At 45.4% G+C, this 71,906-nt stretch overlaps 3 protein-coding genes across 3 annotated transcripts; all 3 read left to right on the plus strand.

The window, feature by feature from the left end:
- The first annotated feature begins 16,836 nt into the window (after positions 1-16,836).
- On the plus strand, positions 16,837-20,610 carry LOC123085675 (DEAD-box ATP-dependent RNA helicase 24). Its single transcript, XM_044507352.1, has 5 exons — positions 16,837-17,518; positions 18,223-19,451; positions 19,747-19,783; positions 19,875-20,301; positions 20,421-20,610. Exons 1-5 carry the CDS (start codon positions 16,960-16,962, stop codon positions 20,470-20,472), a joined length of 2,304 nt encoding a protein of 767 aa, XP_044363287.1. The 5' UTR covers positions 16,837-16,959; the 3' UTR covers positions 20,473-20,610.
- An 868-nt stretch (positions 20,611-21,478) lies between these two features.
- On the plus strand, positions 21,479-22,718 carry LOC123081887 (uncharacterized). The gene is made up of 3 exons (XM_044504400.1): positions 21,479-21,780; positions 21,864-21,908; positions 22,044-22,718. Exons 1-3 carry the CDS (start codon positions 21,673-21,675, stop codon positions 22,536-22,538), a joined length of 648 nt encoding a protein of 215 aa, XP_044360335.1. The 5' UTR covers positions 21,479-21,672; the 3' UTR covers positions 22,539-22,718.
- Positions 22,719-23,709: 991 nt separating this feature from the next.
- On the plus strand, positions 23,710-26,100 carry LOC123085676 (extensin). The gene is made up of 3 exons (XM_044507353.1): positions 23,710-23,940; positions 24,509-24,550; positions 24,639-26,100. The coding sequence occupies exons 1-3, from the start codon at positions 23,845-23,847 to the stop codon at positions 25,839-25,841; spliced, it is 1,341 nt and encodes a 446-aa protein (XP_044363288.1). The 5' UTR covers positions 23,710-23,844; the 3' UTR covers positions 25,842-26,100.
- The last annotated feature ends 45,806 nt before the right edge of the window (positions 26,101-71,906 follow it).

The raw sequence follows: 71,906 nt of genomic DNA on the forward strand, positions 1-71,906 counted from the left end.
TTATACCCCATCACATCATTCCTAGCCTGATCGGCTATATTTTTATCATGTCAACTTTTTAACTGTGCTACCTGGTCCTTATGCCTGGAGCAACTTCCTATGATGAGCTAAGCTTACATCAATCTTCCTCCTCTTATCATTTCATCTCGAACAACAAGCTTGACTTTGAGCTTGTGTCGAATCCGTGGTTCTCATAGCCTTTCACTTCATCCTTCCTTTTCTGCTCGATGGCATCTTCATAGAGTCTCTCGACAAAATTTGTCTTGATCACCGTCAACACTTTGGCTTCTTCAGAGAAGGCAATTGAATTCATGGCTAGAAATACCATCCTTGCCTCTCGATGATTTGTGTCAGCATCAACAATATTCTTGTCTTCCCCCCAACACAAACTTGATCATATTAATTTTGGGAATACGTCCTTTTTGACATGTCGATGGATTGCTACTGAACCCATCGGCCACCTCCTCATCTTTTCCCTGATAAAATAACATGATATGTTCTAGAAATTCCCGATGGATCCATTGTGAATCCAAGGTCCGACCTTTACCTGATGACCATGTCAATGCTATCCCGAAGCATGATTGTGGTATTCAAACATCAACAAGAACATTGGAAGCATAATGCTAAATGTTTCTTGTTCATTTATCCAAACACCATTATACGTGTAACATCATGAATTCCCTCACCCCTTTACCTAATTGGTTATCTACTTACTATTCTGTCATGGATATCATCCTCTGCTTGTCCTTGGGAAGGATATACTCCTGATAATTGTGTTTAAACACATTTTCCTTTCCATTGTTCTAATTAATATACTAACCATATTTTCCTTTCCATTCTTTTGTTTAACCTTTCCGGTAAACTAACTTATCTCGGTAGAGATAATTGCCTGCTTAGGTAAACACCTCAATGTACAACTCTGTTAGTAAAGACCCTGTTACTATTGTTGTTGACATTCTGGTAGCCACCGATAGATGAGAACTTTGCATATTGGTCCGCCTCGCTCAACGAGCAGGAAAATGGTTCTCTTCATCCCTCGCTCTTGGTACCAATGTTGTTGCCGACATAACTGACATACTATCCTCTGACATGCCTTGCTATCATAACCGTGCAAGATGTCAGCACCCTTCCTACTTTTAACCCACATGGTGGGGCCATAACCCACAGTTCCACATGATCGAAACCTGACTCTCCTGTACCCCCTGTTTCTAAGGTTATTCCTCATGCTTGGCTTCGTATCATGTCATGAGACACCTTTCGAGAGATGATCTATTCCCGATGCTCTGAACCCCTTTCTCACACTCGGTTCAGGTATCAATCGTTTGTCCATCCGCTTGAAACTTCCTATTGTACCTTCATACTTTGCTCTTGATGTTTTATTAAGTTTCAACTCGAGAGATACTTCTGCCTCATTCCCTAAATTGTTCTTCAGATAATTAACCCTATGAGGGTCAGTTCTCCCGAAGTTACTCTTTACTTCCCCACATAAATCTTGGGACGAGATTTCTTGTAGTGGAGGAGATTTGTAACACCCCCAGTGTCATGCTACAGTAATCCCTGTTGATGGTGCCATGTCGTCACACTACTGTTGCTAATCTTCACTTGATCCAAATCACAATTCAAATTCAAATCCAATCTGAAGTCAAAAATCCATATTCATCATACATGAAAACTAAAATGTTCATCATGTGGCAAATAATCATTTGTTAATATTGGTGGTGAACCAACATTTTGCAAGGTGTTTAAATGGCCTAAACCAATTAAAGCAGTGGCTAAAACAATAGATTAAATGGCTTTTTAATTTATAAAAATTGCAAACTATTTCAAAAGCTTCACAATCTTTTTGTGGCAATGCCAACCATTGCATTGTATTTATGTGGACAATTTCCCATATCTTACAAAAATCGTTTTGGCACCCCAAATATTACAAAACCCTTTCTGTAAAAGAAAAACAGAAATAAAAAAGGAAAAAGAAAAGGCCAAGCAGCACCGTGCACTTGGCCCAGCCATGCGAAAGTGCAGCCCAACCCACCTAACCCTGCCGCCCCCTACCTCTGTTCACCAGGGGCTGGGTGTACACGCGCGCGCCGTCCATGGCTACCGATGGCCACAAGGCGGCCATCCGGCGGCTCACCGGCGACTACTGGGTCGCCCCGCCCCCGACGAACCCTAGTGTTCCCCCAACTTTGCCCCTCACTCTCCCACTCGCTCTCTTTCCCTCTCTCCCCTCTAGATCCGCCTCGACCGCGCCTCTCCGTCGTCGCTCACCGCACTCCACCGAGGCCACCGGCCAGCCTTCGCGTCGCCGACGTGCCCTCAGGCTCTACCTCGACCTCCTTATCCTCCCCGCCAAGCCATGCGGACCGGGACGGCCCCACAGCACCGCCATGACCTCGCCTTCGCCCTTGGCTCCGACGAATGCCACCGAATCTGCGCCACTGCTGCTCCTAGTCACCCACCGGGCCTCTGTGTGCCTTCCCGGTGAGCTCAGCCTCCTTTCCCCTCTGTTCCCCCCTCGATCTGCTGCTGCTGCTAGCTCCGCCATGGACAAAGCTCACCGCCGCCCGCCCGCCGCCGTCAAGGCTAGGGCCATTTTCACGCATGCCCGAGCTCCGCAGCGACCTCCTGGCGCTCCTAGGACTCGAATGCGCGCACACACGCACCTCCTCTTGCCCTGCAGTGTCGCCCCCTACCTTGTTCGATTCCGGCCACCGCCCTCACTGCTCATCGCCGTCGCTACGGGCCTCCTTCGGCCTCACCGCCACCACAGGTGGGCACAGCTCGCTCTGCTCGTTTGAGCGAGCCCATCAACGCCCGGAGCCGATGCCCGTAGCTCCTTTTCTGCCATCGACCGTACCCGCTCCACCGTGGACCTCGTCGTCGGCGACGTTTCCGGCCAGGTCCGGCGGTGCCACCACCACCACTCGACGCACGGTCAAGTGGCCATTCGAACGCGCCTAGCCGCACCTCTTTCCGTGCCCCGTACAGGTTTTCCGGCAAACTCCGGTGACGCACCACCACGGGTAGGCTTGCCGGTGTTGCTCCGGCCATCGTGCTGACCTGGCGCCGACGTGGCCCTATGGGACCACCCCAGTGAGGCTACAAGGAGGGTCCGGCGCCCCAGTTGACCATGTTGACTCTGGTCAATGCAGTTACTGTGCATGACATGTGGGCCCCTCTGTTAATTAGGCTAATTAAATGTTTTTATAAATAAAAATAATTAGTTAAACTAAATAGTCACTGACTAATGGGGCCCACACCTCTAACTAGTACTGTTAGTCATTTTAATCCACTGTTAGTGCCACAGTCGCTGACATGTGGGACCCACTGGTCAGGGTTGACCTGGTTAGTGTGACTGTTGACTGCTGATGTCATCTCCATGTCATGCTGACATCATATTCCTATTCTGTTAATTTAAATAATTTCATAAAACCACTAAAACTTTAGAAAATCATAGAAATTAAACCTTAGCTCAGATGAAAATGTTTTCTATATGAAAGTTGCTGAGAAAAATCCAACGAATCGGGATACGCGGTCCGTTTACCTGTCAGATGTCTCTAACTATCTGAACATGGAACGTTCCCCTCCGGTCATCTGTAGACATAGGTCCGGAACCAGGAATCCATTCCCGGTTGAATTCCCCCTTCACCTATATCGTGTAACCATACGTTAGGTCACACCCCGGCACAACATATTGCCATGTTATGATTTGTGATGCTTTGTTTGCTTTATATTTATTGTTTCTTCACCCTTTTATTTTCGGTAGACCCCGAGACCGATGATGCCCCTGGGATCAACTACGTCGACGACGACACTTCTTCCTTTTCAACAGAGCTTCCAGGCAAGCAAACCCCCCTTGAGCATTCCGATATCGCCCATTTCTTTCCCTCTCATGCTTGCATTAGAACTGCTACTGCTTTATGTATGATCCTACTCTAATGCATAGCCTGTTTTTGTTACCTGCTTTCATACCTTACTTGCTTATTCTAAACTGCTTAGCATAGGTTGGTTAGAGATCCATCAGTGACCCCCACCTTGTCCCAGTTGCCCCGCTTTATGTTTGATGACTCGATCGTCGTGATCGACGTCCAGGCCCCGACACCGCACATCACCCCCACTAGTTGTACGACTCTGCAGAGTTACCATCGAGTGCCGAGGGTGGAACCTCATACATCACTCCTGATGAGATCTCTGTAGCGTAGCTATTCGGTCGTGGTCATCGAGGGTGATTTCCTCCTTAACCACTTTTGATACACCTCTGTCGTGCAACCCCTCAAGTGTGAACCTCGAGGGTGGATCCTCTTACGTTCAGCTTGATGATTACATCGAGTGGAATTCACCGGGGGTGATTCCTTGGGTTTTCCCCTTGATGTTTGGACACACAGATACTTGGACTTTACAACTGTTACTTGAAAAGGTGGGTTGACCCTGAGGGGTACCCGCGAGTGATGTGGAGACGGGTTGACCTAGAGGGTGCCCGCGAGATAATTACGAGGCGTGGCCGGGCATTCTTAGCCCTTGCCGTAAGTACTCGAGATGGGGCGACGGGGTCACATCTTTCATGGGTCTCTGCTTGTGACCGCACTGCCAACGCACTAACAGTTTGGATATTTGATCCGAGGGGCCTCTGGCCTGATAGCACTAACCATCACGTGGGCATTGTATGGGCGTTCTGCGCCGTATGCATCAGCCGAAGATTATTAGACGTCAGCGACTGAGCGGCGCGCGCCGGGTTGGACTGGTAAGCTCCTGCTTTTTTAAGGAGGTAGCTAGGTCTGCTCACCGGCCACCCACGCAACGTGCAGGAGTTCCCGGGGCAATGGCCCAAGACCCCTGGGGGCATAGGTTTAGTCCGACGTGCTGACCTCTCTATTAAGCCTAGGTCGGGTTGCGGTGTATTGTTTGGCCGAGGCTGGGCATGACCCAGGAAAGTGTGTCCGGCCGGAGTTGATCGAGCATGGTGGGTAAGTTGGTGCACCCCCGTAGGGAAGAAAACATCTATCGATAGCCTGTCCTACGGTAATGGACACTTGGAGTTGTATCCCGATCGATACAACTAGTATTGGATACTTGTGATGAGAAATGGATAGTATGTCTCTGGGATTGCTTTCTCGCAGGGAGTCGAGAAAGGATCTCTGGCCGAGGTTGTTAACACTACTACTTTACATTATGTTGATATGTACTCTTCTAAATGCTGCAAGATGCTTGAAGATGCTAGTCTTCGATAGGCTAGGCTTTCCCCTTCTCTTTTGGCATTCCCCAGTTTAGTCCACAGATGCATCCCATTTCCTTTGATACAGATGCATACTTAGTTTAGATCTGATGTAAGTCTCGCGAGTACTTTGGATGAGTACTCATGGTTTCTTTGCTACCTCCTTTTCCCCTATACCCGTTTGTTGCGATCAGATGACGGATCCCAGGAGCCAGACGACACCACTGATGACTACTACTACCCTGAGGGTGCCTACTACTACATGACGGCCGCTGACGACCTGGATTAGTTAGGAGGCTCCCAGGCAGGAGGCCTTGCCTTTTTCGATCGTTGTTGCTTTTGTGCTAGCCATCTTAAGGCAAACTTGTTTAACTCATGTTTGTACTCAGATATTGTTGCTTCCGCTGACTCTTGTGTATTCGAGCCCTCGAGGCCCCTGACTTGTAATATAAAGCTTGTATTATTTTAATTTGTGTCTAGAGTTGTGTTGTGATATCTTCCCGTGAGTCCTTGATCTTGATTATACACATTTGCGTGTATGATTAGTGTACGATTGAATCGGGGGCATCACAAGATAAGACTCCAACTCGCCCTTCTTGGCTTTGAGGCTCCCAATCTCGTCAGACAGCTTGTCCTTGTCTTTCTTCAGTCGCTCGACCTCCCGATTGGCGTCGGAGACAGCAGTCTTTAGTTTGGAGTTCTCTTCTCCTGACTTGCCGACTGAAGAAAGCTTCTTGCCAGCAAGTGCTGTTTTCTCTCGCGCCTCCTTCTGCATGGCAGCAAGATCCAGATCCTTCTTCTCCAGAGCCTGCTTCATTTTCTCTAAAGAAATAACATTCTTCAGACGAGCTTGGAGTTGACGGTTTTCACTACGTACATCTGCTCGAGTGGAATCACTCGGTTCATAAAAATGGAAAGGAAAAGTGCCAGTCGTAAGATGGACAGTTGATGATTGGTTACCTCCCATGGCAGCTACTTTGTCGCGAGCAGTTTTGAGATTCTTATTGGCCAGTTCCAGATCAAGGTTGAGGCTGATTTGCTGCTTGTTTAGTGTAGAAAGTTGAGCCCTAAGATCACAAGATTTGTGCAGTCAATATATAAGGCATATCAGTCGACAGAAACAAAAGAGCATCATAGTGAAAGTTACTCTAAGACTACCGCCGAATCAAACATTCAATGGTAGTCTCGGGGACTACACCCAGTGGGTGCACTTAGCGTGCCCCGCCTGGTTGGATTCAACACTCGGCATGGTCTACCCAGCTCGAGTCAAAAAAGAGAGAAAGAAACGAAGACAGTTGTTCTCAGACCATAGTCAACTGCCCGCAGTCCACCACGGTCTCGGGGACTACACCCAGTGGGTGCACTTAGCGTGCCCCCACTGGTTCAGATTTTCACTCGGCATGACCCCACCCCCCAGGCCGAGTGAGAAAATTCAGATTCTCAGACCATAGTCGACTGCCCGTAGTCAACTATGGTCTCGCGGACTACACCCAGTGGGTGCACTCAGAGTGCCCCCACTAGTTCAAAAATTCAATCGACTCAATCCAAGTCGACTCAAGTGGAAGACCTATACAACTTTAGGGCAGACAAACCCCAGTGGGTGGATGAGAAGTAAGATCAGTCGGAAATCAACTAACCTGGACATTGGTCTGCAGAGCAGCGCTGGCGTTGAAGGCCACCTGACTGGCCTCGTGCACCACTTTCATTTGTCCCATCACAAGATTCAACTGAAGAAGAGCTTCCTTGGCGGCACTCGGTGGGTCGTCTGGAGTTTGGTACGCAGTGAAAAGCGATGATGGAAGAGCAGTCTAAGCACCCTCTGGGTCTGATGCGTGGAGTTGTACTGGAGCAGCAGGGGTCTGAGCAGCTGACCCTGATGGATAGTCAGTCGACAGCGGGATAGCGAAAGTGACGTTGGTGCGAGCTGGATCTGCGGATCGCTCGACCGTCGTCCCAGGCATCAGTGTCGACTAAGGAACCTGAACCTCAGGCGCTTTCCTGATTAGTTCGTGGTCCCTCCTCCTCCTTTCCCTCAGAAGCACTTCTTCTTCATCGTCCGGAAACACAACAACATCTCATGGAGCTGTAGTAAACAAGAAAAATCAGAGAGACAACTAACGAACAGCCCAGTCGACCAAATAAATTCGAGTCGGGCAGACTTACTGGCTTTGGAGGTAGCTGCATCATCGGTTTCCTCGTCGTCTGGTACCTTGTTGATATCCATATCAGTCGCGGCAAAGGCCGGGCTGGAAAAGTTCATCATCCACTCGGTGAGGACAGGGGAATCAGTCGAAGCAAAGAAACACGGGAAGAACGTTTACCCAGAAGCAACAAGAACATCCATCTTGATCTTAGGCAAGGTCTTCCGGGCATTCGAGGGATTGGTCTTGGGCTGCTTGGTGACTTTCTCAGCCAGCTCTGGAGTCGAAGACCGAGCGCGCTTTTGAGATGGAACGCTCGAGGCCACAGCCTTACCGTGCCTGCCCACGGGATCATGGTGTTCCTTGGATCGACGTTCTGAATGAGGCGGTGAGTCGACTACCTCCTCGTCGTCTGACTCGTCGCTCTCATCTTCATCATCGTCGTCTGCTGACTCCCATTCACCACTCTCCTCCGCGCTGCCCTCGCCCTCATGGTCCTGCTCCAGAGCTTGTTCACCATTGGGCATTGAGTACATCTCTGTGTAAATCTACAAGACAAGAAGTCGAGTGGAAATCAGTCGGATTAACAAATAGTCGGAAAACGCATCCAAATGCAATCGATCATATCGGCCAAATCTTATCTGGTTGGTTGCTGTTGCTGAAAGAGTTGACTCTCCTGGTGCCCCTGGGGTTGTCCTTGTTTTCGGTGATGCTCGCTAGTCATTGGGCCACTATTTCGGCCGGCACCTCCTCTGGATGAACCCGAGCGGTGTCGCCAGCGCCGGAATACATCCACATGGAGTGGTCACGGGCCTGGAGCGGTTGAATGCACCGACTGAGGAACACCTCCAACAAATCCATGCCAGTGAAGCCTTGGTTGATCAGCTTGACCACCCTCTCGACCAGCATGCCTGTCTCTACCTTCTCCACGGCAGTCACTTTCAACGAGGAAGGAGTCTGAACACGGTCGAAAGAAAAAGGAGGAAGTCCAGTCGACTAGCCTGGAGTCGCGATATCCTTGCAGTAGAACCATGTTGACTGCCAGCCTCTGGCCGACTCAGGAAGAGTCGTCGGAGGAAAATAACTCCTCTTCCTCTTCTAGATACCCAAACCCCCACACATCTGGATAACATGGGTTTTCTTGTCATTCGAATTTGCTTTCTTCATCGTCTGGGATCGGATGGTGAAAATATGCTTGAAAAGACCCCGGTGCGGTCGACACCCCAAGAAATTCTCACACATGGACACAAACGCGACAAGGTATGTGATGGCGTTGGGAGTAAATGATGGAGTTGGGCCCCGAAGAAATTCAATAAACCCCGGAAAAAGGGTGCGATGAAGCGAGAAACCACGGTCGACATGGGTGGCTAGCAGAACACACTTACCCGGCCGTGGCTGCGGTTCCGTCTCCCCCTCTGGCATCCGGGAAGCTTTGTGGATGATCAATCCGGACTTGGCCAGCTCATCCAAATCTTCCTGCCGAATCGAAGATCGGATCCAATCACCCTGGATCCAACCTGACGGCAGCCCCAAGCGCGACGAAGATCCCCGATTCGTCTTCTTGCTTTTCGCCGCCCCCGTCGCCTTCTTCGCGCGTTCTAGCACCGCCGTCTTTTCCTTCCCCATGGCGGCGGAGCGGCGGCGTCAAGAGTGGAGAAGCCGGATGTGGTGGGAGAACAAGAGGAGGAAGAAGGAGAATGGACGCGCACAGTGCAAACGCCTCGGCCTCGTCGCTTTTAAAGGCCCACTTCCGAGTGGCTGACGCGTGGGCCCGGGTGATCCTGTCAAATCCCCCAACAGTTGCACACGGGATACGTGGCAAAAAAGGTGGCATGGAAATCGAAACGTTCCTGTTTATCCACTCCGCTCGCCACGGTGCGCTCCGCCCGGTGCGCTTCCCCTGAATTTTCGAATCCCGTGAAATCCGGGATCTGCCGTAACAATCACGCCAAAAGATTCCACGTCAAAGACAACACTCGACGGGTGACGTTATAAAACCAATCGACAATTTCTGAATCGATCAAGGCAACTGAAATGAAGCCGAAGTTCCAACATTGACTTCCGTTCAGAGATAAATAGTTGATAAATGTTCCGATCGAAGCAAGATCAACTTCAACTTTCTTTTCACTCGGACCTCAATCCATTCGGGGGCTAATGATGAGGACATAGACCCGGGGTAGGGTAATAGGCCTGACCTATACGTCCTATCCAAGGTCACTGTCTTAGAAGCAAAGAAGCTCAAGAGACAACAGGGAGGGTCCAACAAAGGTGTCGAGTGCAATCCACTCGACCTACGAGTCACTCGAAGACCCCTCCTTCTTTGGGTCACTCGACCACTCGATCATTCGACCATGCAAGAATCCATTTGACCTGTTTGAAGACCAGGAGTCTTCTAGAACAGCAACGGGCAAGCATCCACCCTGTAATCTTTAAGGCCATTAAGTCATTTAAGGCTAGCGTTACCAGTAACGCCACCTCTTTATGTACCTTAAACCCCTTGTAACGTGGGCTGGCTGGGGTCCTGGCGCACTCTATATAAGCCACTCCCCTCCACTGAGACAAGGGTTTGCACCCTTTGTAAACACACACACACACACATACGTAATCCAGTCGACCGCCTCAGGGCACCGAGATGTAGGGTTGTTACTTCCTCCGCGAAGGGCCTGAACTCGTAAAACTCGTGTGTACAACTTCGCCATAGCTAGGACCTTGCCTCCTCATACCTACCCCCCATTCTACTGTCAGTCTTAGATCCATGACACTATGTGTTTAATCTCTCTCTCTCTCTCTCTCTCTCTCTCTCTTGTTCTTGAGATGTCACGATCTTGATGTATCGCGGGCTTGATGGCTCGTGTCTGCGTCAGTGTTTCCCTGAAGAGGAAGGGATGATGCAGTATAGGTACGGTAGGTATTTCCCTCAGTTATGAAACCAAGGTTATCAAACCAGTAGGAGAACCAAGCAAAACTATGTAAACGGTACCTGCACACAAAGAACAAATACTTGCAACCCTATGCGTGAGAGGGGTTGTCAATCCCCCTCGGGTAAAAGATAGATTGGTTTGTATGATTTTGGATAAATAGATCTCGCAATGAAACAAAATAAAATAAAGAAAGAAAAAGTGCAGCAAGGTATTTTTGGGGTTTTAGAATAATAGATCTGAACGCAAAAGCAAATAAAAATAGATCTCAAAGCAAATATGATAAAGAATAGACCCTGGGGCCGCAGATTTCACCAGTGGCTTCTCTCGAGAAAAATAGCATACGGCGGGTAAACAAATTACCGTTGTGCAATTGATATAACTTCAAATAATTATGACGATATCCGGGCAATGATCATTATATAGGCATCACGTCCAAGATTAGTAGACCGACTCCTGCCTGCATCTACTACTATTACTCCACACATCGACCCCTATCCAGCATGCATCTAGTGTATTAAGTTCACAAAAAAACGAAGTAATGCAATAAGAATGATGAAATGATGTAAGATCTATTCATGTAGGAATAGACCCCATCTTGTCATCCTTAATGGCAATGATCAATACGTGTATTGCTGCCCCTTCTATCACTGGGAAAGAACACCGCACGACCGAAACCATCACAAAGCACCTCTTCCCATGGCAAGAAAAATTGATCTAGTTGGCCTAACTAAACCAAAGATTCGAAGAAGAAATACGAGGCTATAAGTAATCATGCATATAAGAGATCAAAGAAACTCAAATAACTTTCATGGATAAATAGATCTAATCATAAACTCAAAGTTCATCAGATCCCAACAAACACACTGTAAAAAGAGTTACATCAAATAGATCTCCAAGAGACCATTGTATTTAGAATCAAAAGAGAGAGAGGAAGCCATCTAGATACTGCCTACAGACCCGTAGGTCTACAATGAACTGCTCACGCATCATCAGAGAGGCACCAATGAGGACGATGAACCCATCTGTGATGGTGTCTAGATTGGATCTGGTGGTTCTGGAACTTGCGGCGGCTGGAATTGTGTTTCGTCGACTCCCCTAGGGTTTTTGGATTTTCGGGGTATTTATAGAGCAAAGAGGCAGTGCAGGAGGCGGCCGAGGTGGGCACAATCCACCAGGGCGCACCCAGATGGGTTGTGCTCCCCTCGGAGCCCCCCTCTGGTACTTCTTTGGCCCAACAAGTGTCTTTTGGTCCAGAAAAATTCTCCAAAAAGTTTCGCTGCGTTTGGACTCAATTTGGTACTGATATTCCGTGAAGCAAAAAACAGCAATTGGCACTATGTCAATAGGTTAGTCCCCAAAAATGATATAAAGTTGCTATAAAATGATTGTAAAACATCCAAGAATGATAATATAACAGCAGGGAACAAGCAAAAATTATAGATACGTTGGAGATGTATTAGGGCTTTGTTAATATAGTTGGATCATATGGTGTTTTCCCCTCTCTATCTTGTTGTGAATTGAGTTTTCCCTTTGAGATTTTGTTCTTATCGGATTGAATACTATTATGGATTTGAGAACACTTTATGTATGTCTTGATATGAATACCCATGGTGAGAATGGGGTACCATATTGATTCACTTGATATGTGTTTTGGCACTCAACTCGCGGATTCCCGAGGTGATATTGGGGTAATCAATGCATAGGGGCTAATGCATGTTCTCGTCTTTGTTTCTTCGGTAGAAATCTTGGGGCACTCTTTGAGGTTCTTTGTGTTGGATTGAGTATTATGAATATGAAATTATTTGGTATTATCTTAGTACGAACTCTTGATAGATTGATCGGAAAGGATAACTTGGTGTTATTTTAGTATGAACTCTTGATAGATCGATCGGGAAGGATAACTTGGTGTTATTTTAGTACAAACACGATCGATCAGGAAGAATAGCTTCGAGGTGGTTTCGTACCCTACCAACAATTTCTTCTTATGTTTGATACGTCTCCAACGTATCTATAATTTTTTATTGTTCCGTGCTGTTATATTATCATTCTTGGATGTTTTACAATCATTTTATAGCAACTTTTATATCATTTTTTAGGACTAACCTATTGACATAGTCCCAATGTTAGTTGTTGTTTTTTGCTTGTGAAGATCTATAGGGTATCAAGATCTATAGGGATAGATCGAGACGCTTAATAGGACTTTCACAAAGCACATACCTTGACAAAGTTCTGGAGAAGTTCAAAATGGACTAGTCAAAGAAAGGGTTATTGCCTGTGTTGCAAGGTGTGAAATTGAGTCAGACTCAAAGTCCAACCACGACAGAAGATAGAGAGAGAATGAAAGTCATTCCCTATGCATGACCCATAGGTTCTATAATGTATGCCATGCTGTGTACCAGACTTGATGGGTGACTTGCCATAGGTTTGGTAGGGAGGTACCAAAGTAATCCAGGAGTGGATCACTGGACAACGGTCAAGAATATCCTGAAGTACCTAAAAAGGACCAAGGATATGTTTCTCGTTTATGTAGGTGACGAAGAGCTCGTCGTAAAGGGTTACGTCGATGCTAGCTTCGACACAGATCCGGATGACTCTAAGTCGCAAACCAGATACACAATTATATTGAATGGTGGAGTTGTCAGTTGGTGCAGTTCTAAGAAGAGCGTCGTGGCGGGATCTACATGTGAAGCGGACTACATAGCTGCTTCGGAAGCAACGCATGAAGGAGTCTGGATGAAAGAGTTCATATCCGATCTGGGTGTAATACCCAGTGCATCGGGTCCAATGTCAATTTTTTGTGACAACACTGGAGCAATTTCCTTAGCCAAGGAGTCCAGGTTTCACTAGAGAACCAAACACATCAAGCGACACTTCAACTCCATTCGTGAAAAGGTCAAGGATGGAGACGTAGAAATTTGCAAAGTACATACGGATCTGAATGTGGCAGACCCGTTGACTAAACCTCTTCCGCGGGCAAAACATGATCAGCACCAAGACTCCATGGGTGTTAGATTCGTTACTATGTAATCTAGATTATTGACTCTAGTGCAAGTGGGATATTATTGGAAATGTGCCCTAGAGGCAATAATAAAGTGGTTATTATTATACTCCCTCCGGTCCTTTTTACTCTGCATATTAGGTTTGTCCGAAGTCAATCTCATCCAACTTTGACCAAGTTTATATAAAAAATTATAGACATTCACATAACAACACTAATATCATTAGATTGATCTTGAAATATATTTTCATATTATATTTATTAGATATTATAGATACTAATAATTTTTAATATAAATTTGGTCAAACTTAGCAAAGTTTGACTTTTGGCAAAACCAATGTGCAGAGTAAAAAGGACCGGAGGGAGTATTTCCTTAATCATGATAAAGGTTTATTATTCATGCTATAATTGTAGTGATCGGAAACTTAAATACATATGTGAATACATAAACAAATACTAAGTACCTAGTAAGCCTCTACTAGACTAGCTCGTTAATCAAAAGATGGTTAAGGTTTCCTAACCACAAACATGTGTTGTCACTTGATAACGGGATCACATCATTAGGAGAATGATGTGATGGACAAGACCCACCCGTTAGCATAGCATATGATCATTTAGTTTTTGCTACTGCTTTCTTAATGTCAAATACATATTCCTTCGACCATGAGATCACGCAACTCCCAGATACCGAAGGAATACCTTGTGTGCTATCAAACGTCACTTTGTAATTGGGTGATCACAAAGGTGCTCTACAGGTATCTCCGAAGGTGTCTGTTGAGTTGGCGTGAATCGAGACTGGGATTTGTCACTTCGTATGACGGAGAGGTATCTCTAGGCCCTCTCGGTAATACAACATCACAAGAAGCTTGCAAGAAAAGTGACTAAGGAGTTACTTACAATATGATGTATTACAGAACGAGTAAAGAGACTTGCCAGTAACGAGGTTGAACTAGGTATGGATATACCGACGATCAAATCTCGGGCAAGTAACATACCGACGGACAAAGGGAACTACATATGTTGTCATAAAGGTTCGACCGATAAAGATCTTCATAGAATACATAGGAACCAATATGATCATCCAGGTCCCGCTATTGGTTATTGACCGGAGAAGCATCTCGGTCATGTCTACATCATTCTCGAACCCGCAGGGTCCACACGCTTAACGTCCGTTGACGATATAGTATTATACGAGTTATGTATGTTGGTGACCGGATGTTGTTCGGAGTCCCGGATGAGATCACAGACATGACGAGGAGCTCTGGAATGGTTCAGAGGTAAAGATTGATATATAGGATGATATGGTTGGGCCAGGGGTAAGGCCCACAGGGCTTTAGGTCAGTGCAAAAGGAAGTTTTGTGAAGGTCAGGACCAGATGCTAGGGACCCTGGCGTCTAGCCCTGGGCCAAACGCCGAGGACCATGGCATCTGGGCCAGACACCGAGGACCGTGGCGTCTGGTACTGGAATCCAAGAAGGACTCTTCCTTACGTTCCAAGACTTTGGGGAGGCCCTCTCCCCAAGTAATGACTCCAGAGATCGACATATAAATAGAGGAGCGGGGCTAACCCCTATAACACAAGTTTTTGAGCCTCCTCTAGTTGGTCCTAGTAGACTAATTAGAGCTAGCCCTAACTACCTCTAATCCTCATAATTAGAAGCCCAGTGTGGTTCTAATCTCCTCCCTCTAGTTCATCCTCGCTCTAAATCCGTTGTGCTTGGTGAAGCTCCGCGGAAATATTTTATCACCACCGCCACCACGCTGTCGTGCTGCCGGAACTCATCTACTACTTCACTCCTCTTGCTGGATCAAGAAGGCGAGGACGTCATCGAGCTGAACGTGTGCTGAACGCGGAGGTGCCGTATGTTCAGTGCTAGATCGAAACGGACCGTGAAGTTGTACGACTGCATCAACCGCGTTGATAAACACTTCCGCTTAGCGATTTACAAGGATATGTAGATGCTCTCCCCTCTCGTAGCTATGCATCTCTATGGATAGATCTTGCGTGTGCGTAGAATTTTTTTATTTTCCATGCAACGTCCCCCAACAAAACGATCATATCGAATCGACCCAAACTTTTTGTTATGAATTGAGATAATATCGTCTGTAATCAATTGCAACAACACAGAGTGTTAACATGTGATTTTGCTTCTTAAACCATTAGAGTATCATAGTCACTTCTTACCGGATGGTGGACTTTGGGATTGCTCAAACGTCTACATGTAACACGGTGATCATAACAACAACTTAAATGTTACGAAAAGTTTGACAAGTGACTAGATAGTTCGAGAGTGAGATTTGCTCCTCCGACGATGGAGAGATATTCTTAGGGCCCTCTCGGTGTGACGACATCCATCATCGTATGGCCAAACACAGGTGACTTTGTCATGGGTGTGTCGGAATACAATAACAAGAAAGGAGAATAAAACCGGCAACTAAGAGATAACCCATTGTATATACATGTTTTATTGTCATCTCTAAATTACATGTAAGTCTTAAGATAAGATTATTATATCAATCATTGTACATGCCTTTAATGGGGATGGTCCTGCTGAAACTTGAGGGGTTTAGAAAGGCACCTTTATTAGGCTGGTCACAGTGGGGAGTAATTTATACTAGTGTCATGCATATGACACTAGTCTAAGTTACTACCTTTATAATGCAAAGTAACATAGTAGTAGTATCATAGAGGTCTTCATTTATTAGATTGTAGACTCGGAAAACGCTATGTTACAGTAACATATTGTGTTACCACTTCTTATTAACTACATGCCACATAAACAAAATTTTCTTGAAACGTGCTATGTTACTAGCTAAGTTACTCCCACTATGACTAGTCTTATAAGCACAAAAAACTTATTACTTCCTCTGTCTCTCTAGGAAGGTCCGCTCTAATCAGGACCAGTCATATCATGGAGAAGTAATCTATGATTTTTGATTTAAAACAAAATTTTAATGTACAGTTTTTACGGGTTATACAATTCACAATTTATTGAACAAATTGATGGAAATACAAATTGGTCCTATATTTTGAATCGAAGAAATACTACTATAAGTGCAGTGGAGAGTACTTTTCCTAGTGTAAGATATCGCCGATACATCGGTCTAGCTTCTGTAGGGAGGCTTAGAAAATTGGAAAATTGTGAAGTGGCTACCAGTCACATTGTGTACGTTTGGTCAACTATAATGCTACCTCTACCTGCGGGCCTAACTATGATGTTCAATGATGTTCTTTTCAGTACACTCCATTGAATTCGTTTAACAAGTATGATGATTTGTCGGGACGTTTGATGTCAAGGACTTCAAAACTTCGTTTGATGCAGCTTTCTCTTTGTTCGACTAAAGCTACATTATTTTTTAATTTTCTTTTGAAGATAGCGGTATGTAGTACTACGAGCACTACTTTGCAGCATTGCATAGATCACATCACGCCTGAAGACCGGTGAGTCGGCGAGGCCCAACGGCCGTTGCCAATCGAACAACAATCGGCCTGATAAGCTATGCCGCGACCGACTTCAGCCCACGGGCGCGTCAGACCCGTCCAGTACCCGGCCCACCACACGAGCGACCCAACCAGCCGGCGCCAAGCTCTCTCCGACCCAACCCCTCCGTGTCCATCGTCTTCCTCCCCGCCTCGCTACACAAACCCTAGCTAGCCCGTCGCTACCTCCACCTTGCCCGCCGTCCATGTCGAAGCGACCGAGGCTCGAGGGCTTCAGCATCCCGCGCCCCACCTCATACAGCTTCGAGCGCTCCCAACCCGCGCCGCGCCTCTACGTCCCCGCCGATGACGACCTCGACGACATCGCCTTCTCTGACGACGCAGCCGCACCCTCGGACGCCGCGGAGGGCGGCAAGGCGGAGGACGACGAGATCGACCCCCTCGACGCATTCATGGCAGAGATCCAGGAGGAGATCCGCGCGCCGCCCCCGCCGCCCAAGCCCGAGGCACTCCGCCCCGCGGATTCCGATGAGGACGACGACCCCATGGAGAGCTTCCTGCGGGCCAAGAAGGATGCCGGGCTCACGCTTGCCGCCGACGTCATGAACGCCGGGTATAACTCCGACGAGGAGGTATACGCTGCCGCGAAGGCCGTCGACGCAGGCATGATGGAGTACGACTCCGACGACAACCCCATAGTAGTTGACAAGAGGAAGATAGAGCCCATACCACCGCTGGACCATTCGACCATCGAGTATGAGCCCTTCACCAAGGACTTCTACGAGGAGAAGCCGTCAGTTTCAGGTGAAGCATATCTTACCGTTTGATTGAGCATATGTATCGTTAACTGTTATAATTGGCGTCCCGTGTAGATTACACTGTTCAGCTACTTTTGATCTCAGCATATGAAGCCTGACCAGAGGTCTAGCTTCTTTGCTCTATTTGGTTAATCAAGTGATGAACCAGAATAGTCTATATCAATTGGATGCTAATAACATCCAAATGTTCGGTTGCTTATAAACAAAAATGATGCCCTACAAGGTTCGGGGATCATTATTTTGAATTCCATGCTTATTGTTTGGGTGTTGGCTATTAGTATAGATGCCTCTCTGTTATTTTGAGATGGCAGGCACCGGGTCATCACTTCTCTACACAATTACCAGTCTCCAGTTACCCTCCCTGAGACAGCAGTCGGAGAGCCATAATATTGCTTCCTTTGTCCGCTCTGTATTCACTTTGATTGCTTGTCTTGAGAAATTGAAACATTTCTGTTGTGCATCTGATCTGTCGACCCCCTTCTGCTGACATTGCTAAATAATTAGTTTAATGAAGTCTCTTTATGTTACAAGCCATTGCAACTGAAATCTTGCAAGTACTTGTACATGTTTGTGTGAACTAGCGTGGTGTAAATTGATTATAACTTATGCTGGTTGTTCTTGCTCATTGTTAATGGTTTGGCAACTCCTACTTGAAGGCATTTATTGAATTTCTCTATTTGTCTCTTGTAGGGATGAGCGTGGAAGAGGTGGCTGATTATATGAAAAGTTTGGCAATCCGGGTTTCAGGCTTTGATGTGCCAAGGCCAGTTAAAAGCTTTGAAGATTGTGGGTTTCCTGTTCCATTGATGAATGCCATTGCCAAGCAGGGTTATGAAAAGCCGACAACAATTCAGTGTCAGGCTTTACCTATTGTCCTTTCAGGTAGAGATATCATTGGTATTGCGAAAACTGGTTCAGGCAAGACTGCAGCATTTGTGCTCCCTATGATTGTTCACATTATGGATCAGCCTGAGCTTCAGAAGGAAGAAGGTCCAATAGGAGTCATATGTGCTCCAACAAGAGAATTGGCACATCAGATATATCTCGAAGCTAAGAAGTTTGCAAAGCCTTACAACCTTCAAGTTGCTGCTGTTTATGGTGGTGTTTCCAAATTTGAACAGTTTAAAGAACTGAAATCAGGCTGTGAAATAGTCGTTGCTACCCCAGGGAGACTGATAGACTTGCTTAAGATGAAGGCACTGAGGATGTTTAGGGCAACTTATCTGGTTCTTGATGAAGCTGATCGCATGTTTGATCTTGGGTTTGAGCCTCAGATACGATCCATTGTTGGTCAAATTAGACCAGACCGACAAACCTTGCTTTTTTCTGCAACAATGCCATACAAAGTGGAACGATTGGCTAGAGAAATTTTGACTGACCCTATTCGAGTCACAGTTGGTCAAGTTGGTAGTGCTAATGAAGACATTAAACAAGTTGTGAATGTACTCCCTTCTGATGCTGAGAAAATGCCATGGCTTCTTGAGAAAATGCCTGGTATGATTGATGATGGTGACGTGCTTGTATTTGCAACTAAGAAGGCTAGAGTCGATGAGGTTGAGAACCAGTTGAATCAGCATGGATTCAAAGTTGCAGCACTTCACGGTGACAAGGATCAAGCATCTCGAATGGAGACACTGCAGAAGTTCAAGTCTGGGATCTACCATGTTCTTGTTGCAACTGATGTTGCTGCACGTGGTCTGGACATAAAGTCAATTAAAACAGTTGTCAACTTTGATATTGCAAAAGAAATGGATATGCATATTCACCGCATTGGAAGAACTGGCCGGGCCGGTGATAAAGATGGCACCGCATATACTCTTATTACACAGAAAGAATCACGATTTGCAGGTGAATTGGTTCATAGTTTAATTGCTGCTGGTCAAGATGTGCCCAACGAACTTATGGACTTGGCAATGAAGGTGGGTTCCTGGTAACTTATTTGTGAATTTTGGGTGTTCTGTCAGCTGCTAAAATACGTACTACTCCCTCCGTTCCTAAATATAAGCCTTTTTAGAGATTCCAATATGGACTACATACGGAGCAAAATGAGTGAATCTACACTCTAAAATATGTCTATATACATCCGTATGTAGATGGTATTGAAATCTCTAAAAGGGCTTATATTTAGAAACGGGGGGAGTATTATTATAGCTTGCCTGGTCATTCTACCATGAGACAACCCCTTTTCTAAACTGACTGTTGTTTGAATTCCAGGATGGCAGGTTCAGAGCTAACCGTGACTCCAGAAAAGGTTCGTCCTGTTTATTTAGTTACACAGGAGGTGATAGAGATGCATCCTTTTGGAAACTGATTATGCTAACGAAATTATTATGCTTGATCAGGTGGGAAGAAAGGTGGCAAAGGAAAGGGTGGTGGAGGTGGTGGTGGCGGCGGCGGCGGCGGGGGTGGCGGTGCACGTGGGCGTGGGCGTGGCATACGTGGAGTTGATTTTGGCCTTGGCATTGGCTATGGTTCTGAATCAGGGCCACAAGTACCTGCTCCAAGATCTGCCACTGTAAACACGTTGAAGACAGGGATGATGCAAAATTTTAAGAGCAGCTTTGTTTCAGCGTCTTCGAGTGCGCCAAGCAACAGTGCACCTTTGAGGGGTGCACCTTTTGTAAAACCAGCACTTCGTGGTTTTGTTTCCGGTGGCACCATAGGAGGGGATTCAGGTGCAGCAAGGCCAGCACCACCGGCGCCATCAGTTGTTCCGGCATCCAGCCCCGCAGGAAACACTAACGAAAACGGGAACACAAACCCTGAAAGGTATGTGGCTCGCAATAACTCAGTGCAGAATAATTCTCCTGCTGATATTTCCAATACTACTAGTACCATGCTCTGCATTCAGTTAGCTAACCACCATTCAAAATTCCTGTGTATTGCAGCTCGAGGGATCAACGGAGGGAGAGAAAGCGGCCATCGGGGTGGGATCGCTAGTAGGCTTTTGAACTCCAAATGTACCAAAATTGTCTCCAGTTTTGTTTTGTTGCCTTCACGGAACATATTGTTGTAGATTGTAGATTACATGATGTGAATGATAAAATTGCTGTTCCTACACCCAACTGAATTGTCTAATCCTTTCTCTGTCCCTATATTTGCTGCCAGTGTTGTTACGCTCGTCGTATAATAATGTGGAGATCACTATCGAGTAGTATGGTAAATTTGGTTTCGAGACACTTATCATCTCTTGCCTTAAGTTTAGGTACACTAATATTTTATTCTTTCGTCAGTGCCATTGCAAAAAGTATGTCAATCTGCTGACCCCGCAACCAATTACATGTCATTTCTTATGAAATCAGGACAGAGATAGCGGGAAAATGCAGTTCGAAAAACCATCCGAAATGAGGAATCATGTGTTTTATCTCTTGTGTGCCTGCTTGTGGCCACATTACTAGTATTATTTTTATGTGCTTTGTTGTTGTTCGAGACGTGAAGTGGTGACTAGGTTTGGAGCTTAGAGCATCTGAACTGGGCCGTGCTCTAAAATCCAAGTTTTTTGGGCGCCGGACAGAATTTGTAAAACAGTGCATGTGCAAAAAAGGATCAGGCGCGCGCTGAAAAATACTATTAAAAGCTGCAAATTTGAAGCGCCGGATTGCGTACGCTTCATAATTTACACTGCATGTTTTTAGGCGCCTGTTTTTAGACATCTGCTAAAACAATGTTGGGTCCGGCGTACTAAAAGTGCTACAGTGACGCGTTAAAACTATTTTAGGGTGTGAATTTTTTGTGCACCCGTTGAAGATGCTCTTACAGTCAGGTGCCTAATCATGTCACGAACCATATTTGATTTAGATTGTCGAGTGCATGATGTAATGTAAGATGCTCAGATTTTGCAAAGAAGATGACGGGCACGTGTTGTGTTTATTCACAGCTGGCACCGTAAACCGAAGAAGTGTAGCGTAATCCATCGGTTTTCGCCTTCTGGGCGGTTCTCGCTTGCAGCGATGCGGCGGTGGTCTCGAAGGGGCGGCAGATGAGGCACTGACGTGCGGGGACAGCTTACTCCACGCGACGGTGCGGCCCCTCTCTTCTCTTCCATCCCCATTCCGTTTGCATTTGGGCACCCCACCTTGGAAGGCTCACAGCACCCATTCCGTCCGTGAGAGGAGCGAGGGAGAGAGAGAGGAAGCGGCGATGACGAAGCCACCAGCGGCCGATCGTCCGCGGATGACGCTGGAGGACTACGTCCTCTTCTTCACCACCCGCAGCGGTCGACATCTTACCATCGACCAACTCAATCAGGTCGGCAGGCACTCCATCTCTCTCTCTGACTCTCTCCGCGCCCATGTCCGCCGCCCTCCTAACTCCTCCTGTTGGCGTTGCAGATCCTCTTCATGCACGGCTTCAAGAAGTTCTACAACTCCAACAAGGTACCCCTCCACAGCCCCAAACCCTCTCCCCTCTGCTGGATAACTCCCTCCCCTGCCTGAGTGCCTGTCATGCCCCCCACCCTGAGAGCGAGCTAACGATTCTCTGATTCTCTCCCCTACATTCGTCGATCGCAGCCGGTGATCGTCGACGCGCTCAACTCGCTCGACCTGCTGCGCCCGCGCCGCGCCACAGTCAGCATCAACGCCGTGGCGCCCCCGCCGGGTGCCGCGGGGCCCTCCGCGGCCTTGCTCTCCACGGAGGCCGTGAAGCGCGACATCCAGGACCTCGGCTGGCGCGAGTGCCCCGTCGGCTCCGTCCTCTCCGTCCACGCCGGGGCGGCCGCCTCCTCCCCCGTGCCCCTCGCCACCATCCGCCCGGGCTCCGCGGCCGTCGTCCAGCGCGTCTCCCCTCCGAGCACATTCAGCGCCTCCTCCAGCCTGCCTCCCGCGGCGCCTGGCGTGGAGGGGACCAGGAAGCGGGCCCTGAGGGGCCAGGGGAAGGCGGCGACCAAGAGGAAGGAGAGGCGCATGAGGGAGCTGCTCAGGCTCCCGTCCATCGAGGTCCAGGACATTCCCGCCGCCGACGCCGCCGCCCAGGGCAGCAGCGGCGGCATTGCCTCTGCTGTGTGATTTGTAGCGTGGTTGACTGAAGCAGCGTGGAACTGACGGTTGATCTGGCGTGCTTTGTTCTTCGCTGCTTTTGGTTCGGTGGTGATCTGCAGTAGTTGTAAATTAATTTTAATTTTACTGGTTGTGTTAATGATGAGAACCATGTTGCCTGTTCAGTTATTAACCGCGTTGAGATGCGTCTGCATTTGGGATGAGATGCGTTTTGTTTCTTGCTGTTTTGATAATGAGATGCGTCTGCATTTTGAAATCTCTGACAGTGGTTGCTGGTTTGAGGAGTCCTTGTCGTTCTGAATCTACTTGGTGGCTCGGTTCAGTTCAGCGAGGCAGAGAGAAACTGCGTTGAAGTCCTCTCTCTTTTATTGGTGCGTAAAGTTTGCTCGGTGGGATGGGATAGTGACTTAACGGTCTTGATCCAGCTCGCTGTGATAATGATCTGCCTGTGCTAAACTGCCACGCACAATAGCTACATGTATGTTGACTGAATTTCTAATTTGGGTAAGTCAATTTTGTGGGTGAAGGAATGGATTAGAGGAGGATGAAAGATGGAGGAAGAAGAAAAAAGGACGACCGTTGGATCTTAATGTAATGACCCAACAAATCTACTTACACAAAAAATTTAGGTTACTGTATGACTCGAGAGACAAGGCGCTCGTATTTGGTGGAATGCAGAGCAGGCTCTCGGCGAGGAAGAACGAAGTGAACATGCAGACGTGACCAAAATTCAAAATCCACAGCCATCATCAGAAGCTGAGAACCAAAGGATGGGAGGGACACTTTTGACGAGTCTTGACCGGGCCTCCCAAGTTTGCAAAGGCAGGCTCAACTCAACTTTCTTCCTAATGACCTGACCTGACCTGATCGGGTGAAAGCAAAAGAGAAACGAAACAGCGTCGTGCCTTTGGTTTGTCCTGCTTGTGCAGGCAGGCGAGGGAAAGCCTGTTCTGTTCTGTTTGGCGAGGGAAATGAAACCGCCCACCAACAAACAGGAGCCCCATTCAATTCCTTCGTCCCTGCCCTGCCCTGCCCTGCCATGCGGTAACGTACCGCGTCTCTCTCTCTCTCACACACATACAGACAGCGCTTCGGGGCAGCACCAAATCTGCACGTAACGTGCCGATCGAGCGTGTTGGCCGTGACAAAAAGCAAGGCCAGCAGGGAGGAGAGGGGAGGGGAACCTTGCCAGACGGAAGGAGAGAGAGAGAGGAGGGAGAGCGAGAGCGCGCGCGCGAGAGAGAGAGAGAGAGAGAGAGAGTTTGGCAGCGGAAGGAAGGAGGACGGCGGAGAAGGGGGAGGAGAGGGCGCGGCCATGGTGAAGGAGAGATTGACCCTGACGCTGGAGAGGTACCACCGCTTCTTCGTCGACCCCTACGCCACCCGCCTCACCACCGTCCACCTCAACAACGTACGTGCTTGCTAATCCACCCACTCCCAACTCTCAATCTCATCTGCTTCTTCTAGTTTTGGTTCCAACTTTCTCCTTGATCGGAGTGTCCATGTTCCTGAATCTGAATGTATGACCCCGACGTTCTTCTTTCATGTATTTATTTCTCTTTTAGGGATTGATCTTTCGTGTCTCTTTTCCCCATGTTTTTAACTGAATCCGTTACTCCTAATATTCTCTTCTTTCGTTTTTAACCAATAATATATAAATACTCCCTCCGTCTCAAAATTCTTGTCTTACATTTGTCAAAATACCGATGTATCAAGTCACGTTTTAATATTAAATACATCCATATCTAGACAAATTTAAGACAAGAATTTTGAAACAGAGGAAGTACTACGCTAGTTTTATTTTTGAGAAATTAAATTATATACTACGCTAGGTGATACTGAATATTGTTCTTCTTCCATTTTTGTTAACTGAATCTGCTGTTATGTTTTCTTTTTTGAGATTCAATCTCTTATTATGTGATTGTATGTGATGTGTTCCCTCTCCTCTCTGCGCGCGACTCTGCCATGGCCGCTTGCAGATCATCTACATGCATGGTTTCGCCAGGCTCCACGGCAAGAAGGTTTTCTTCCATCTATCTATCTATGTGCCTTTTGCTTTGCTCCGCTGCCGGTGTGGGTGTGATTGACGGGATGGAGTTGCTCTTGCAGTCCCAGATCATGGGCCACATGGTGGGGCAGGTCGACCTGCAGCCGCCGCGCCGCTCTACGCTGCACGGTGGCGCCGCGCTCGTGCCGCCCTCCGCCGCGCGCATCGCCGCCGCACAGGCCGCGGCCGACGTCGACGCCATCGGCTGGGCGGAGTGCCCCATCGGCTGCGTCACCGCCTTCTCCGCCTTCGCTGACCCGCCGGACCCGGTGGAGCCCATGCCCCCGCCCGCCCACCACATGCTCGCGCTGGCGGTGCCCCTGCGCCGCCCGCGCTCCAAAAGGACGCGCACCTCCCCCTACCAGCGCCCTGCCGCGTCCAACACGGCCAAGGTGAAGGAGGAGGTGGTCATGGAAGAGGAGGGTGAGGATATGTCGTTGGTGACGCCGTCGCCGCCGCGATGGATGCGCTCCCCTACCCCGCCACCTCCGCCCCCGTCGCCCACGCCACGGTCGCAGACCGTGGTGCCTCCGCCACTATGGATGCGCTCCCCTACTCCGCCACCTCCGCCCCCCTCGCCCACGCCGCGGCCGCAGACCGTGGTGCCTCCGCCTTCGCCGCCGTGCAGGGGCCAGCCTGAGTTGGAGCCGACCCTCTCCCGACCACCTGGCTTCGGCTCGCCGCCGGAACCATGCAGGAGCGGGCCTACGCTGGAGCCGATCCTCCCCACACCACCACCACCAGGCTTCGGCCCGCCGCCGCAACCATGCAGGAGCGGGCCTACGCCGGAGCCGATCCTCCCCACACCACCACCACCAGGCTTCGGCCCGCCGCCGCAACCATGCTGGAGGCGGCCTACGTTGGCGCCGCCTCCTACCCTGCCACCAGGCTTCGGTTCGCGCCAGGTGGCGCCGCCTCCTCCGCAGCTGTCCTGGGGCTTGCCGATGCCACCGCCGTCGGGCCCAGGAGCGCCTACGTTCACGCAGCATCTTCAGCCTGCAGGTCCGGCACCACTCTGGCGCTCGCCGATGTCGCCGTCTTATCTGGCACCGTGCTGGGGCGCGCCGGCGCAAGCGCCCTGGCGCTGGCCACACCCCCCGCCGCGCTGGGCACCACCTCATATGCTGCGCCCGCCGCCGCCACCCTGGGACTGCATGAGGCCGTTTGCACCTCCCATGCCGCCGCAACATCCGCCGCATTTTGAGATGCAGCATACGCCACCGGCACCGGGGGCGTGCTCGGGCAGGCAGGTGATTTACTTCTAGGGACTGCTCTCGTACCGCATTTGCTGTTATTGCTAGCTTGTCAGTTTTTGCTTTGACGGTAGCTAAGCTTTCGAGAGAGTTACTACACGGTGACGGGAAAATTAGGGACAAGGTTATCAATTTACTGTTGGAGTTGCGAACTGTTTTTGCTCTGCTCCACCTTGCTGCTGCTAGTCTTGCCATGCCATTCTTGTGCCCAGAACCATCATCAGTGGGATATTGGAATGATTCATGCATGTCTCATGATTACTTATGTACATCACTTTCTTTCCGCACTAGCGAAACGTCAAAGTTTTGTTCGCGTGTAAGACCACAACAAACCAGTTTTTATACTAGTAGTATATGCTATTCCGTCCAAGTGTGTGTACTACTGCCAATTTCATCAAATCTGTTGCAAAGTGATGACAATGCTTTGGATCTTCTATTTTCTAGAGAATACCTCAAGAGGGCAGGGGTTCCTACATTTACATTTCATTAAGAATAAGAAAATAGCCTGGTTAATGAGAAATAACCGGGTAAAAACCCGATACAAACGCACATACTTGCCGCACCATTGATTAACGAATAATCATGCGAAAACCCCAACCATACGATTAATTAAGGGACAACCATACAAAAAAATAAGGATCACATCTATATCTATTACCTACCTTATAATAAAGTGAAGAATATATTTTTTGGATTAGTTTGAATTGCTAAGTTAAGAAGAATTCTTAGTTCTCCTTCCGTCACGTCTTCATATCTGTTAATTTTTTATTACATAATAATTGACGGCTGAGATTTAAAAGAAAGGAGATTTTAAAGGTAACCTCACGGAAAGATCGACCGGCCTAGCGCGTATTCCATGGAACGGTCAACTGATCCGTTCCTGCAAAACAAAAGAGCACGTTTTTTACTCGGATATATAAACAAACAGATTGCCGGTCCTTCAAAACAAAGAAACCGCGCGCTCCTTTTAAAGCATCTTCAATAGAAAATGTATACTTAAAGATGTAAAAGTTCTAATAATCCTCCCCTGCTCATGTGGCTCGTTTGGTCAGCGTGGTCGCCGCGTGTGAAGTCTGGTGGCTTCGTGTGACATCCCGAGCAGTGCTTAGCGACGCGTGCACGTACTGTCTGGTGTGCTTACACGTGGTCTATTTTTATCCTTTGTAAAAGCCTGAATCTTCATCTCGTTTTCAGTTTCCCTTGCACAAAACAGTCTCCCATATACCAGGCGCCCGAGCGGCGAGAGTGCTCGCAGGAGCTCGAACCCGACCCCCCGCACGGAGATCTGAAGCAGCAGCAGGACCTCGCCGGTGAGCCAGCTCCTCTGCGGTTCTCCCTCTCCTTCTACCCTCTCTCTCATCACCCTCTCTTTTCTCTCTCGAACAGGACGCAGCAGCTGCACCACAAGTCCAAACAATGGCGCCGCCCTCATGAAACATGGAAGCAGAGGCTAACCCTTGCGGCGGCGGCGGCGTGTCTTTCCAGTGCTCCCCCTTGCGGCCTTCCCAGACTTGGTGTTCGCTTGGTGTTGGTGGACAGTCGAGGAGGACCATCTCCCGCACTGGCCTCCCCTGGACGCGCGCAGCCGGCGGCTCCGTCGGGTCCAGCAGTGGTCGCGACTCACGAGGCGACTCGAGCAGCAGCTCGAACGCACACAGTGCCTCCCCGTCGGCCCGGTACGCCGCCCGAGCGGGAGGCACCAGCGGACCGGAGAGGCGAGTAGTAGCACGCCCCAGCGGCAGCACTGGGCGGCAGCAGCCTCATGCCCAGGATAGGGGCACACGGCAGGTGCGGCGCGGCTGCAATTCAGGGGCGGTAGCAGTTCTCGGTCGCATCCATGGCAGCCGCCGTGGCGTGCTCCTACTCGTGCGGCTGGTCCATGGCTGTCGGCGCATCGCAGGACAGGGACGACAGCAGTTCTAGGCCGCATCCATGGCCGACGGCGCGCGGCAGGGCGGGAGCGGCAGGGCGGGGGCGGCAGGGCGGCGTGCTCCTACTGGTGCTGCCGATGCGGGCGAGGGAAGAGAGGAATCAGGAGAGGTGCTCACGGGCGGCGCAAATCGTCTCCTCGGTGGCCAAGGGGCTCGCCGGGGCGGCAGGGAAGGCCGGCTGCAGGGCGAACTGGTAGGGGGCGCCGAGGGGATCCGTTCCCGTGAGCGGCATCCCGAGGAAGGCGCTGGAGTTGGCCGGAATCGGGCGGTCAATGGAAGGACGGGGGGCGCCGCCATTGAAGCGAGGGGATCGAAGGTCGAGGAGGCCCTCCGTGTAGGATCTAGGACCATCGCGGACGCGGCGGCGGCGCGCCCAAGCTCGGGCGCACCACTACAGGGCGGAGGGCCGGCGAGGGCCAGGCGGCGGGAGGAACGGCGGGGAGGGCATGAGTAAGTCCTGCGCCGCCGCGACTGGAGACGGAGCAGGGGTTAATTTGTAAAACCGAATCGTTTATTTAGATATCACTTAAAGAGGGACTGCGGGTATAATTTTCAGAAAACGGAAGGATGTTTTTGCAAAAGTGACGACGACGTACGACCAGAAGCACTCCGTGCTTTATTAGTAGGGAAAGATATATATATATATATATATATATATAAACCACGCATCGCTTCTGGTGGTACGTCATAAAAACAACCCTCGAAGTTGGCAATAATTACCCACCAATGCCACCCGTAAGTGGCAAAAACGATTCGTTTTTAATTTCTAATATCGCTCCAGGGTTCTGTTATTAAAGGTGGATACGATATAATAGCACCAATGCATGAGCAGCGCGATGGCTGAGGCAACGATGCTCCACACAGGAGACCAGGGTTCGATCCCTGGTTCTCACGCTTTTTCTCTTTCTTTTTACCAAGAGCAGTAATGGGCCAGCCCATGTGCGGGTCGTGGCGCCCCCTGTTTTCTATATCTTTTTTTTATTTCTATTTTGTTTTTTCCCTAAAAATAAATTTCGGATTGATGGCGCCCCCTATTTTTTATTTCTTTTTACTTTTTTATTTCTGTTTTGGTTTTTTATCTCAAAATTAATTTCGGATTTCCAAAATATCAAACAATTGCGAGTTCTGAAAAAAAGTAGGAAAATGATAAACTGTTTGTGAATTTAAAAAATATTCTAAAAATCAAAAAATGTTCATGACTTAAAAAATTGCTCACAAATTATAAACAAATCACGATTTCTAATGATTTCATGAAATAAAAAATGTTCATGATTTTTTTAAATGAGCCAATATTCAAAGCATATTCAGGAATTTAAAAATCATGTCCATCAGCTTTTAGAAAATGTTCACAAAAATTAAAACACATCCGTAAATAATGAACAAAACTAATTGTAGGTTCCATAAAGGTTTTATTAGGAGATCTATATAGCTCGTTTTATGATTTTATTTAGTCCTTCGCGTTGGGTAAAAAAGGGTTTCCGTGTTTTGTACAACGCTGAACCCAACAAAATTGACATAACTTTCTAAGGGTTTGTTTTTGTAAGCTATATTAAAATGACTAAATGTCTATTTTGTTTCCATACACAGTTATGCTTATTTTCATATCACAATAGTGGTTATGGTAAACACCGCTATGCTAAGTCCAGACGAGACACTTTATTTATCAGTATAGCTCAGGCAGGGTCCGTCAATGCAGTTTGCTCAGCCACAAAATATTTTGTTGTGACGCTGTGACGCCCTCGATTCAATCGTACACTAATCATGCACGCAAATGTGTACGATCAAGATCAGGGACTCACGGGAAGATATCACAACACAACTCTACAAATAAAATAAGTCATACAAGCATCATAATACAAGCCAGGGGCCTCGAGGGCTCGAATACAAGTGCTCGATCATAGACGAGTCAGCGGAAGCAACAATATCTGAGTACAGACATAAGTTAAACAAGTTGCCATAAGATGGCTAGCACAAACTGGGATACAGATCGAAAGAGGCGCAGGCCTCCTGCCTGGGATCCTCCTAACTACTCTTGGTCGTCGTCAGCGGGCTGCACGTAGTAGTAGGCACCTCCGGTGTAGTAGGGGTCGTCGTCGACGGTGGCGTCTGGCTCCAGGGCTCCAGCATCTGGTTGCGACAACCAGAAAGAAAGGAAAAGGGGAAAAAGGGGGGAGAAAGCAACCGTGAGTACTCATCCAAAGTACTCGCAAGCAAGGAACTACCCTACATATGCATGGGTATATGTGTAAGGAGGCCATATCAGTGGACTGAACTGCAGAATGCCAGAATAAGAGGGGGATAGCTAATCCTGTCGAAGACTACGCTTCTGGCAGCCTCCGTCTTGCAGCATGTAGAAGAGAGTAGGTTGAAGTCCTCCAAGTAGCATCTCCAAGTAGCATATCCAGGTAGCATCTCCAAGCGCATCTCCAGTCGCATCGCATAGCATAATCCTACCCGGCGATCCTCTCCTCGTCGCCCTGCGGAAAAGCGATCACCGGGTTGTCTGTGGAACTTGGAAGGGTGTGTTTTATTAAGTATCCGGTTCTAGTTGTCATAAGGTCAAGGTACAACTCCAAGTCGTCCTGTTACCGAAGATCACGGCTATTCGAATAGATTAACTTCCCTGCAGGGGTGCACCACATAGCCCAACACGCTCGATCCCATTTGGCCGGACACACTTTCCGGGGTCATGCCCGGCCGCGGAAGATCAACACGTCGCAGCCCCACCTAGGCAAAACAGAGAGGCCAGCACGCCGGTCTAAAACCTAAGCGCGCAGGGGTCTGGGCCCATCGCCCTGAGCACACCTGCACGTTGCGAGGGCGGCCGAAAGCAGACCTAGCCTAGTGGCGTTCCAGTCCAATTCGGCGCGCGCCGCTCCGTCGCTGACGTCTGAAGTGCTTCGGCTGATACCACGACGTCGGGATACCCATAACTACTCCACGTAGATGGTTAGTGCGTATAGGCTCGTAGCCAGACTCAGATCAAATACCAAGATCTCGTTAAGCGTGTTAAGTATCCGCGAACGCCGAACAGGGCCAGGCCCACCTGTCTCCTAGGTGGTCTCAACCTGCCCTGTCGCTCCGCCACAAAGTAACAGTCGAGGGCCGTCGGGAACCCAGGCCCACCTCTACCGGGATGGAGCCACCTGTCCTTTCAGCCCCCAACTCCGAACAGTATCACAGGTAATGTAACTGTGTAAAGTATATCGTATATGCCCGTGATCACCTCCCGAAGTGATCACGGCCCAGTAGTATAGCATGGCAGACGGACAAGAGTGTAGGGCCACTGATGGAACACTAGCATCATATACTAAGCATTTAGGATTGCGGGTAAGGTATCAATGACTGCAGCAGCAATGACAGGCTATGCATCAGAATAGGATTAACGGAAAGCAGTAACATGCTACACTACTCTAATGCAAGCAGTATAGAGAAGAGTAGGCGATATCTGGTGATCAAGGGGGGGCTTGCCTGGTTGCTCAGACAAGGAGGGGTCGTCGATGACGTAGTCGTACTCGGTGGCATCAGCGTCGGTCTCGTAGTCTACCAGAGAGAAGAGGGGGAAGAAATAATGAATACAGAGCAAACAAAGCATCACAAAATATAACAAGGCAATACGCGGTGTTCGGTGTGCCCTAACGCGGTAGTAGGTGATACCGGTGAAGGGGGGATAACATCCGGGAAAGTATTCCCGGTGTTTCGTGTTTTCGGGCAGAGGAGCCGGAGGGGGAAAGTTGCGGGTTCGATAGGTTAGAGGGGTGTGGCGGACGAACGGACTGCGTATCCGGACTCGTCTCGTCGTTCTGAGCAACTTTCATGTACAAAGTTTTTTCATCGGAGCTACGGTTTATTTTCTATTAATTTTAAAAGCTTTAAATCATTTTCAGGATTTATTTAATTATTTATCTCAACATTATCCAGAATAGTGCATGCTGACGTCATCATGACGTCAGCATGACGTCAGCAGTCAACAGGGAGTTGACTGGGTCAATCTGACATGTGGGTCCCGCATGTCATACACTGTTTTAGTTAACTAACAGTTAATTAGGTTAATTAGTGATTAGGTTAACCTAATTATAATTAATTAACTTAATTAATTACTTACTTAATTAATTAACATTTTAATTATTTTAATTATTATTTATTTATTTATTTAATATATATTTTTTTTCTTCTCTTTTTTAACAGAAACGTTTTGTGGGGGCTAGGCCCCACGCGTCATTGGCCCAGGGGGGGCCTTGCGGGTGCTGGGTACGGGCATCGGGCGCAGCCCGAATGGGCGCTGCGGGTATGACCGACAGGGGAGCACCCGACTCGGCGCCGGCGGCCACGACATGGCGCCGGAATAGGGGGAGGCCGGTGGCCTGAGGCAGCCCGGGTGGACGCAGGCCGGCGACGATGGTGGCAGGGGAGGCTGCGACGGAGGGAGGCAGCACGGAAGGGGGCTGCGGGCGAGGCCAGTGCGAGTGGGAGCGCGGTCGGAGCCGAGGCCAGGGGCTCCAGCGTGGCCACGCGCGGGAGGTGATGGCGGGCGCGGCGGACTCGGCAGGTCGCCAAGGCAGGGAAGGCTGGTGGCCACGGCGAGCGCGGGCCCGGGCGCGGTGAAGCTCGACGGAGTCCGGTGGTGGAGCCGGTCAGGGAAGGAGAGGCGGGGGCGGGACGGTCCGGCGCGGCTGGGCGCCTCCGGGGCGAGGTGCAGCTAGGTGAGGCTCGGTCGCGTGCGGGGCGGTGCGTGTGTCCGCTATGGAAGGCGCCGACGACAGAGGGGAAAGGAGGGAGCTCACGGTGGTGTGCAGGGACAAGGGCAGCGGTTGTTGAGGGGGAGGGCGGGGACGGCGTCCAACGAGGAAGCAGGCCGGCGTGGAAGAGGAGGCAGCTCCGGCGGGGACGCGTCGGGGGCGGGCGCAGCGATGGGGTCGGGAGCGGCTGGTGCACCCCCGATCCAGATCCGTTCGGGGGGGGGGGGAAGGAGCGACGTGCGGGAGTGGGAGTGGGGGGGGCGAGTGGGTGGCGGCTAGGGTTGCGGGGGGTGAGGGGAGTGGATAAGGGGTGGGGTTTGGGCCGGCCTGGTGGGGTGGCCGGCTAGGCCGGTTGGGTTGGCCCAGTTGGGCCACGGCCCAGGGGGCTTTCTCTTTCCTTTTTTTTTGTTAGATTTGTTTTCTGTTTTTTTATACTTTGCTTTCTTTTAGTTTCCTATTATTTTAGTTTTAGTAAATTACCAAAGTGGCACCTAAATAGCATTTTACAAATTATGCCACTGCCACAATAGTTTAATACTTATAACAATTTAGTTTTGAAAATGTTTATTATTTTTAAAGCATTAAACTAATTGTTTTTGCTACCTTTTATTCATTTAACAGTATTTAAACATTTTATAAAAGTGTGGTTTCTCCACCATAATTATCTATGCAATATTTGTCACATTTAGAACATTTTAGTTTTGACTTTTGAAAACGTTTATTGTTTGCTTGATTTTGAATATGAGTTTAAATCGGTTCCGAACTAACACGAGATTAGCGAAAAAAATCGAAGTGATGTGGCATCATTAGCAGAGGGTTACTATAGCTTGATTACCCGGGCGTCACAGACGCCTTAAAAAATCAAGTCTTGATGAGCATCATATTGTTCGTTTTTGAAATTACATTTTAAAAGTGTCTTATCGCATCATGACATGATTTGTATATACTTTGTGAATTTGATTCATACTTTTTTATATCTACCACACATGTATAACTTGATAGTTTTTTTCCGTTGCAAGGCACGGGCATTTCCAAAAATGTTCGCTAAATCAAAAAAAGTTCGTCAAATTCAATAACTATTCCACCCAATTTCTAAATATTTTCATCGATTATAGAATGTTGGCCAGTTCAGGAAAATTGCTTAAAAATGTTCACAATTTTTAAAAAATGTTTGTAAATAGCAAAAAATATTCATAAATTGAAAAAATGTTCTTGATTGTAGAAAATGTTTAGAAATTTGTAATAGTATGTTGTTTGCGATTTCAAATATGTGCATGAGTTTAACAAATTGTTCATAATTTCAAAATGTTCATGATTTCGAGAAATTGAGAGAGATACTATATCTCGGTGATGCAACGAAATGTGATCATGACCATTTGAAATTATGAATTTTTTTCTCCCGTTGCAACGCACGGGCCCTTTTGCTAGTATAAACAAACAGATTGCCGGTCCTTCAAAACAAAGAAACCGCGCGCTCCTTTTAAAGCATCTTCAATAGAAAATGTATACTTAAAGATGTAAAAGTAGGTGTTGTATAATTTACATCACAACAAGTGTTTTTTACATGTTCAAAAAAGTCTCAACTTCAACTGATGATGCATATTTGGTGATGTAAACCTTCAACTCCAACGGATGATGTATTCGAAGATGTAAACTAGTTCAACTACTACATTGTTTCAAACATACAAAGTTCATTTGAATCAAACATAGTTCTAATTAATACATAATTAGTAGTGGTCTACTAGTACTAGTACTAGCTCTCCTAGGAGCATCTCCAACGGTCTTTCTATATTTGCATTCACTTGCTATTTTAGCAAATCTGCACAAAAAATTCCTCCAACACTCTTTGTATGAGTGGCTCTCCATCCAAAGTTTTTACAAAGCTTGCTAAATCTGTCATCCCACTTTGCATATTTGCAAATTCAAAGGGGCACTTGCTAAATTTTGGCAAGGCTTTGTAAAAATGACCCCCATCATATTTTGGTCTCAATGACTAGTGGCCCCGTGTATGATGTGTACATGTATGTGTGTGCTGCGTGTGCGTAAGTGTACGCGTATGCGTCTGTGTACATGTATGCGTGTGGGCTGTGTGTGTACACGTATGCGTGTGTGCTGCGTGTGTACATGTATGCGTGTGTGCTGCGTGTGTACATGTATGCGTGTGTGCTGCGTGGGTGTACGTGTACGCATGCACACCTCCACGGGAGTTGTGCTAGTATACGTGTGATGTGTCTATGACAAATTGTCTTCACATGTTATTGTGTGTTTTGTGCAAATATAGCAATCCGATATACAAAGCTACCAAAGCAAAAAAGCATGTTGGCTTTATAAACCTTATGTCTCCTCTTGTCTTTTTGTTCTCGAATATGCACGAACGTGCATATAATATACTCCCTCCGTCCCATAATATAAGAACGTTTTTGACACTACACTAGTGTAAAAACACTTTTATATTATGGGACAGAGGGAGTATTAAAGAAGAAGGGCAAAAGAATGTTTCCACCATAGTTACAAATGTTTTAAGTCACTCTACTCCTCACGCCTATCCCACAGTGCCACCCGACTAAAGAAGGGGTTAACATCCCCTTTTAGTAGGCCTGCCGATACCCACACTAAGCCCTCAAGCCTAATTCTACGTAACAACACCTCACACGAGGGTTGGGCACCATCAAAGACAATGGCATTTTTGTGCTTCCATAATTTCCACATTGTTAGTCCTAGAATGGTACGCAGATCCTTCATGCTCATGTTGTTCAGTCCACGTTTGCTGCATAACCAAGGTGCAAGGATGTCCTGTTGTGTCGGCACCCAGTCCAGCCGTCCTAGGGCCTCGCAAATCACAGTCCAGACCGTCCTGGCAAAGACGCATGTGAGTAGTAGATGGTTGATTGTTTCCTGCTCCTGGTCACAAAAAGGACGCGCTGTTGGGGAACGTAGTAATTCAAAAAATTTCCTACGAACGCGCAAGATCTATCTAGGAGATGCATAGCAATGAGAGGGGAGAGTGTGTCCACGTACCCTCGTAGACTAAAAACAGAAGCGTTTAGTAACGTGGTTGATGTAGTCGAACATCTTCACGATCCAACCGATCCAAGTACCGAACGTACGGCACCTCCGTGTTCAGCACACGTTCAGCACGATGACGTCCCTCGTGCTCTTGATCTAGTAGAGGGTCGAGGGAGAGTTCCGTCAGCACGACGGTGTGGCGACGGTGTTGGTGATGTGATCCGCGCAGGGCTTCACCTAAGCACTACGACAATATGACCGAGGTGGTAAACTGTGGAGGGGGGCACCGCACATGGCTAAGAAACAACTGTTGTGTTTTGGGGTGCCCCCTGCCCACGTATATAAAGGAAGGAGGGAGGAGGAGGACGACCCAAGGGGGCCGCGCCATGGGAGGGGGGGAGTCCCACTAGGACTCCGTTCCTAGTAGGATTCGCCCCCCCTTTCCTTCCAACTGAGAGGGGGAAAGGGGAAGGGAGAGAGAGGGAGAAGGAAAGAGGGGGCCCGCGCCCCCTCCCCTTGTCCAATTCGGATTGGGGCAAGGGGGCGCGCGCCTCCTCCCGTGGCTGGCCTCCTCTCCTCCACTATGGCCCATTAGGCCCATTAACTTTCTCGGGGGGTTCGGGTAGCCTCCTGGTACTCCAAAAAATCCCCGAACCTTATCGGAACCATTCCGGTGTCCGTATATAACCTTCCAATATATCAATATTTACCTCTCAACCATTTCGAGATTCCTCGTCATGTCCGTGATTTCATCCGGGACTCCGAACAAACTTCGGTCACCAAAACACATAATTCATAATACAAATCGTCATCGAACGTTAAGCGTGCGGACCCTACGGGTTCGAAAACTATGTAGACATGACCAAGACACATGTCCGGTCAATAACCAATAGCGGAACATGGATGCTCATATTGTCTCCTACATATTTTACGAAGATCTTTATCGGTCAAACCGCATAACAACATACGTTATTCCCTTTGTCATCAGTATGTTACTTGCCCGAGATTCGATCGTCAGTATCATCATACCTAGTTCAATCTCGTTATCGGCAAATCTCTTTACTCGTTTCGTAATGCATCATCCCGTAACTAACTCATTAGTTACATTGCTTACAAGGCTTATAGTGATGTGAATTACCGAGAGGGCCTAGAGATACCTCTTCGATACTCGGAGTGACAAATCCTAATCTTGATCTATGCCAACTCAACAAACACCATCAGAGACACCTGTAGAGCATCTTTATAATCACCCAGTTACGTTGTGACGTTTGATAGCACACAAAGTGTTCCTCCGGTATTCGGGAGTTGCATAATCTCATAGTAATAGGAACATGTATAAGTCATGAAGAAAGCAATAGCAATAAAACTAAAAGATATGCTAAGCTAACGGATGGGTCTTGTCCATCACATCATTCTCTAATTATGTGATCCCGTTCATCAAATGACAACACTTGTCTATGGTCAGGAAGCATAACCATCTTTGATTAACGAGCTAGTCAAGTAGAGGCATACTAGGGACACTCTGTTTTGTCTATGTATCCACACATGTACTAAGTTTCTGGTTAATACAATTCTAGCATGAATAATAAATATTTATCATGATATAAGGAAATATAAACAACAACTTTATTATTGCCTCTAGGGCATATTTCCTTCAGTCTCCCACTTGCACTAGAGTCAATAATTGTTGGGGAACGCAGTATTTCAAAAAAATTCCTGTGATCACGCTAGATCTATCTAGGAGATGCATAGCAATGAGAGGGGAGAGTGTGTCCACGTACCCTCGTAGACCGAAAGCGGAAGCGTTTAGTAACACAGTTGATGTAGTCGAACGTCTTCACGATCCAACCGATCCAAGTACCAAACATACGGCTCCTCCATGTTTAGCACACGTTCAACACGATGACGTCCCTCGAGCTCTTGATCTAGTTGAGGACGAGGGAGAGTTCCGTCAGCATGACAGCGTGGCAACGATGATGATGAAGTTACCGACGTAGGGCTTCCCCTAAGCACTGCGACGATATGACCGAGGTGTGTAACTATGGAGGGGGGCACTGCACACGGCTAAGACAAATCTTGGATGTCTATGGGGTGCCCCCTTCCCCATATATAAAGTAGGGGAGGAGGAGGCCGGCCGACCATAGGGGGCGCGCCCAAGGAGGGGAGTCCTACTAGGACTCCTAGTCCTAGTAGGAGTCCTAGTAGGATTCCACCAAGAGGGAGAAAGGGGGAAGGAAGGAGAGGGAGAGAGGGAGAAGGAAAGGGGGGGGGGGCTTCCCTTGTCCAATTCGGATTGCAAGGGGGGAGGGGCTACCCTGGTTCCCCTTCTCTCTCTCCAATAAGGCCCATGGTGGCCCATTAGTTCCCCCGGGGTTCCGGTAACCCCTCCAGCACTCCGGTTTTACCCGAAACCATCAGGAACACTTCCGGTGTCCGAATAACATGGTCCAATATATCAATCTTTATGTCTCGACCATTTCAAGACTCCTCGTCATGTCCGTGATCTCATCTAGGACTCCAAACAACCTTTAGTACATCAAATAACATAACTCATAATACAAATCATCATCGAACGTTAAGCGTGCGGACCCTACGGGTTCGAGAACTACGTAGACATGACCGAGACACATCTCCGGTCAATAACCAATAGCGGAACCTGGATGTTCATATTGGCTCCTACATATTCTACGAAGATCTTTATTGGTCAAACCGCATAACAACATACGTTGTTCCCTTTGTCATCAGTATGTTACTTGCCCAAGATTCGATCGTCGGTATCCTCATACCAAGTTCAATCTCGTCACCGGCAAGTCTCTTTACTCGTTCCGTAATGCATCATCCTGCAACTAACTCATTAGTCACATTGCTAGCCAGGCTTATAGTGATGTGCATTACCGAGAGGGCCCATAGATACCTCTCCGACAATCGGAGCGATAAATCCTAATCTCGATCTATGCCAGCTCAACAAACACCATCGAAGACACCTATAGAGCATCTCTATAGTCACCCAGTTACGTTGTGACGTTTGATGGCTGATACGTCTCCAACGTATCTATAATTTTTGATTGTTCCATGCTATTATATATTCTGTTTTGGATGTTTAATGGGCTTATTTATACACTTTTATATTATTTTTGGGACTAACCTATTAACCGGAGGCCCAACCCAAATTGCTATTTTTTTGCCTATTTCAGTGTTTCACATAAAAAGAATATCAAACGGAGTCCAAACGGAATGAAACCTTCGTGAGCGTGATTTTTGGAACAACCATGATCCAGAGGACTTGGAGTGGACATCAAGCAACCAACAAGGAGGCCACGAGGCAGGGGGCGTGCCTACCCCCTGGGTGCACCCTCCACCTTCGTGGGCCCCTCATGGCTCCACAGACCTACTTCTTCCTCCTATATATACCTACGTACCCTGAAAACATCAGAGGGCACCATGAAAACCTAATTCCATCACCGCAACCTTCTGTATCCGTGAGATCCCATCTTGGGGCCTTTTCCGGTGCTCCGCCGGAGGGGGCATTGATCACGGAGGGCTTCTACTTCAACACCATAGCCCCTCCGATGATGCGTGAGTAGTTTACCTCAGACCTTCGGGTCCATAGTTATTAGCTAGATGGCTTCTTATCTCTCTTTGGATCTCAATACAAAGTTCTCCTCGATTCTCTTGGAGATCTATTCGATGTAATCTTATTTTGCGGTGTGTTTGTCGAGATCCGATGAATTGTGGGTTTATGATCAAGATTATCTATGAACAATATTTGAATCTTCTCTGAATTCTTTTATGTATGATTGGTTATCTTTGGAAGTCTCTTTGAATTTTCAGTTTGGTTTGGCCTACTCGATTGATCTTTCTTGCAATGGGAGAAGTGCTTAGCTTTGGGTTCAATCTTGCGGTGCTCGATCCCAGTGACAGTAGGGGAAACGACACGTATTGTATTGTTGCCATCAAGGATAAAAAGATGGGGTTTATATCATATTTCATGAGTTTATCCCTCTACATCATGTCGTCTTGCTTAAAGCGTTACTCCGTTCTTATGAACTTAATACTCTAGATGCATGTTGGATAGTGGTCGATGTGTGGAGTAATAGTAGTAGATGCAGGCAGGAGTCGGTCTACTTGTCACAGACGCGATTCCTATATACATGATCATACCTAGATATTCTCATAACTATGCTCAATTCTATCAACTGCTCGACAGTAATTTGTTCACCCATCGTAATACTTATGCTATCTTGAGAGAAGTCACTAGTGAAACCTATGGCCCCCGGGTCTATCTTCCATCATATTAATCTTCCGTCAACTAGCTATTTCTGGCATCGTTTATTTTGCAATCTTTACTTTCAAATATATATCATTAAAAATACCAAAAATATTTATCATATTATTATTATCTCTATCAGATCTCACTCTTGCAAGTGATCGTGAAGGGATTGACAACCCCTTTATCACGTTGGTTGTGAGGTTCTTATTTGTTTGTGTAGGTACGAGGTGACTTGCGCATGGTCTCCTACTGGATTGATACCTTGGTTCTCAAAAACTGAGGGAAATACTTACGCTGCTTTGCTGCATCACCCTTACCTCTTCAAGGGAAAACCAACACATGCTCAAGAGGTAGCAAGAAGGATTTCTGGCGCCGTTGCTGGGGAGATCTATGCCAAGTCAACACATACCAAGTACCCATCACAACTCTTATCCTTCGCATTACATTATTTGCTATTTGCCTCTCATTTTCCTCTCCCCCACTTCACCCTTGCCGTTTTATTCGCCCTTTTTCCGTTCGCCTTCTTCCCGTATGTATATTTCTTTGTATTTCCATGTGCCTTCTATTTGCTTGCATCTTTGCTTGCTAAAAATCTATTGATATGGATCCATTTAAAGTGTTCTACTTGGATCATCTTCGATCCTTATGCGCTCGTGCTGAAACCCCAACTAGCCTAATTGATGGGAAATCTTTAGATGAGCATGCTCATTTTGTGCGTCAACGTTTGTCTGAAAAAGGGAGACTCTTATGGGATCAAATAAACAGATTGCTATGTTATGCTTGGAATCTTTGTGAAATTTGTGATCTTACTTGTTGCTCCAAGAACCCTAAAAAACACCTCCCCTACCTATGTGAGTTTAATGATAATGAAATCTTATCTTCTTATGCAAAGGGTGTTTATAGTTACCACGATATCGAACAAATTGAAGAACTTGTTGCTTTTAAGGGTGCTTATGAAGTTGCTTCTTTGATTGAAAAGTATGATATTACTCTCTATGAATCTGACAATTTTGACATACTTAAATATTGCTATGAAAACTATGCTCATAACGTCTATGTCAAAGAATTTATTGAAAGAATGACCATTGCTTTGGAAGAAAATAATGATATGCATGAATCTATAGATAATTATGATTCCGATGATTTGATTGAAATATCCCTTGATGAACATGATGCTTCCTATTCTTGTGGCCATGATGCCAATATTTATGAAGATGAATTTGCTATAGTTCCTTATGTTAAACATGAGATCATTGCTATTGCACCCATACTTGATAGTTCCTTCGATGAAAAGCATGATTGCAGTGATGCTACTATAAATTTTCTTAATGTCAATTGTGTTAATGATATGCAAAACCTCAAGCTTGGTGATGCTAGTTTTGCTATGACTACTATTTGTTGCAATGATCATGATTGGGGTGATTCTTATTTTGGTCTTGAAAATTTATTTAAGCCCCATGATGAATATGAGATTGATAATAGTGTTTGCAATATTATTGAAAGTTGGTTTGTAAGAGTGTAAACTTTAGATCCCACATATTTGGATCATGTTCAATCTTATGATTTTTTTGATAAAAGTGGGGTTGGAGAGGTCATGACTTTAGTTAATTTTAATCCCACTATTTTGGAAGAGTGTCAACTTTGCATACATGTGGATCGTGTTAAGAATATGTTTTGTGATAGCTATATTGTTGAATTTGCTTATGATCCTACATGTAATTATTATGAGAGAGGAAAATATGGTTGTAAAAATTTTCATGTTACTAAATTAACTTTCGTTATGTTGAGATTGCTATTGTTTCTTTCCGCTTCCTTGCATATGCTAGTTTTTGCTTGCCTTGATTATTTGTTTGCCTATAAGATGCCTATGCATAGGAAGTATGTTATACTTAGATGTGTTTGTCATGTGTTTTATGATGCTCCCTTTGTGATTCAATTCTTGTCTTTCATGTGAGCATCATTGAAATCATCATGCCTAGCTAGGGGCGTTAAACGTAAGCGCTTGTTGGGAGGCAACCCAATTTTATTTTTGTTTCTTGCTTTTTGATTCTGTTTAGTAATAAATAAAATTATATGGCCTCTGTTTTTGTTGTGTTTTTTGTGTTTAATTAGTGTTTGTGCCAAGTAGAACCGTTGGGAAGACTTGGGAAAAGTCTTTTTGATCTTGCTGTAAAAAACAGAAACTTTAGCGCTCACAAGAATTGCTGCCATTTTTTATTGGAGAGTGGTATTTAGTTAATTCCTTTTGCAGATGATTAATAGATAAATTACTCATGTCCAGCAATTTATTTTAGAATTTTTGGGGTTCCAGAAGTTTACATTAGGTACAGATTATTACAGACTGTTCTGTTTTTGACAGATTCTATTTTTCATGTGTTGTTTGCTTATTTTGATGAATCTATGGCTACTAATGGAGTTTATAAACCATATATAAGCTGGAATACAGTAGGTTTAACATCAACATAAATAAAGAATGAGTTCATTACAGTACCTTGAACTGGTGTTTTGTTTTCTTTCGCTAATGGAGCTCACGAGATTTTCTGTTAAGTTTTGTGTTGTGAAGTTTTCAAGTTTTGGGTAAAGATTTGATGGATTATGGAACAAGGAGTGGCAAGATCCTAAGCTTGGGGATGCCCTGGAAGGCATCCCCTCTTTTGTCTTCGTCTATCAGTAACTTTACTTGGAGCTATATTTTTATTCACCACATGATATGTGTTTTGCTTAGAGTGTCTTGTATGATTTGAGTCTTTGCTTTTAATTTACCACAATCATCCTTTCTGTACACACCTTTTGAGAGAGAGACACATGAATCGGAATTTATTAGAATACTCTATGTGCTTCACTTATATCTTTTGAGCTATATAGTTTTTGCTCTAGTGCTTCACTTATATCTTTTAGAGCACATTGGTGGTTTCATTTTATAGAAATTGATCTCTCATGCTTCACTTATATTATTTTGAGAGTCCTTTAGAACAACATGGTAATTTGCCTTTAGGAATAATAAAAAACTTTCATATAAGTGCATTGAATACTAAGATAAGTTTGATACTTGATGATTGTTTTGAGATATGGAGATAGTGATATTAAGGTTATGCTAGTTGAGTAGTTGTGAATTTGAGAAATACTTGTGTTGAAGTTTGCAAGTCTCGTAGCATGCACATGGTAAACATTGTGTAACAAATTTGAAACATGAGGTGTTATTTGATTGTCTTCCTTATGAGTGGCGGTCGGGGACGAGCGATGGTCTTTTCCTACCAATCTATCCCCCTAGGAGCATGCGCGTAATACTTGGTTTTTAATGACTTGTAGATTTTTGCAATAAGTATGTGAGTTCTTTATGACTAATGTTGAGTCCATGGATTATATGCACTCTCACCCTTCCATCATTGCTAGCCTCTTTGGTACCGTGCATTGCCCTTTCTCACCTTGAGAGTTGGTGCAAACTTCGCCGGTGCATCCAAACCCCGTGATACGATACGCTCTATCACACATAAACCTCCTTATATCTTCCTCAAAACAGCCACCATACCTACCTAGTATGGCATTTCCATAGCCATTCCGAGATATATTGCAATGCAACTTTCCACCGTTCCGTTTATTATGACACATATCATCATTGTCATATTGCCTTGCATGATCATGTAGTTGACATCGTATTTGTGGCAAAGCCACCGTTCATAATTCTTTCATACATGTCACTCATGAGTCATTGCACATCCCGGTACACCACCGGAGGCATTCATATAGAGTCATATCTTGTTCTAGTATCGAGTTGTAATCATTGAGTTGTAAATAAATAGAAGTGTGATGATTATCATTAATAGAGCATTGTCCAAACAACAACAAAAAGAGAGAGAGAAAGGCCAAATAAAAAAAAGGAAGGCCCCCAAAAAATAAAAATAAAAATATAAATAAAAAGGGGCAATGCTACTATCCTTTTCCACACTTGTGCTTCAAAGTAGCACCATGATCTTTATGATAGAGAGTCTCTTGTTTTGTCATTTTCATATACTAGTGGGAATTTTTCATTATAGAACTTGGCTTGTATATTCCAACAATGGGCCTCCTCAAGTGCCCTAGGTCTTCGTGAGCAAGAAAGTTGGATGCACACCCACTTATTTTCTTTTGTTGAGATTTCATACATTTATAGCTCTAGTGCATCCGTTGCATGGCAATTCCTACTCCTTGCATTGACATCAATTGGTGAACATCTCCCTAGCCCATTGATTATGTGAGACTTTCTCCTTTTTGTCTTCTCCACATAACCTCCTTCATTATATTCTATTCCACCCATAGTGCTATATCCATGGCTCACGCTCATGTATTGCGTGAAAGTTGAAAAAAGTTTGAGATTACTAAAGTATGAAACAATTGCTTGGCTTGTCATCGGGGTTGTGCATGATGAGAGCATTCTTGTGTGACGAAAATGGAGCATGACCAAACTATATGATTTTGTAGGGATGAACTTTTTTTGGCCATGTTATTTTGAGAAGACATGATTGCTTAGTTAGTATGCTTGAAGTATTATTATTTTTATGTCAATATTAAACTTTTATCTTGAATCTTTCAGATCTGAACATTCATGCCAAAATAAAGAAAATTACATTGAGAGATATGTTAGGAAGCATTCCACATCAAAAATTCTGTTTTTATCATTTACCTACTCGAGGACAAGCAGGAATTAAGCTTGGGGATGCTTGATACGTCTCCAACGTATCTATAATTTTTGATTGTTCCATGCTATTATATATTCTGTTTTGGATGTTTAATGGGCTTATTTATACACTTTTATATTATTTTTGGGACTAACCTATTAACCGGAGGCCCAGCCCAAATTGCTATTTTTTTGCCTATTTCAGTGTTTTGCATAAAAAGAATATCAAACGAAGTCCAAACAGAATGAAACCTTCGGAAGCGTGATTTTTGGAACAAACATGATCTAGAGGACTTGGAGTGGACGTCAAGCAACCAACGAGGAGGCCACGAGGCAGGGGGCGCGCCCTCCAACCTCGTGGGCCCCTTGTGGCTCCACCAACCTACTTCTTCCTCCTATATATACCTACGTACCCTAAAAACATCAGAGGGCACCAAGAAAACCTAATTCCACCATCGCAACCTTCTGTATTCGTGAGATCCCATCTTGGGGCCTCTTCTGGCACTCCGCCGGAGGGGGCATTGATCACGGAGGGCTTCTACATCAACACCATAGCCCGTCCGATGATGTGTGAGTAGTTTACCTCAGACCTTCGGGTCCATAGTTATTAGCTAGATGGCTTCTTCTCTCTCTTTGGATCTCAATACAAAGTTCTCCTCGATTCTCTTGGAGATCTATTGGATGTAATCTTCTTTTGCGGTGTGTTTGTCGAGATCCGATGAATTGTGGTTTTATGATCAAGATTATCTATGAACAATATTTGAATCTTCTCCGAATTCTTTTATGTATGATTGGTTATCTTTGCAAGTCTCTTCGAATTTTCAGTTTGGTTTGGCCTACTAGATTGATCTTTCTTGCAATGGGAGAAGTGCTTAGCTTTGGGTTCAATCTTGCGGTGCTCGGTCCCAGTGACAGTAGGGGAAACGACACGTATTGTATTGTTGCCATCGAGGATAAAAAGATGGGGTTTATATCATATTGCATGAGTTTATCCCTCTACATCATGTCATCTTGCTTAAAGCGTTAATCCGTTCTTATGAACGTAATACTCTAGATGCATGCTGGATAGCGGTCGATGTGTGGAGTAATAGTTGTAGATGCAGGCAGGAGTCGGTCTACTTGTCACAGACGTGATGCCTATATACATGATCGTACCTAGATATTCTCATAACTATGCTCAATTCTATCAATTGCTCGATAGTAATTTGTTCACCCACTGTAATACTTATGCTATCTGGAGAGAAGCCACTAGTGAAACCTATGGACCCCAGGTCTATCTTTCATCATATTAATCTTCCGTCAACTAGTTATTTCTGGCACCGTTTATTTTGCAATGTTTACTTTCAATTCTATATCATGAAAAATACCAAAAATATTTATCTTATTATTATTATTATTATTATTATTATTATTATTATTATTATTATTATCTCTATCAGATCTCACTCTTGTAAGTGGCCGTGAAGGGATTGACAACCCCTTTATCGCGTTGGTTGCGAGGTTCTTATTTGTTGGTGTAGGTACGAGGTGACTTGCGCTTGGTCTCCTACTGGATTGATACCTTGGTTCTCAAAAACTGAGGGAAATACTTACGCTGCTTTGCTGCATCACCCTTTCCTCTTCAAGGGAAAACCAACGCATGCTCAAGAGGTAGCAATGGCACACAAGGTGTTCCTCCGGTATTTGGGAGTTGCATAATCCCCTAGTCATAGGAACATGTATAAGTCATGAAGAAAGCAATAGCAATAAACTAAACGATCATAACGCTGAGCTAACGGATGGGTCTTGTCCATCACATCATTCTCTAATGATGTGATCTCATTCATCAAATGACAACACATGTCTATGGCTAGGAAACTTAACCATCTTTGATTAATGAGCTAGTCTAGTAGAGCCATACTAGGGACACTCTGTTTGTCTATGTATTCACACATGTACTAAGTTTCCGGTTAATACAATTCTAGCATGAATAATAAAAATTTATCATGATATAAGGAAATATAAATAACAACTTTATTATTGCCTCTAGGGCATATTTCCTTCAGTCTCCCACTTGCACTAGAGTCAATAATCTAGTTCACATCTTCATGTGATTTAACACCAATAGTTCACATCACCATGTGACCAACACCCAAAGGGTTTACTAGAGTCAATAATCTAGTTCACATCGCCATGTGATTAAACCCCAAAGAGTACTAAGGTGTGATCATGTTTTGCCTGTGAGAGAAGTTTAGTCAATGGGTCTGTCACATTTAGAGCCGTATGTATTTTGCAAATTTTCTATGTCTACAATGCTCTGCATAAAGCTACTCTAGCTAATTGCTCCCACTTTCAATATGTATCCAGATTGAGACTCAGAGTCATCCGGGTCGGTGTAAAAGCTTGCATTGACGAACTCTTTACGACGAACTCTTTATCACCTCCATAATCGAGAAATATCTCCTTAGTATTCTAAGGATAATTTTGACCGCTGTCCAGTGATCCACTCTTGGATCAATATCGTACCCCCTTGCCAAACTCATGGCAAGCTACACAATAGGTTTGGTACATAACATAGCATACTTTATAGAACCTATGGCTGAGGCATAGGGAATGACTTTCATTCTATTTCTATTTTCTGTCGTGGTCGTGTTTTTAGTCTTACTCAACTTTACACCTTGCAATACAGGCAAGAACTCCTTCTTTGACTGTTCCATTTTGAACTAGTTCAAAATCTTGTCAAGGTATGTACTCATTGAAAAATCTTATCAAGCGTCTTGATCTATCTCTATAGATCTTGATGCCCAATATGTAAGCAGCTTCACCGAGGCCTTTCTTTGAAAAACTCCTTTCAAACACTCTTTTATGCTTTCCAGAAAATTCTACATCATTTCCGATCAACAATATCTCATTCACATATACTTATCAGAAAGGATGTAGTGCTTCCACTCACTTTCTTGTAAATACAGGCTTCACCAAATGTTTGTATAAAACCATATGCTTTGATCACCTTATCAAAGCGTATATTCCAACTCCGAGATGCTTGCACCAGTCCATAGATGGATCGCTGGAGCTTGCACACTTTGTTAGCACCTTTAGGATTGAAAAAACCTTCTTGTTGCATCATATACAACTATTCTTTAAGAAAACAATTAAGGAATGTAGTTTTGACATCCATTTGCCATATTTCAAAAAATGTGGCAATTGCTAACATGATTCGGACAGACTTAAGCATCGCTACGGGTGAGAAGGTCTCATCGTAGTCAACTCCTTGAACTTGTCGAAAACCTTTTGCAACAAGTCGAGCTTTGTAGATAGTAACATTACCGTCAACATCAGTCTTCTTCTTGAAGATCCATTTATTCTCTATGGCTCGCCGATCATCGGGAAAGTCAATCAAAGTCCATACTTTGTTCTCATACATGGATCCCATCTCAGATTTCATGGCATCAAGCCATTTCGCGGAATTCAGGCTCATCATCGCTTCCTCATAGTTCGTAGGTTCGTCATGGTCTAGTAACATGACTTCCAGAATAGGACTACCATACCACTCTGGTGCGGAATGATACGTCTCCAATGTATCTATAATTTTTGATTGTTCCATGCTTTATTATATTCTGTTTTGGACATTATTGGGCTTTATTATACACTTTTATATTATTTTTGGGACTAACCTATTAACCAGAGGCCCAACCCAGAATTGCTGTTTTTGGCCTATTTTAGGGTTTTGCAGAAAAATAATATCAAACGGAGTCCAAACGGAATGAAACCTTCAGGAACGTGAAATTTGGAATGAACATGATCCAGAGGACTTGGACCCCATGTCAAGACATCAACCAGGAGGCCACGAGGTAGGGGGGGGGGCGCCTACCCCCTAGGCGCGCCCTCCACCCTCATGGGCCCCCTGTTGCTCCACCGACGTACTCCTTCCTCCTATATATACCTACATACCCCAAACTACCAGATACGGAGCCAAAACCCTAATTCCACCGTCGTAACTTTCTGTATCCACGAGATCCCATCTTGGGGCCTGTTTCGGAGCTCCGCCGGAGGGGGCATCGATCACGGAGGGCTTCTACATCAACACCATAGCCCCTCTGATGAAGTGTGAGTAGTTTACCTCAGAACTATGGGTCCATAGTTATTAGCTAGATGGCTTCTTCTCTCTTTTTGGATCTCAATACAAAGTTCTCCCCCTCTCTTGTGGAGATCTATTCGATGTAATCTTCTTTTGCGGTGTGTTTGTTGAGACCGATGAATTGTGGGTTTATGATCAAGTTTATCTGTGAACAATATTTGAATCTTCTCTGAATTCTTTTATGTATGATTGGTTATCTTTGCAAGTCTCTTCGAATTATCAGTTTGGTTTGGCCTACTAGATTGATCTTTCTTGCAATGGGAGAAGTGCTTAGCTTTGGGTTCAATCTTGCGGTGTCCTTTCCCAGTGACAGTAGGGGCAACAAGGCATGTATTGTATTGTTGCCATCGAGGATAACAAGATGGGGTTTATATCATATTGCATGAGTTTATCCCTCTACATCATGTCATCTTGCTTAAAGCGTTACTCTATTCTTATGAACTTAATACTCTAGATGCATGCTGGATAGCGGTCGATGTGTGGAGTAATAGTAGTAGATGCAGGCAGGAGTCGGTCTACTTGTCTCGGACGTGATGCCTATATACATGATCATACCTAGATATCCTCATAACTATGCTCAATTTTGTCAATTGCTCAACCGTAATTTGTTTACCCACTGTGAATACTTATGCTCTTGAGAGAAGCCACTAGTGAAACCTATGGCCCCCGGGTCTATCTTCCATCATATTAATCTTCCAATACTTAGTTATTTCCTTTGCCATTTATTTTACTTTGCATCTTTTATTTCTCTTTATCATAAAAATACCAAAACTATTATCTTATCATATCTATCAGATCTCACTCTCGTAAGTGACCGTGTAGGGATTGACAAACCCCTATATATCGCGTTGGTTGCGAGGATTTATTTATTTGTGTAGGTGCAAGGGACTCGTGTGTGGCCTCCTACTGGATTGATACCTTGGTTCTCAAAAATTGAGGGAAATACTTACGCTACTCTGCTGCATCACCCTTTCCTCTTCAAGGGAAAACCAACACAAGTGCTCAAGAGGTAGCATGGAATGTACTATGGTTTACCTATGAGGTTCGGTAGTAACTTGATCTGAAGTTTCATGATCATAATCATTAACTTCCTCACTAATTGGTGTAGGTATCACTGGAACTGATTTCTATGATGAACTACTTTCCAATTCGAGAGAAGGTACAATTACCTCATCAAGTTCTACTTTCCTCCCACTCACTTCTTTCGAGATAAAGTCCTTCTCTAGAAAGGATCCATTCTTAGCAACGAATATCTTGCCTTCGGTTCTGTGATAGAAGGTGTACCCAAGAATTTCTTTTGGGTATCCTTTGAAGACATATTTCTCCGATTTGGGTTCGAGCTTATCAGGTTGAAGCTTTTTCACATAATCATCGTGATGACCCATAAGTATAGGGGATCTATCATAGTACTTTCGATAAGTAAGAGTGTCGAAACCAACGAGGAGCAGAAGGAAACGATAAGCAATTTTCAGTAAGGTATTCTCTGCAAGCACTGAAATTACCAGTAATACATAGTTTTGTGATAAGGTAATTTGTAACGGGTAACAAGTAACAAAAGTAAATAAGGTGCAGCAAGATGGCACAATCCTTTTTGTAGCAAAGGACAAGCCTACAATCTCTTATATAAAGGAAAACGCTCCCGAGGACACATGGGAATTATTGTCAAGCTAGTTTTCATCACGTTCATATGATTCGCATTCGGTACTTTGATAATTTGATATGTGGGTGGACCAGTGCTTGGGTACTGCCTTTCCTTGGACAAGCATCCCACTTATGATTAACCCCTCTTGCAAGCATCCGCAACTACAAAAGAAGTATTAAGGTAAACCTAACCATAGCATGAAACATATGGATCCAAATCAGCCCCTTACGAAGCAACGCATAAACTAGGGTTTAAGCTTCTGTCACTCTAGCAACCCATCGTCTACTTATTACTTACCAATGCCTTCCCCTAGGCCCAAACAATGGTGAAGTGTCATGGAGTCGACGTTCACAGGACACCACTAGAGGAGAGACAACATACATCTCGTCAAATTATCGAACGAATACCAAATTCACATGACTACTTATAGCAAGACTTCTCCCATGTCCTCAGGAAAAAACATAACTACTCACAAACCATATTCATGTTCATAATCAGAGGGGTATTAATATGCATAAAGGATCTGAACATATGATCTTCCACCAAATAAACCAACTAGCATCAACTACACGGAGTAATCAACACTATTAGCAACCCACAAGTACCAATCTGAGGTTTTGGGACAAAGATTGGATACAAGAGATGAACTAGGGTTTGAGATGAGATGGTGCTGGTGAAGATGTTGATGGAGATTGACCCCCTCCCGGTGAGAGGATCGATGGTGATGACGATGGTGATGATTTCCCCCTCCCGGAGGGATGTTTCCCCGGCAGAACAGCTCCGCCGGAGCCCTAGATTGGTTCCACCAAGGTTCCGCCTCGTGGTGGCAGAGTTTCATCCCGAGAGCTTGCTTATGATTTTTTCCAGGGCGAAATACCTCATATAGCCAAAGATGGGCACCGGAGGCCTGCCAGAGGGCCCACGAGGCAGGGGGCGCACCCAGGGGGTAGGGCGCGCCCCCAACCTCATGGATGGTGGGTGGCCCCCCTCTGGTGCTTCCTTCACCCAATATGTCTTATATATTCTAAAACTGACTTCCGTGAAGTTTTAGGACTTTTGGAGTTGTGCAGAATATGTCTCTAATATTTGCTCCTTTTCCAGCCCAGAATTCCATCTACCGGCATTCTCCCTCTTTGTGTAAACCTTGTAAAATAAGAGAGAATAGGCATAAGTGTTGTGACATAATGTGTAATAACATCCCATAATGCAATAAATATCGATATAAAAGCATGATGCAAAATGGACGTATCAACTCCCCCAAGCTTAGACCTCGCTTGTCCTCAAGCGGAAGCCGGTATCGAAAAATATCTCCACATGTTTAGAGATAGAGGTGTCGATAAAATAAAATATGGACATGAGGGCACCATGATCATTCTTAGAACAGCAACATATATATATTGTCATATGATTTCTTATGCGAAAGTAACAATTCATTCACAATTTCAAGTATGAATCAGAAACTTCATTGCAAACTAACAAACTATAATCTTAGTCATTGTAGCAATTGCAGTTCATCATAACATCGGAAAGAGTCAATATAAGAGTTTTTCAGCAAGTCCACATACTCAACTATCATTTAGTCTTTCACAATTGCTAACACTCACGCAGTACTTATGGGTATGAAGTTTTAATCGGACACAAGAGAAAGATAAGGGCTTATAGTTTTGCCTCCCAACCTTTTACCTCTAGGGTAATGTTAGCAATAATAGTTCATGAAAACTCACATCCAATTAGCTATATATATATCAGGATCTTTCCAACACACAGTGCTTGCCAAAGGATAAAATGTAAAAAGGAAAGGTGAAGATCACCATGACTCTTGTATGAAGTATAAGACAAGAATAAAAGATAGGCCCTTCGCAGAGGGAAGCAAAGGATGTCATGTGTTTTTATGGTTGGATGCACAAAATCTTAATGCAAAAGAACGTCACTTTATATTGCCACTTGTGATATGGACCTTTAGTATGCAGTCTGTCGCTTTTATTTCTTCCACATCACAATATCGTATAAAGCTTATTTTCTCCACACTAATAAATCATACATATTTAGAAAGCAATTTTTTTTGCTTGCAACAATGACAAGTTACTTGAAGGATCTTACTCAATCCATAGGTAGATATGGTGGACTCTCATGGCAAAACTGGGTTTAAGGATATTTGGAAGCACAAGTAGTATCTCTACTTGGTGCAAAGAATTTGGCTAGCATGAGGGGGAAAGGCAAGCTCAACATGTTGGATGATCCATGACAATATAATTTATTTCGGATGTAAGAAAACATAACCCATTACATTGTCTTCCTTGTCCAACCTCAACTTTTTAGCATGTCATATTTTAATGAGTGCTCACAATCATAAAAGATGTCCAAGATAGTATATTTATATGTGAAAACCTCTCTTTCTTTATTACTTCCTATTAATTGCAACGATGACCAAAACTATGTTTGTCAACTCTCAACAACTTTTATTCATCATACTCTTTATATGTGAAGTCATTACTCTCCATAAGATCAATACGATCTCTTTATTTCTTTTTATTCTTTCTCTTTTTTATCAAGATCATAGCAAGATAACCAAGCCCTTGACTCAAAACTAATTTTTATTATATATACCTCACGGACTCGATTACATAGAAGGATCATAAAGAAAAACTCAAAAACTAAATCATACTAAAACTTTATTCTACTAAATCAAGATATTACCAAAAGGATCGAAGTAAGAAAAACGGTAAAGATAAAGGTGTGATGGTGATACGATAATGGGGCACTCCCCCAAGCTTGGCAGTTGCCAACGGGAGTGCCCATACCCATGTATTTATGCCTCTTTCTTTGGAGGTGGAGGAGATGGTGATGATGATGACAATTGTGCCTTCAGCTTTTTAATGTTGTAATTGAGAAGAGCGATCTCCTCCTTTAAATCATCGACCTCCGATTCTAGCTTCAAGATCTTGTCACATAAATCTCCTTTGCTTTTCTGCCGAAAACGAGAAGGAATAGATCGGTTGTTAGACAGTTTAGCCCTCTTGGGGAGACTAGACTTCTTGAACTTCACGTGCATATCCCCAGGTTGAGGTAGAGGAACATCCTCCTCCTCCGAACTTGAATCATTGATCATCCTCAAGTGAGCATCCTCTTCATCGTCCGTAGTTCAACCACAAGGAGACAGGTCCCCATAGGTCTTTGGGTCAGCAATGAGATGTGAGACATAGCTCTCTCCGTCGGAGTCTTGAGATGATATCTTGCTCTAAATCCGTGGCAGAAACAGCTCGAAACAAAACAGAGGATATTTGTGTGGTATGGTGGTCAAAACCTTCGGGAGATTGTATAATGAATTTTAACGACCAAAAGAAGTATCGTGCAAGAAAACGGAGTCCAGAGGGCACACGAGGTGCCCACGAGGCAGGGGGCGCGCCCAGGGGGGTAGGGCGCGCCCTCCACCCTCGTGGATGCCTCGTGTCCTTTCTGGACTGCTTCTTATTTTCCTATTTTCTTAAATATTCCAAAATAGAGAAAAATTGCTATTAGAACTGTTTTGTAGTCGGTTTACTTACCGTACCACATACCTCTTCCTTTTCAGAAGTTGAAACGTTCTGGGAAGTGTCCCTTATATACTCCTCTGGGGTTACGGTTTCAATAACATGAGTTTCAACATTTATAGGATTACTTGAGATATAATGCATGTTTGATTATTTGACCGTTCACCACCCTCAGATTTGTGCCTTCGAAGTTGTTGATTTTTATGGCACCAGAACGATAGACCTCCTCCATAACGTAAGGACCTTCCCATTTAGAGAGGAGCTTTCCTGCAAAAAATATTAAATGAGAGTTGTATAACAATACATAATCACCTACATTAAACTCACATTTTTGCATCCTTTTGTCATGCCATATTTTAACTTTTTCTTTGAACAGTTTGGCATTCTCATAGGCCTGGTTTCTCCATTCATCAAGTGAGCTAATGTCAAATAGTCTCTTTGTAACATCCCAAAATTTTAAATTTTGGAATGTTATAATAAATAGATAGATTTGATTGATTGTTTGATTGATTGAGTGAAATTCGAAACCTTTTTGAAAGTTAAATGAGAGGGAATAAAAGGACTTTCCCAAACTTTCATTTTTGCATTTATGATCTCCGGGAATTCAAATTCTTTTCACCACTCAACCCTGGAGAGAAGATGACATGACTTCTTCCATTTATTTAAATGAAAGGGTATTTGAAAATAATTGAATTTCATTTGGAAAATATTTCCAATTCTGAAACTTTATGCAACTCAATGATTTTCACGAGAGAAGATAAAATGACTTCTTCAAATTATATGAAATATGAGTTGGGAGTTTCAAAGAAACTCAAATTTAAAATCCATTTGAAAGTATTTTTCAATATTGGGTAATTTGAGTTTTATTCAAATTATTTTTCTCCAAAAATAAAATATATGGAAATTAGGGTAACATGATTCCCTACAACAGAAAATTGGAGAGAAATAAATTTGAAATCATTTTGATTTTTTTAAAATGATTTTTGTTGGATTTTAATAGACCAGTAGCACTCTTTGATTTATCTGAATTTGTGTGGATTTTATTTGAAGTTAGCAAAATGTTCATGTTGTAGAAAATCTTTTTCTGCAAATTTTGATATATTATATGACTATATTTGTTTTTACTTTGCTTTATTATTATTTTTGTTTGTCTGTGTTAAAAAAAGAGAAAATCTCTTCAAACAGTGCCAGGCCGAAGCCCAGCACTGCACTCTCTCTCCCTCTCTCCGCCCCAGGGCCCAGCCGAATCGGCCCATGGCCTCTTCCCCTCGCGCGAACCGCCTTCGCCCCGGTCGCCCGTTCCCTCCCTCTCTCTCCTGCGGACGCCGACAGGTGGGCCCCGCGTCCTCTTCCTCCTCCCGCAAGGCAGCAGGAGTCCTTCTCCTGTACGCCGACGCCGGCCGACGCCGAGTCCGCCCTGGACTCTCCTCTCCACCTTGCCCCTCACCCAAGCCTCGCTCCTCCTATATATAGCCAGGCCCCGGCCTCGTTTTGCCTCTAACCGGAAGACCCGAGACCCTCCCCGCACTCCACGCGAACTCGCCGGAGTTCGCGAGATCCGACGAGCTCCGCCGCCAAGCCCCACGCTGTTCCGACGCCGCAGCCGAGCGTCGACCCCGCCATCGGCTTCACCACCTCGCGCCGCTTCTTCCTGACCCCACGGCCACGCCGGAGGACCACCAGAGCTGCCGCCCGCTCGAAGTCGGCGCCGCTGCCGCCGTCTTCTCCGGCGACGTCGAGCCCAACCGCCGCGGTAACGCCCCGTCTCTCCTCGTCCGTCCGATCGTAGATCTAGGGCTTGGATTAGATCGTCTATTTTGTTTTTTTCTCGAATTGTTTTTATTTAATTGACGAACGTTCGTTCGATAAACTTCTAAAGCGAACGGTTACAGCCAGTAAGATTCTGCCACGTAGCCAGGGACCCGGTTGCAATTAGTTTTTCTTACAGAATAGTCCCAGTTTTTCAAACGATCATTACTTTTTACTCGTTAGTCCAAATCCAATGAAACCAACGCCCACGTCTTCGTTACGATCTCCTCTACCCAGTAATCCAACTCAAACATGTTTTTGAAAATTTTAAAATTTGAATTAGATCAGATTTGAATTCAAACTTCGTTTGATCATAACTTGAGTTTCGTAGCTCCGTTTGAGTTGATTCTTTTTGCAAATCGAAGCTCTTGACCTAAACATTCTAATAAGGCCAAATTCACATAATTTTGGTACTGTTAGAAATTGTTTTATGTTGCAAGAGCTATTTGCTTGGTTTTGATGTTTTGCGAATCGACTTCTTCATTCTTTCTGATCTTTTGAGTGATTGCTTATGTGTGGTTACTATTGCTTGCTTACGATAGATTGACCGGAGTAAGACGAGTAGATCTATCAAGAGTTTTGAGTGCGAATCATCTTCATCAACATTGCAGGCAAGTTCACACTTTGATCATATCCCTTTTCATACCCAATTTTTATGCATTAGTTACAACCCTCAAACATTGCATGAGTAGGATTGTGTAACGCCCCAAGACCGGAGCTTCAGTTGCCTTCCAGGATTCCTGGGTTTCTCTGTGTGTTTTATTTTTTGCTTGCTCCTTTTATGTTTGCATTGCATCATGTCATCATGCCATCATGTCATTAATTTTTGCAACTCAACTAAATAATGCGTATGGATCTTTGATCCATTTAAACCGAGGGAATTCATGTGGTGATTTCTCTTTATAACATATCCTCCCAATATTAGGGGGCTATAATAAATATTCCATCCCTTGGAAATTACCGCAACACACTTGCAAAATATTTCCATGTTTTTCTTACTATATTCCTCGTCTCCAAACTTTGCCCTAAATTCTTTCTTCACTTTCCGGAGTTCCACCAAAAACCTCAACATTTTTGGATACTTCTATAACCAAGCCCTAGTTCAAAACCATTTGAATTAAATTCAAATGAGTTTGAATGACATCTTCCAATCTTGTCTCTCCTATTTTTCGTGGACCGTGCACACTTTTACGAGTCCGTGAAAATAATCCCTCTTCTTCTTATTTTTCTTCTCTCTATTTTTTTTCTTTCTTTCTTTCTTGCTTGTCTCCCTCTTTTCTTCTAAGGAGTGTAGGTGAGAGAGAGAGAGCACCAGGCCCAGCCAGGGTCGGCAGCCCAGCCAGGTCGACCGGCCTCCCAGGCCCATATGCCTCTCCTAAGCCCACTCCCTCCTGAACCCTAGGCCTCGATCCCATCTCCCTCATCACCCCTCGCGCCGCCAGGACCATTCGCTCGATCCCCTCGCGCTCCTCCCTCCTCTCGATCCCCATCTCCTTCCCTCCAGCGCCCGACCCCCTCTACCCTCTTCCTCTCGATCCTTCCTCCTAGCGCCACCGCAAGAGAGGAGCACCGCCCCACGCGCCTCCCCCATCTCCATCGATCCCCATTCCTCCTTTCCTCCATCTCACGCCCCGGAGGAACCCCTCTACCTCGCCCTTGCTCCTCCACGCACCGACGAGCAGCGACCAGACGAACAGGACCACGTCACGGTCATGGAGGATTCCAGCACCGGTGCTGCCCTGCTGCTTCGTCCCTGCACCACCAGGCCCCCCTGCTGGCGACATCGACCTTCTCCCTCGCCCTTGGCTTGCCCCACTGCCAGGAGTGCCACCGCCTCTCTTCGTCGCCAGCCTCCAGGAGCTCCCTGCCACGTCCTTGATCTGGCGAGCTCCGCTGCCGGATTGCACTGCCGACCGCGTTCGCCACCGTCTCCTCTACTTTGACCGTCGCCTGCTCCGCCTCCATCGCCGGCGACCCTGACCAGCCGCCGCCTGCCGTTGTTCCCAGTGCCTCCAGCCGCGCGCCCCTACCTTTATTGTCGTTGACCCGAGCTCCGCTGTGACCTCAAGGTCAGGGGCGCCCTGCCTCCTTGTCCACAGTGTGCTCCGTCGCCCACGGCCGAGCACCTCAAGTTCGAGCCCTCTTTTTTCGTTGTTGCGAACGGATATATGAACATGACCCAGATTCGAAACGCAAGACGATGCCTCCGTTGCACCCATGCCGAGCAGGAGTATTTTGGATTCGTCAAGTACGACTACATATCTGGGATGCGTCAAGTACCCCACCGGCAAGACCGAGACCGCCAGGAGACCACAAATCCGTGAGGTTCCACTACCGTCGCCGTGGATCCGACAAGTTCGCGAGTACCACTACCTCTCACGATGACCTTGTACAACTACCGTCGCAAGAACCGAGGCCGGCAAGTTCCTTGTTGACCCTGAACACCTACGGAGTGTGAACATGTACAAAGCGAGAATGACTACTTCCACTACCGCCGTCGCGAGAACGCCTACTTCCCTCTCTGAACGAGAACCGACCCCTTTGCACGCTCCGAAGGTATAACCCCAAGACGACGCCCGTGAACGTATGCTTGCGATGTTTGAGATGCTCGTGTTTGCACCGTGTCCAAAGTGTCACTCGTTTTCCTTGTCGCCAACTCGTGGGGCACCCGGAATCCGGGAGCGCCCCACCATCTTTTGCATGCATCCGCACACTTCCCCTTTGCATTGGTATCTCAATCAAGTACCGGAACCGTTATTGTTATCGTTGCCGTGGCACCCCTTTTCGTTTCCGCCACGATGACAAAATGCTTCATAATGATCTTATCAACTTTTAATAAAATTTGCATAAACTTGCACATGTCCTCCGCATCATGTTAACAACATTAAGATGGTTTAAATTGTTGTTTGCATTAATTTACTAAGGCATATGGGGATTTACCGGATTCGTTGTTTGTTATATCCGGCCCCATTTAAATTGTTTAGATGGTATAGTTTTGTTATGCTTCACCTCTTGCCATGTTAACCAACATTTAAATTTGTTGAGTACCTAACCGGGAGAGAACTAAATAATTGATGTGGTGTTTTGGCAATATGCAACTCCGTTGCATATTGTGCTCCACTTAATTTGTAGGGTTGCTTGTGCTTTTTTCCATGCCATGCTTCATTAAACCGGACATGCATCCTACTTGTTTGCGCATCGTGCCATGATTATGTGATGGTTGTTTACTATGTTGGTTGCTTCTTTCCGGTGTTGCTTCTTCGGGTTGGTTCCGATAACGTCGTGTTGTGAGGATTCGTTCGACTACGTCCGTTTGTCTTCTTGATGGACTCATTCTTCTTCCTTGCGGGATTTTAGGCAAGATGATCATACCCTCGAAATCACTTCTATCTTTGCTTGCTTAGTTGCTCGCTCTTTTGCTATGCCTATGCTGCGATACCTACCACTTGCTTAGCATGCCTCCTATATTGTTGAACCAAGCCTCTAACCCACCTTGTCCTAGCAAACCATTGATTGGCTATGTTACCGCTTTGCTCATCCCCTCTTATAGCGTTGTTAGTTGCAGGTGAAGATTGAAGTTTGTTCCTTGTTGGAACATGGAGATGTTGTTCCTTGTTGGAACATGGTTATTAGTTGGGATATCACTATATATCTTATTTAATTAATGCATCTATATACTTGGTAAAGGGTGGAAGGCTCGGCCTTATGCCTGGTGTTTTGTTCCACTCTTGCCGCCCTAGTTTCCGTCATATCGGTGTTATGTTCCTGGATTTTGCGTTCCTTACGCGGTTGGGTAATAATGGGAACCCCTTGACAGTTCGCCTTAAGTAAAGCTCTTCCAGCAATGCCCAACATTGGTTTTACCATTCGCCACCTACCCTTTTCTCTTGGGAGTCGCGCTCCTGAGGGTCATCATTATTTTACCCCCCGGGCCAGTGCTCCTCTGAGTGTTGGTCCAACTTGTCAGCCGCCGGTGGCCACCAGGGGAAACTCTGGGCTGGCCTACCGGAAGTTTGGACGATCCGCTGTGCCCTGAGAAAGAGATATGTGCAGCTCCTATCAGGATTTGTCGGCACATTCGGGCTGTGTTGCTGGTTTAGTTTTACCCTGTGGAAATGTCTTGTTGTACCGGGATACCGAGTCTGATCGGAATGTCTCGGGAGGAGGTCTATTCCTTTGTTGACCGTGAGAGCTTGTGATGGGCTAAGTTGGGACACCCCTGCAGGGATTTGAACTTTCGAAAGCCGTGCCCGTGGTTATGGGCAGATGGGAATTTGTTAATGTCCGGTTGTAGAAAACCTAAAGTTGACCTTAATTAAAATGAATCAACCGCGTGTGTTACCGTGATGGTCTCTTTCCGGCGGAGTCCGAGAAGTGAACACGGTGTTGGAGTTATGCTTGACGTAGGTTGTTTTAGTATCACTTCTTGATCATACTTGTATCGACCGTGCTTTGCCTTCTCTTCTCGCTCTCATTTGCGTATGTTAGCCACCATATATGCTAGTCGCTTGCTGCAGCTCCACCACATACCTTTTACCTTACCCATAAGCTTAAATAGTCTTGATCGCGAGGGTGCGAGATTGCTGAGTCCCCGTGGCTCACAGATACTTCCAAAACCAGCTTGCAGGTGCCGATGAGACCGTGCAGTGACGCAACCAAGCTCAGGAGGAGCTCGATGAAGATCTTGTCCTTTGTGTTGTTTCGTTCTAGTTGATCAGTAGTGGAGCCCAGTTGGGGTCGATCGGGGACCTTGTCACATTTGGGGTTCTTCTTTTATTTTGGTTCCGTAGTCGGACCTTGATTGTATTTGGATGATGTAATGCTTTATTCATGTAATTTTGTGAAGTGGCGATTGTAAGCCAACTATGTATCTTCTTCCCTTATGTATTACATGGGTTGTGTGAAGATTACCTCACTTGCGACATTGCTTTCAATGCGGTTATGCCTCTAAGTCGTGCTTCGACACGTGGGAGATATAGCCGCATCGAGGGCGTTACAAGTTGGTAATCAGAGCCTTCCCCGACCTTAGGAGCCCCCACTGCTTGATCGTTTTTAGCAGCCGTTGTTGATTCTAGAAAAATGTTTTGAGTCATTTAGGAATTATATATCAGAGAGTTTAGGAATTCTTTTTTACTCCCCAGTCTCCTCATCGCTCTGGTAAGGCATCCTAACATAGAGTTTTTGACTCTTCTCTTCTCAAATTTCACTAATTTTTTTTAGGATCACGCGGGTATCTTGGAATCGTTCCGATGGTTTTATGATGAGAACATTGTCTTGGTGCCTCCTGTCAGGGGTTTTGTGGAAGTGTCCCGAGGAGTTGAGCTCTGAGGTGTTGTCATCATAATTTTATCGTTGCAATTCTGGAATACCTGAGTTTAGTACGCCGTCATCGAAAATCTCTTTTATGCAGTTCGTTGGTGAGATAACCTCGACGCCACCCAGTACTGGGGTGGGAGTTCAGGAGTATTGCCATAACTCGTATAACGGATGCTTTTCGAAGGCTGAGGTAAACGATTTCCGAAGGTTTCTTGGTTATGTGTTGAAGGATGGATACAACTGGATGTAGGATTTGCTAGCTTTGGGTGAGATATTATGCTTCCCCTGTATCCCCAACACCTGATTGCATAACCGGAAAATTTCGGGAGTTTGTAAGTGGGAATTCAAGTAGCTCTTAGGATATCTTTCCAATAGATGTATGATATGAAATTGGGGTTTGACGTCTAGTGGTCCGCCTATCCACGGTTGGTTTTACAGTGGTCTCGTTGTGTCTTAAAGAGTCCTTGGCTATGCCGACTCGGGGACGCTTCGTATGTCATGTGCACTGCCTTGTACATGATGGTGCTGTACGATCGAGCCCGTGTAGGCCCCACCACGAAAACTTCGAACGAAATCTCTATCATATGTTTGTTCCGACTTATTCCGCAAGCCAATCCTTTGTTTTGTTTTGAGCTGTGGTATTCGAGTTGCTTCGAAGTCAAATGTTGATTCCATACCTTCTCTAAACGGTGTTCTCATACTCCTATGTGAATACTAATCCTTCATGATAATCGAGACTGTCTCATCAATCCTTTTCATCCGGAGTGTTTCTCTTCAAGTGGATCCGATCATTTAAATATCAGCAAGTTTCAATCTCAGCTTTCTCAATGGTGTTCGTTTCATCCATCCAAAGTTGTCTTTATTGTCCCTCCCACCCAGCCCTTGTTTTCTTCAAGGACTCAGATTTCTTAATCGAGTATCCTTCTTATTGATGTGAAGCCTCTCCATTCTTTTGCTTCAATATTCTTATCCGGTGATTCTCATGAAGATACTAACGGAGCTTCTAGTTCATCATTCTTCTTTCTTTTATCTTCTCCGGTGTTTTCAAGTCAAGCTTTGTTGACCTTACCCTTTCCTCATTTCAATGTTTTCTCATGCCGGTGCAATTCTTAATCGTTCACCTCTCGCTATTCTATTGTCCCGGAGTGCTCAAAATATCTCAGAAGGCTCATTTTTTTTCATTCAAGATCAGTTCAAACTATTCCGAGGTTGTTATCTCATTCAAGCCATTTAACTCAACCGGTGCATTCTCTCTTTTAAATTGTTCTATGGTGTTTCTTTTCAGTGGGCCCTAACCCACAGGTCTTTCCCCAGGATCTTACCTAACTCTTCTTATTTCCCGGAGATATCCTCAAATTTCTTGTCAAAGTTTGACGTAAGAATGATTCATCATCAGTCAAATGTCTTCTCCAAGATCTTTCAAATTCTTTTCATCATTGGCTTAACCTCTTCGTTTTGATTCTTCCGGAGTGTCTCAATAATTCATGGTGGTGTTTCTCGTCATCATTCTCAACATTTAAAGACCAAGGAATAATTTTCTCTTCAATCATATCCGTTCTCGTGAAGATTCGTGATTCTAGCTTGTTGCCTTCCTCTCATAATTGCTTTCGATTGTGAGAATTCTTTTCACCCAGCCGGAGTAATTCAAGAGTCTTTCTAGTTTGTTTCTCCGGAGCCCATCATTTCAGAAGATTTATTAATTCTCAGATTTCAGTTATCATTCTCCAATCCTACCGGTGCATCGTTCAAGTGATCTCTAATCAGTTCATGATCCTTTTGTTCTCTTGTCTCTAAATTCTCTCAAGTATCTTCGTTCATTTTCATTTCTTACGGTGGTTCGTTCAAGATTTCTCTTCCTTAACAATTCATTCGTGTTTTCAATTCAACCGGTGTTTCGTTGAAGGCATTGTCAAGTTGATGCTATATCTATCTAAATACTTTCTACAAGAATAAGTCATATGCGATCCATTGCTTCTCGTCAATCTAAATTGGTGTAGGATACGCATAACGTAATTCTTATTCTTGTTTTCATCGAGTAAATTTAATTCCTTATTCCGGAGGTTCATTAAAAATTCTTGATCTCAATTATTCATCTTTTCTTTTACCGGAGTTCCAAGCCCTCTCAACTATATCGTCACGAAGATCCATCTAAGAATTGCAAGGCTTCACCTTGTGTTCTCTACTTATCTTTCCTTTTGTTTGATCATTCTTTTGTTTACCGGAGTTCTTCATGAAGGTTTTACATGATGGTTCATCAAGGATTTAATTCCTTCTCGACGTTTTTCATCGAGATTCGTTTCTAAGGAGCTCAAACATTCTTCATCTTGCTATCCGAGTGCAATTCTTTCTTCCGTACCATTGGAGGTGGTTTTACATCATTCTTGATAATTTGAGTTCATGCTTCATGATTCACACATTGTTAAGAATGAGGTATTTTAAATCCATCAATCTTGCCATTGGAGCTATCTTGGGTTATATTTCACCTAAAGCCTTCCCTAAAGTTTGTTGCTATCTATGGTGTTTATAAAGCACCCAAGTTCTTCATCTACCCTCCCGGTGAAATAAGCTTCTCGTCTCCTTGTTCTTTCCAATCCAATTCTTTTCCGTTAGTGGCAAAATTTCACCTCATAGTTTTGAGATGTTTTTCCATAAGCCCACTACAAACTTATTCGTTTTGTCGTTGGTCTTTCCCAACAACTCCATTTTAACCTTCTTGGAAGGGTGCCCTCCAAGATCATTTGTGGCAGAAGTTGTCATTTTCTTCTCAATTCCTTCTTTTCATTTATCTATCGTCTATTTCTTTCTTCCGGAGGCATTGTGATGTTGCTCTCTTCGACCCATCATCTTGTTTTGTCAAGATCATGTTCTTTCCTTTGCTAATTCATTCAACCGGAGTGTTGTGTCATCTACTCAAGTTCTTTTCGTCTTATAAAGTCTTGCATCTTGTTTCAATCGGAGTGCTTGCATCTAATTCTTGTCCATTGTAACCTTTTCTTATGTCTTTCAACCTCTCAAGGTTCTTTGGTCTCACTCGTTTGTCAAAGAAGCAACTTAGTTTTACCTCTTCTCTTCCTCTTCCTTTTCCCTCCGGTGCCATCCTAGATCTCGGGACGAGATCCTCTCGTAGTGGTGGAGTGTTGTAACGCCCCAAGACCGGAGCTTCAGTTGCCTTCCAGGGTTCCCGGGTTTCTCTGTGTGTTTTATTTTTTGCTTGCTCCTTTTATGTTTGCATTGCATCATGTCATCATGCCATCATGTCATTAATTTTTGCAACTCAACTAAATAATGCGTATGGATCTTCGATCCATTTAAACCGAGGGAATTCACGTGGTGATTTCTCTTTATAACATATCCTCCCAATATTAGGGGGCTATAATAAATATTCCATCCCTTGGAAATTACCGCAACACACTTGCAAAATATTTCCATGTTTTTCTTACTATATTCCTCGTCTCCAAACTTTGCCCTAAATTCTTTCTTCACTTTCCGGAGTTCCACCAAAAACCTCAACATTTTTGGATACTTCTATAACCAAGCCCTAGTTCAAAACCATTTGAATTAGATTCAAATGAGTTTGAATGACATCTTCCAATCTTGCCTCTCCTATTTTTCATGGACCGTGCACACTTTTACGAGTCCGTGAAAATAATCCCTCTTCTTCTTATTTTTCTTCTCTCTATTTCTTTCTTTCTTTCTTTCTTTCTTGTCTCCCTCTTTTCTTCTAAGGAGTGTAGGTGAGAGAGAGAGAGAGAGAGAGAGCACGAGGCCCAGCCAGGGTCGGCAGCCCAGCCAGGTCGACCGGCCTCCCAGGCCCATATGCCTCTCCTAAGCCCACTCCCTCCTGAACCCTAGGCCTCGATCCCATCTCCCTCATCACCCCTCGCGCCGCCAGGACCATTCGCTCGATCCCCTCGCGCTCCTCCCTCCTCTCGATCCCCATCTCCTTCCCTCCAGCGCCCGACCCCCTCTACCCTCTTCCTCTCGCTCCTTCCTCCTAGCGCCACCGCAAGAGAGGAGCAGCGCCCCGCGCGCCTCCCCCATCTCCATCGATCCCCATTCCTCCTTTCCTCCACCTCACGCCCCGGAGGAACCCCTCTGCCTCGGCCTTGCTCCTCCACGCACTGACGAGCAGCGACCAGACGAACAGGACCACGTCGCGGTCATGGAGGATTCCAGCACCGGTGCTGCCCTGCTGCTTCGTCCCTGCACCACCAGGCCCCCCCCCCCCCCCCCCCCGCTGGCGACCTCGACCTTCTCCCTCGCCCTTGGCTCGCCCCACTTCCAGGAGTGCCACCGCCTCTCTTCGTCGCCAGCCTCCAGGAGCTCCCTGCCGCGTCCTTGATCCGGCGAGCTCCGCTGCCGGATTGCACTGCCGACCGCGTTCGCCACCGTCTCCTCTGCTTTGACAGTCGCTTGCTCCGCCTCCATCGCTGGCGACCATGACCAGCCGCTGCCTGCCGTTGTTCCCAGTGCCTCCAGCCGCGCGCCCCTACCTTTATTGTCGTTGACCCGAGCTCCGCTGTGACCTCAAGGCCAGGGGCGCCCTGCCTCCTTGTCCACAGTGTGCTCCGTCGCCCACGGCCGAGCACCTCAAGTCCGAGCCCTTTTTTTTCATTGTTGCGAACGGATATATGAACATGACCCAGATTCGAAACGCAAGACGATGCCTCCATCGCACCCATGCCGAGCAGGAGTATTTTGGATTCGTCAAGTACGACTACATATCCGGGATGCGTCAAGTACCCCACCGGCAAGACCGAGACCGCCCGGAGACCACGAATCCGTGAGGTTCCACTACCGTCGCCGTGGATCCGACAAGTTCGTGAGTACCACTACCTCCCACGATGACCTTGTACAACTACCGTCGCAAGAACCGAGGCCGGCAAGTTCCTTGTTGACCCCGAACACCTACGGAGTGTGAACATGTACGAAGCGAGAACGACTACTTCCACTACCGCCGTCGCGAGAACGCCTACTTCCCTCTATGAACGAGAACCGTCCCCTTTGCACGCTCCGAAGGTATAACCCCAAGACGACGCCCGTGAACGTATGCTTGCGATGTTTGAGATGCTCGTGTTTGCACCTTGTCCAAAGTGTCACTCATTTTCCTTGTCGCCAACTCGTGGGGCACCCGGAATCCGGGAGCGCCCCACCATCTTTTGCACTCATCCGCACACTTCCCCTTTGCATCGGTATCTCAATCAATTACCGGAACCGTTATTGTTATCGTTGCCGTGGCACCCCTTTTCGTTTCTGCCACGATGACAAAATGCTTCATAATGCTCTTATCAACTTTTAATAAAATTTGCATAAACTTGCACATGTCCTCCGCATCATGTTAACAACATTAAGATGGTTTAAATTGTTGTTTGCATTAATTTACTAAGGCATATGGGGATTTACCGGATTCGTTGTTTGTTATATCCGGCCCCATTTAAATTGTTTAGATGGTATAGTTTTGTTATGCTTCACCTCTTGCCATGTTAACCAACATTTAAATTTGTTGAGTACCTAACCGGGAGAGAACTAAATAATTGATGTGGTGTTTTGGCAATATGCAACTCCGTTGCATATTGTGCTCCACTTAATTTGTAGGGTTGCTTGTGCTTTTTGCCATGCCATGCTTCATTAAACCGTACATGCATCCTACTTGTTTGCGCATCGTGCCATGATTATGTGATGGTTGTTTACTATGTTGTTTGCTTCTTTCCGGTGTTGCTTCTTTGGGTTGGTTCTGATAACGTCGTGTTGTGAGGATTCGTTCGACTACGTCCGTTTGTCTTCTTCATGGACTCGTTCTTCTTCTTTGCAGGATTTCAGGCAAGATGATCATACCCTCGAAATCACTTCTATCTTTGCTTGCTTAGTTGCTCGCTCTTTTGCTATGCCTATGCTGCGATGCCTACCACTTGCTTAGCATGCCTCCTATATTGTTGAACCAAGCCTCTAACCCACCTTGTCCTAGCAAACCATTGATTGGCTATGTTACCGCTATGCTCAGCCCCTCTTATAGCGTTGTTAGTTGCAGGTGAAGATTGAAGTTTGTTTCTTGTTGGAACATGGAGGTGTTGTTCCTTGTGGGAACATGATTATTAGTTGGGATATCACTATATATCTTATTTAATTAATGCATCTATATACTTGGTAAAGGGTGGAAGGCTCGGCCTTATGCCTGGTGTTTTGTTCCACTCTTACCGCCCTAGTTTCCGTCATATCGGTGTTATGTTCCCGGATTTTGCGTTCCTTACGCGGTTGGGTAATAATGGGAACCCCTTGACGGTTTACCTTAAGTAAAGCTCTTCCAGCAATGCCCAACATTGATTTTACCATTCACCACCTAGCCTTTTCTTTTCTCTTGGGAGTCGTGCTCCTGAGGGTCATCATTATTTTACCCCCCTGGGCCAGTGCTCCTCTGAGTGTTGGTCCAACTTGTCAGCCGCCGGTGGCCACCAGGGGCAACTCTGGGCTGGCCTACCAGAAGTTTGGACGATCCGGTGTGCCCTGAGAAAGAGATATGTGCAGCTCCTATCGGGATTTGTCAGCACATTCGGGCGGTGTTGCTGGTTTGGTTTTACCCTGTGGAAATGTCTTGTTGTACCGGGATACCGAGTCTGATCGGAATGTCTCGGGAGGAGGTCTATTCCTTTGTTGACCGTGAGAGCTTGTGATGGGCTAAGTTGGGACACCCCTGCAAGGATTTGAACTTTCGAAAGCCGTGCCCACGGTTATGGGCAGATGGGAATTTGTTAATGTCCGGTTTTAGAAAACCTGAAGTTGACCTTAATTAAAATGAATCAACCGCGTGTGTTATCGTGATGGTCTCTTTCCGGCGGAGTCTGGGAAGTGAACACGGTGTTGGAGTTATGCTTGACGTAGGTTGTTTTAGGATCACTTCTTGATCATACTTGTATCGACCGTGCTTTGCCTTCTCTTCTCGCTCTCATTTGCGTATGTTAGCCACCATATATGCTAGTCGCTTGCTGCAGCTCCACCTCATACCTTTTACCTTACCCATAAGCTTAAATAGTCTTGATCGCGAGGGTGCGAGATTGCTGAGTCCCCGTCGCTCACAGATACTTCCAAAAACCAGCTTGCAGGTGCCGATGAGACCGTGCAGTTGACGCAACCAAGCTCAGGAGGAGCTCGATGAAGATCTTGTCCTTTGTGGTGTTTCGTTCTAGTTGATCAGTAGTGGAGCCCAGTTGGGGTCGATCGGGGACCTTGTCGCATTTGGGGTTCTTTTTTTATTTTGGTTCCGTAGTCGGACCTTGATTGTATTTGGATGATGTAATGCTTTATTCATGTAATTGTGTGAAGTGGTGATTGTAAGCCAACTATGTAACTTCTTCCCCTATTTTATTACATGGGTTGTGTGAAGATTACCTCACTTGCGACATTGCTTTCAATGCGGCTATGCCTCTAAGTCGTGCTTCGACACGTGGGAGATATAGCCGCATCGAGGGCGTTACAGATTGATAACATGTGGGTATTGGGAAGTAGTAGATGAGGTAGTAACTATTACCTGTTATTATCAAACCTTTGGGAGTTACTTCTACGTTTGCTTATTATGCCATGCTATGCTAGTAGACGTGGATTGGGTGAGTGATATCCATGACAGATGTGAGATTGTTAATTAATGGTTTATCTAAGGTGGCAACTTAAACACACATCTGGGTGGATTGAGGCACCTGGGTATTCCAGGACTTGCCTGTTTTCTTTTGGACCGCCACCCAGGCTCAAAGGGATCATGAGACTATTCATACTAGAAACTTCCGTGTGCAGCCCCAAGCTATTATGGGCTCTAGCATAGTTGACTAAGTCGTGCGAACTCTTACAGTGGTAGACTAGCAGATGTAGGGGATGTAGGTGGTACGGTCTACCCGATCGTAAGGTGCTAGCGCTTCTGAAAGACTATGTCTCGGTCATCCGTCTTCTCAAACACCATGTAGTGCGAGAAACCAAATGGAGGTGATCGAGTCTTGTGGGGAAAAGTGCGCAAACCTCTGCAGAGTGTATAAACTAATGATGATTAGCCGTGTCCCCGGTTATGGACATCTTGAGTATCTAGTACCTGGATTATCATGTGAATCTCATCACGTTACTTTAAATGAATATTGTTGGGTTTTAATGATGTTACTTAATTGGGATTGTGAATGCTGTCAACCATTCTCAATGTTCAACAACCACCATGATAGTTAAATAAAATTTATTCCTTTGCAGTAGGGAAAAATTGGCTTTTCGCAAAACCCTTATAACCGTAGAGCTTTTCCACCAGCCAAATATGCATGTAGTGATAGCCCTTGGTTCATCATTCTCTATGGTGTGAATTTGCCAATACATTCAATGTACTGACCCTTTGTGGCTGCAACGTCTCATGTTGCAGGATTTCTTACGACGAGTAAGTGATACGTTAGGGTTATGATTTCTACACTCAACTTCGCCGTTGGCGTTGATGGGAATCCATAACCTTGTTACTTCCGCTATTTTGGATTGAGGTAATAGTATTTACGTTACTTTATACATGTGATTTCCCTCTGTTATAAATCCTCAAGTACTGTGTGTGTCAGCATACCGATCCAGGGATGACACTTAAGCACAGAGACTTGATCCATTCGGGTCAGGTCGCTACAAGATGGTATCAGAGCACATGTTGACTGTAGGACGTGACCCTATAAACTGGCAATCCCATAGCAAAGATTTTTCTCTACAACTTTCCCTTTCAAAAAGATCTTTTACCTCTCTTCTCTTCTGAGCTTATTCAAAAATTCCCTTTAGTGAGACCATACCCCTTTCCCCTTTTGACCACACAAAGATTCGACTGATGAGACCACTCCAAGAAGTACAAGATACCGGACAACTAAGACCACTTTGGGATGAAGAGGATTTTACCATACATCATAATAATGGAAACTACAACGGTTGAAGACTCCGAAGACTAGGAGAATTTGAAGACTCTAAAGAATTTTCCAGATTCGTATGAACTAGGAAGGCACCCCTTATGGAACTTGGCAGACTAAGGAAGCCGTCAATACCTGAGATCAAGGTGTATCGGAGAAAGACCGAGCATGGAGAGTTAAAACCTAAAAGTGTTGTCAAGAAAACCCTAAGGCAGGAGATATCAACTATGGAGAGATAGCTCATGGAAATGACAAGAGCAGAAACCCAGCTATCCATGATGTTATGGCACGCTTATGCTATTTGTCACCGTGCTGAGTTAAGGATGCTTTCTTCAGAATGGATTTGATGGAAGAAGGCTGATGGAGCATCTATCAGCAAGAGGTGAAGTTTTAACCTTAGCTAGTGTATCACCAGGATCTGGAGAATTACATCAGGAATTCTAAGATGGAGCTCTAGGAAGCTGTATTAGACAAGGAAGCATTTCGTGAAGAACTCAGGAACCAGAAGCTGAAAGTAGCCAAGCTGGAGGAGCTACAACCTCAAGATACCGGAGATTCGTTAAGAACTGAAGGACAGCAGGATCATGGTTCATGTCAAGGATATTGAAACCCGGAAGTTTGGAATGCAACTCCAGAAATATTAAAGGACGTCATGAGAGACTTTGCTACAACAGAAATGATCTGGCAAAAGGATTTGAGAAAGACAAGTATGATCGGAAGAAGCCATCGGAGTCAGGAACACGACTTGAAGAGTTTGGCGATATTGAAGATTTATTAACCTTTAGAAGACCAAACCCTTGTTCTATACCTACGTTAGGTGCGGCGAATTGTGAGCTGTCATTTGTTTGATGTTTTTTCTGACAGCCACAAATAAAATCTGTCTTTTCAAAACTTTTGTTTGTATTGTGTGTATCCCTCTCTATCTCTCTTATCTCACCCCAAACCCATGGACCCAATAGAGGATGAATGGAGATGAACTCATGTTTCCCTGGACCAATGAGTCAATTGAAGACGGACCAATGGATTCAGAACATGGAGGATCACATGAAGAATAACCCTATAGTCGGAAAGGATATGACCCAGCATGCTCTTCAGTGCTTTGAAGAGGTGTTGCTACTTGGTGGAGGATGTACCAAACCATCAATGGATGGCAAGGAGTAACCACTTGGAAAGATATTAAGTTGACTCTGCCCAAGTCTCGGATTGTTTCCCAGAAGTTGAAGCCTTATGGAAAGGATATGAAGAAACCTTGTGCATGCAAGATTTGTGGAGAAATAGGACGCACCCATAAAGGACACAAGGATGAATGCCCTAATTTTGAAGGAAGTCACACAGTTGAAGAATGCCCAATTAGGCAGATTTCTTGTTTCTTGTGTGAAGGGACTACCCACTATCCTGCTCAGTGTCACATTTACCCCATGGTACAACAAACCATCCAGCAGAAGAAAGAAGTAATGAAAGGAGCCCTTATGGAAATTTTAGAAGAACCCATGATGAAGGAAGAGGTGGACGACACGCCTAAAGAAGACCCGAGAAAACCCTACACTAAGTCTTGCTATTCATGTGGAGAAGAAGGACACATCTCCCAAAATTGTTTGAATGGGGATCTAGTAGAATTCCCGACAGAGGAAGTAGAATATGACCCACAGGAAATAGAAGCCCTGATTGAAATGGAAAAGTCTAGAAAGAGAAGCAGATTGGATTCCAGGAAGGATCTGAGTCATATCACATGTTATAGGTGCAAGGAGTCAGGGCAGTACCTCAACAATTGCCCAAAAAGGAAACCTCGATACTTGTCAGAAGTAATATGTTTTCGTTGTAATGAAGCAGGGCACTTTGCCAGAGATTGTCCCAAAGAGAAGGAGACTTGTGATAAAAAGTTGAGTCTGTGAGAAGTATAGTAGTAGAAGTGAGAACATTTTCTTTTATATTGAGGTGTTGAGTTGAGACATGTAATGGAAAAGCAAGAGATTGTAATCATTTGAGAATGAATAAAGTTAGCATCGTTGGTACTGATATGGATTTTATGAGTTGTTACTCTATGAAGAAGAATTTTGGCCATTTTGAGGATATGAGAAATATGGTCTATGGAAGATTTGTGCATTTTAAGGGTGGTAGTACCCTGTAAGAACCATTGACCCCTGGAAAAGACAAGGATACTCCACT

The sequence above is a fragment of the Triticum aestivum genome, chromosome 4A (assembly GCF_018294505.1).
Source record: "Triticum aestivum cultivar Chinese Spring chromosome 4A, IWGSC CS RefSeq v2.1, whole genome shotgun sequence".
In the NCBI taxonomy this organism is placed as follows: Eukaryota; Viridiplantae; Streptophyta; class Magnoliopsida; order Poales; family Poaceae; genus Triticum; species Triticum aestivum.

What these genes read in the sequence shown, in the direction of transcription:
- LOC123085675 (XM_044507352.1), top strand. Translation starts at nt 16,960, where the DNA reads ATGTCGAAGCGACCGAGGCTCGAGGGCTTCAGCATCCCGCGCCCCACC. An exon ending in TTATGGACTTGGCAATGAAG is followed by an intron (nt 19,452 to 19,746) that starts GTGGGTTCCTGG and finishes TTTGAATTCCAG; the next exon opens with GATGGCAGGTTCAGAGCTAA. An exon ending in GGGAACACAAACCCTGAAAG is followed by an intron (nt 20,302 to 20,420) that starts GTATGTGGCTCG and finishes TGTGTATTGCAG; the next exon opens with CTCGAGGGATCAACGGAGGG.
- LOC123081887 (XM_044504400.1), top strand. Translation starts at nt 21,673, where the DNA reads ATGACGAAGCCACCAGCGGCCGATCGTCCGCGGATGACGCTGGAGGAC. An exon ending in CCATCGACCAACTCAATCAG is followed by an intron (nt 21,781 to 21,863) that starts GTCGGCAGGCAC and finishes TTGGCGTTGCAG; the next exon opens with ATCCTCTTCATGCACGGCTT. An exon ending in AGTTCTACAACTCCAACAAG is followed by an intron (nt 21,909 to 22,043) that starts GTACCCCTCCAC and finishes CGTCGATCGCAG; the next exon opens with CCGGTGATCGTCGACGCGCT.
- LOC123085676 (XM_044507353.1), top strand. Translation starts at nt 23,845, where the DNA reads ATGGTGAAGGAGAGATTGACCCTGACGCTGGAGAGGTACCACCGCTTC. An exon ending in CCACCGTCCACCTCAACAAC is followed by an intron (nt 23,941 to 24,508) that starts GTACGTGCTTGC and finishes GGCCGCTTGCAG; the next exon opens with ATCATCTACATGCATGGTTT. An exon ending in CCAGGCTCCACGGCAAGAAG is followed by an intron (nt 24,551 to 24,638) that starts GTTTTCTTCCAT and finishes TTGCTCTTGCAG; the next exon opens with TCCCAGATCATGGGCCACAT.